Below are 72,089 nucleotides of genomic sequence, written 5' to 3' on the forward strand. Positions count from 1 at the left end.
GTCTATGTAGCCAATACATCTACTATACTCGTCCAATCTACTACTCTGCCTATTAACCAAGTTAATTGTGGCGCCCCACCAAATGCTAACACAAAGCCCTATGTCAAATCTTGAGGCACTAGGTGGCGCCTCGAAATTTCGGCCTGATCTTTTTTATTTATGTTAGCATTCCAAGGTTTTCAACCTGCACCTGATAAACGACATATATTATTCTGCATATATACATATAAAATATAATACAAACGAAAGTATATATACATCTAATAACGTACGATAAATCAGAGTGCGGAAGGATAAATAAAATTCAAGATTATACAAACATTCTTTACTCTAACAAAAGTCTTAATGTTTAATATAAAACCCATAATATTTCCTAACGAACTAACACTATTAGGGGGGTATAGCCCCAGTACTCACCAGGTGACGGATTCTAATTGTTTATCTAACCTACCAGATGATCCTCATTCGTACTCTATACCTATCTCACCAAGTTCTGAATCTGAAACTAAAAAACATGGAGAATGAAAGGGTGAGTAACAATGGTTACCTATTAGGGAAGCAAACAATTTCTGTCAATAACCTCTCTTAACATGAATGAATAAACTATGATTAACTAGTACATATAGCCAAGGATAAGCAACTAAACATTTTAAAACTCACATTACATCATCAATAGTACTTACTATAACATTTTATTTTTATACAAATCTAATTGACTAAATGAAAACATTAAACATGCATTTCATTTTATATATCAAAATAAGACAATAGATACATAATACATAATGGTGGAGTAGTGGAATTAGAGAATTGGATACACGACTGAATCGGTCCTAGTCGAAACATGATATTTCATAATAAAGTATTAGTTCCTGATTTTGTGGTTGATCGTTGTTTACTACACTTGCGGGACCATTTATCTGACTCAGTCTGGCCGTTTGACGTGAATGTAAGCAATGGGTCTCTTTTCGATGTGTTAGAACGTTCGACTACTATAGATTGTTAGTGATCACTGACTAATCATCTTCGTCTATGCCTATCAAACGTGTATGTGATTCTCAAATATACAAACCATTCGTATACGACCACCTTTACATTACAAGTTCACTGATAAAGAGTTGTAACTCCACTCTCATATGCGTCCCATATCACGTATGAGCTTGGTGATCCCTACTTTACATCCCAGGATAATACACCACTCCGAATGATATGACACACTATCCCTTCAGGCATTCACAAACTCTTTAACAGCTAACAAAATAATTATATATATATATATATATATATATATATTATTTTCATTTGAAAACAAAAGAGAAATTAACAATACAAGGTTGATAATGGATGTCCAGTTTTCTACCATGCAACTTTGGCCATCCGGCTTAAAATAAATAACGGAACATAAAAGTAAACAGCACATCGCGCTAATAGAAAATAAATAAATATGCAATCAGTAACATTATCCCTGGATATCTATTCACCAACCTACACACAACACAATAATATAAAATGCAGACATCACCCATCGGGTGTGATTCTGATATTTTATCGTTTCATACCATTTTTCCCTTTTTTCGATTTTTACAATTTTAAATCTCTTAAACAAAATATCCACTTTCTATATTCATCAACTCAATATGAGTTCATTGAATATTAAATCATTTTTCCAACTATTAAATTCATTTTTCATCAATAACATCAAAACAATTTAAAATTTAAATCAAAACGGGGTTCGAGCAGTGCACATGACCCAAATGACGGAAATAACCCGATGAAATATCCTACCCACGTATAATTTGTTATAAAATACAATTAAACATATCAAATATGCAAGTTCTGGCATGAATTTGAAATAACCAATTGAATTCTATATTTTTGAAAACACATCACAAATTTTTAATAAAATCCTAAATACAATTTTCACAATCTATGATTACTAATAGAACTTGAGAATTCCTTACAATCTCTATGCGAAAGGCTTGAATTGTGTGTGCGAAAATCGAGATGAACGACGTAAAAATTGAGATGGATCAGATTTTGAAGCAACTGATTTTTAAATCTGACCCGGTAGTTTCGAATATCTTGATGCTGTCGTCCTTTCTTCCTTCTGCGACGGAGGACGATTTGACCCCGAAACAGACGTAATCCGAGGTTGAAGTTACGAAACTCCCGTATATATATATGACTGATTTTTAACGATACGAGGTGAAAGAGGCAAGAAAATGAAAGGAACTTGGGTGGGTTTTGTAGAGAAAGAGACTATAGACGTTTCACCCTTCATCGATAATTGAAGACGGACCGTTCGCGACGAATCTGAGGTTGAAGTTTTGAAGAAAAACAAAATTTTTGTTGAATTTCATTGGCTAGTTTTTGGATGACTTTGGAAGATGAATAGTGAAATTTTTTTAAAAAAAATTTTATATAAATTTTTGGAACGAAATCGATATTTTATCTATTATTTCATTTGACGATAATTTGATCGTCTGGACTCCAAAAGTGACTAATGAATACTCTATTTTATTTAATTTTTCATTTTGATTCTAATAGTGTGGTCAATTTCTATAAATTATGTCTCTGACAAAAATTTACATTTTTGGCCTGATGGGACCCTAAAATTGACGTCGTTTTCATTTTTGACGATAATTGGATTTCTGTGCTCCAAAAATGATAAGTAGTCCATGTTAAATATTTTTTTGTTACGAACCCAATGGTATGATCAAATCTTAACTAACAAAAAGTTAATATTTTAGCCAAATCTGACTCGATAATCAATGATTTAGTAACTTTTCTGTTTAGATTCGCATTTGAGCATGTTTACAGGCTAAAATATGTGTTCCGATCATTTTGAATCCAATGATGAGGTCAGATTTCATAAAAAATGATTAGAAACATCCTAAAATTTTACCCCTAAGTCCCACTTTCAGGATTTTCTCAAAATTCCATTATTTATTTTTCCTTGAGATATGAATCGAAAACTCGGGTTTTACATAAACCCTAGTCAACTTCGATTGCGAAGGAAATTCATTAATCTTGGGATGTCTTTGAGCATTATCTTTCAGAAACTATAAAGTAAATGACTTATTGCACTTCTCCAATATTGACTTTTACCAAACCCACTCCCCACTTCTCACAATCCCAACTTATTTTGTGAGTTTCACCAAAATCTCGATTATCTTATTGATCATTGTGTCACCATTCGTCACACAGTTGAATACCTCATCGACGCCAAAAAGGTTATCATCCTTATCCCTAAGCAGCCAAATGTTACCACTAACCCTCTACCTTCAGGAATCATTACTACATGGGATGGGCTGGTTAATGCCTTTCTGACTAAGTACTTTCCACCAGCGAAATCTGCGAAGATGAGGAACGATATAATCAATTTTCTGCAACAAGATCAAGAATCTCTATATGAAGCTTGGGAGAGGTTTAAAGATCTCTTAAGGAAGTGCCCGCACCATGGACTACCGTTATGGATGCAAATGCAAACGTTTTATAACGGTCTGCTCTCAAACACTCAAACCATGGTGCAGCAAGTGGAGGAGCATTCTTCAACAAGATACCGAAGGAAGGATATAAACTTATTGAAGTCATGGCTAGTAACAACTTCCTGAAATCTGATATGAATGCATAGAAAAGGACAGCCGGAGTTCATGACATTGATGCTTTTACTAATTTGGCTGCTCAAGTTGCTATTTTAAATAATAATTTTAAGAAAATGAATGTTGCTGCAGTTTCTAATGTAGTTTCTGATAATTGTGTAGGAAATCATCCTACTTTGGATTGTCAAGGCCCATATGAAGTGAATTCTTCCGAACAAGTGAATTATGTGGTCAACAATCAAAGATAATACAATCCTAACTCCAATTACTACAATCAAGGGTGGAGGAATCATCCTAACTTCTCATGGAGCAACAAAGCGAATATGCAAAAATCGCCTCCTTCTTTTCAATCTCAAGAGAAGAAACCAACCATGGAAGAGGTCTTCACCCAATTCATGCAAAAGACCAATGCATTTATTGATGATACCGAAACCAATTTCAGAAATCAAGGTGCAAGTATTCGCAACCTTGAACATCAAGTTGGGGAGATTTCCAAGTTATTGACGGAAAGAGCTTAAGGAACACTCCCAAGTAATACTGAGAAGAATCCCAATGAGCATGTGAAAGCTATAACTCTTAGAAGTGGGAAGGAGTTAGAACAATCAAAGAAGGTAAGCAAGCAAGCAAATAAGGATGAAACTGCTCTTCCTAAAGATCAAGATGCTACCGTTCATATTCAACAACCTATTCCACAACCATCTTCTAATTCCATTCATTTTCCTCAAAGATTGCGAAAGCAAAATTTAGATAAGTAATTTTCTAAATTTATTGATATTTTTAAAAACTTACATATTAATCTTCCTTTTGTAGATATGCTAGAACAAATGCCGAAATATGCTAAGTTCTTGAAGGAAGTTCTATCAAACAAGAGGAAATTGGTGGATAATGAGAATGTTATGCTCACGGAAGAATGTAGTGCTATTCTTCAAAAAAAGCTTCCCCAAAAGCTAAAAGATGTAGGGAGTTTTACTATTCCTTGCACTATTAATGATTTTAATTTTGATAGAGTTTTATGTGATCTTGGTGCAAGTATTAATTTGATGCCTCTCTATATTTTCAGGAAACTCGGTTTAGGGGAAGTGAAGCCTACTACGGTATCCTTGCAGCTTGCAGATAGATTTATCAAGCATCCTAGAGGCATTATTGAGGATGTTTTGGTAAAAGTGGACAAATTCATATTTCCTGCTGATTTTATCGTTTTGGATATGGAAGAAGACAAGGATGTTCCACTCATATTGGGAAGACCTTTTCTCGCCACAGGTAGAACTCTCATAGATGTTCATCAAGGTAAGTTGATTTTAAGGGTTCAAGATGAACAAATAACTTTTAATGTTTTTGAGGCTATGAAATTTCCTTCTGATGTTGATGCATGTTTTGCAATAAGTGTTTTGGATAGGGTAGTAGCTGAAAATTTTAATGAATATTTTCCTCCCTTACCTTTGGAAAATTGCATATTAAATGGTAAAACTTTAGGAACTCTCAGTGATGATGAAGATATAATTGAATGTGTAAATAATCTTGATGCTTTTCCACTTTGTGAGTTTTCAAAAAGGCTTAAATTTAAAGAGTTAGGAGCTGTGCATGTTAATGAACCATCATCTAAAAAGGAAACTCCTAAACTTGAACTTAAACCATTGCCATCACATCTTAGGTATGCTTTCTTAGAAGAGTCTTGTTATTATCCTGTTATTATTAACTCTTCTTTGAATAATTTGGAGGATGAAAAGTTATTGACGGTTTTAAAGGAGCATAGGAAAGCTATTGGATGGACTATTGATGATATTAAGGGAATTAACCCATCTATTTGTATGCACAAGATTTTGATGGAAGAGAGCTACAAGCCATTGATGCAACCTCAAAGAAGATTAAATCCTTCCATGCAAGAAGTGGTGAAAAAGGAGGCTGTGAAGCTTATGGATGCAGGTATAATTTATCCAATCTCGGATAGTTCATGGGTAAGTCCTGTCCAAGTGGTTCCTAGAAAGGTGGTATGACCATGGTAAAGAATGACACAATGAGCTTATACCAAAGTAACGTAATGAAATTTCAAAATGAGATAAAAACTTCTACCACACAACAAAACGATCATTTATTGCCGAAACTCAATGATGCCACAAGAAATGATCAATTTCCTTTGCCCTTCATTAACCAAATGGTGAAGAGACTTTCCGGGCATGATTATTATTATTTCTTAGATGGATATTCGAGCTATAATCAAATTCCAATAGTATTGGAGGATCAAGAGAAGACCACTTTTACATGTCCATATGGAACCTTTGCATATAGAAGAATGACATTCGGATTGTGCAACGCCCCTGCTACTTTTCAATGTTGCATGATGTCAATTTTTTCTAATATGGTTGAAAATACATTGAAGTGTTCATGGATGATTTTTCTGTTTTTGGTTCTTCTTTTGATAATTGTCTTTCTAATCTCTCTTTGGTTTTGTAGCGATGTGTTGACACAAACTTGGTCTTGAATTGGGAAAAATGTCATTTTATGGTAAAAGAAGGAATTGTGTTGGGACATCGAATTTCTGTTAAAGAAATTGAGGTAGACCGAGCAAAAATTGATGTAATTGAGAAGCTTCCACCTCCTACCAATGTTAAGGGAGTTAGAAGTTTTCTTGGACATGCAGGATTTTACAGGAGATCTATTAAAGATTTTTCTAAAATTACTAAACCTCTTTGTGAATTGTTGGTAAAAGATGCAGTTTTTTATTTTTCCAAAGAATGTTTAGATGCTTTTGAAACTCTTAAAGTGAAATTGATATCTTCTCCTGTTATTGCTACACCCGATTGGGAATTGCTTTTTACTTTTATGTGTGATGCTAGTGAATATGCTATAGGTGCTGTTTTAGGGCAGCAAAAAGATAAGGTCTTTCATGTGATTTACTATGCTAGCAAAATTTTAAATGAGGCTCAATTGAATTATGCAACTATCGAAAAAGAGCTTTTAGCAGTTGTTTATGCTTTTGACAAATTCCGATCTTATTTAATAGGTTGTAAAGTGATTGTCTACACCGATCATTCGGCTTTGAGGTATTTATTTGCTAAAAAAGATGTAAAGCCAATGTTGCTAAGATGGATTTTACTTTTACAGGAATTTGACTTGGAAATCAAGGACAAGAAAGGAATCGAAAATGTAGTTGCAGATCATCTTTCTAGGATGGACCATGTGCAGCCAAATGAAGAAGTTGATGGAGATATTAATGAGAAATTTTCGGATGAGCAACTGTTTGCAGTTGGAGAAGTCCCATGGTATGCTGATATTGTCAACTATTTAGCTAGGGGGATTGTCCTACCGAACTCACCCACCAAAGGAGGAAGAAGTTCTTTTCAGATATTAAGTATTTTATATGGGATGATCCATTCCTTTACAAGATGTGTGGTGATCGTATAACTAGAAGATGTGTGCCGAAAGAGGAGATGGAGAGTATTATTCAACATTGTCATTCTCTCGAAGTTAGAGGACACTTTGGAGCAACCAAGACAGCAGCAAAAATTTTACAATTAGGATTTTATTGGCCTACTCTTTTTAAAGAAGCATATAATTTTGTTGCCAATTGTGATAAATGTCAAAGGGTTGGGAATATATCTAGGAAAAATGATATGCCTCTAACAAATATTTTGGAAATTGAATTGTTTGATGTTTGGGGTATTGATTTTATGGGTCCTTTTCCATCTTCTTTATCTAATCGTTTTATTTTGGTTGCTGTAGATTATGTGTCCAAATGGGTTGAAGCTGTAGCATTGCCAACCAATGATGCTCGGGTGGTGGTGAGATTTCTAAAGAAGTATATTTTTGCAAGATTTGGAACACCAAGAGCTATTATAAGTGATGGAGGATCACACTTCTGTAACAAACAATTTGATTCACTTCTGAGCAAATATGGAGTGACACATAGGGTGGCTACACTTTATCATCCGCAGACAAGTGGTCAAGTTGAGGTATCCAACCGTGAGCTAAAGAGGATTCTAGAGAAGACAATCAATTCTTCAAAGGAAGGATTGGTCAAGCAAATTGGATGATTCTCTATGGGCCTACCGGACAACGTTCAAGATACCTATTGGAATGTCTCCATATCAATTGGTTTATGGCAAATCTTGTCATCTCCCAGTTGAGTTGGAACATAGATCATATTGGGCTGTTAAGTTCTTGAATTTCAATTTACAGGCTGCAGGGGAGAAGAGACTGTTACAGTTAAATGAGATGGAAGAGTTCCGGAACGATGCTTATGAGAATGCTAGGATCTATAAGGAAAAGACGAAGAGATGGCATGATAGTGAAAACGCCCTCGATCCGCGGGATGCGCGGATCCGCTTTTGACCCTTGAGGTTTGGGAGTCGCCACCTAGTTATTGTGGTCTAGGAACCAAACTGACTCTAACATGGATAAAAGGAACTAATCTACCATAAAAAATCTGAATTCGGGGATCAAGTTACGGGGTTGGAAGGTGTTAGGCACCAACCCCGCCCGACCAAAGTCGGTCTCTACTAAATTCCCAAGTAAATTACATTGCTAAAACCTAGATAAAAAATAAATAAAAATAAAAATTTACCTTTCCGATGGCAAGGACTTGGTTCCCTCAGATCTGACAAAAAGAGCTCCTTGTACCGTGCTCCCTTGCTTCGTTCTGTTTCCGGATTTGACTTCGGATCTCCGAGGCAAGGTATCTCCTTGTTTTTGAATCTGAACTCTTCAAGTTCGTTGCGGATTTGGGGGTATTTTTAGAAGGCTTTTGGGTGTTTTCTAGACTAAAATTAAAGGGGGGATGTTAGGTAAGGAGTTGGGGCTCCAAAACTAGGGTTTATGGGGAGCTATGGGAGCTTCTAGGCCTACTTCTCTTAAGGTTTATTATTTGATACGAAAATAGGGTGTGAGCACCTCTATTTATAGATGTTTTTAGGGGTTGATTTGGATAGAGTTAGTATTTAATTAGAGATCTTTTAATTAGAGTTGTGTTTTAGTTTGACTTGTTTTAGGTAGAATTATGTTTTAATTAGAATTGTTTTAGGTAGAATTATTTTTAATTCAAATTGTTTTAGGTAGAATTGTTTTTAAGTTAGAACTCTATTAGATAGAGTTATTATTTAATTAGATCTCTATTATGACTTTTAGTCTTATTTGATTGACTTTTAATGTTTTGACTTTGGTCTTAATTGATTGACTTTCAATATCTTGACTTCAGTCTTGCTTAATTGACTTTAATTTTGACTGTAGTCTCACTCGATTGACTTTAATACCTTGACTTCAGTCTTTCTTGATTTACTTTAAATTTTTGGAGAAGGCCCCTCCATTATTTCTTTAATTCTTTGGACCCCCAAATGGAGGGGTCCTTAAAGAAATATCCCACGAACCCTCAACAATTTTGCCTGAGAGTCCGATTAATCGATTTTTTAGATTCAAAATTTTAAATTAATTTCATTAATGTTTCACTTTAATTATTTAATGTCTTATTTATTAATTTCGAATTTTTTAATTATGAAAATTGTGAAATTACCATTTTGCTCCCGGAGATGACTTTTCACGTTTCAAGTCGGTTTTTAATGTTCTAGGATGTTTTAGAATCGGTTTTTCGTAAGGAATTCAATGAGAATGTTGGTTTGTGTCATTTATGAAAAATTTTATGTGAAATGATTGTGAACTTTATGAGGGGCATTTTCGTAATTTTGTCAATTCTGTTAAAATTGGTGAAATGATTTATTTGGTTCCGATTTGTTATTTTATGGGTTCGAAAGAGTTTTCCTAAGCGTAATGTAGGTTCTATGGTTGTTTTGATGTTAGGGGTATTTTGGTAATTTGGTAATTTTTAGTGATTTTTATCGTGAAGCTTCTTTTTGGTCTGCAAGATGATGATTTCTATGTTTCTGGGGTCGTACTTTCCTAGCGTAGCGTGGTTTCTAAGGTTTTGTCAATTCGAGATACCTCATCTAGATTTCTAAAACAAATCTGGTAACAAAGTAAAGCAATGGAATACACATCCATCATTGGGAATCCTTGCGATCGGGTTGACGAGTTGATTAATCAGGCGGATGCAAAAATGGGGTGTCTACAGATAGGCACATTCACAAACAGGAATTCAAAGAAGGACAACAAGTTCTCCTCTTCAATTCAAGACTTAAACTTTTTCCTGTAAAATTAAGATCACGGTGGTCCGATCCTTTCACTGTCAACAAGGTCTTACCATCGGGGGCAATAGAAGTCAAGCATCCGTCGAAAGGGATTTTTACAGTAAACGGGCAGCGATTGAAGCACTACTTCGGAGGGAACTTTAGTACCGAGTGGGTGTCCATTTTGCTCTCAATTCCGAAGTGAAGATTCAACAAAGTCAAGCTAAAGACTTAAATTTTAGCACTTCTCGGGAGGCAACCCAATTTATTTCCAAAACTAAAATTTCAAGGATTTAGGATTTCATTAGTTTATTTTATTTTAGTTTTAGTTGTTATTTTATTTTATTAGGTAGTTTAGGATTTGTTTTATGTTATTTATTTTTATTTTAATTATGTTTGTTTTATTTTTCAGGTGAATAAAGGATTTTAGTGCTGCCCAATTAATTCCGCCGCAGCGGTGGGTACATGTTCACATGATCCTATGAAGATATGTTGGATGTAAGCTTGGGTATTGTTTAACACTGAATATATATTCACCCCAATGAAATGAAAACATCGATGTGTGAGGTTAAAATTTACAAAATTGAAGAAGATGAAACAAAATATATCAATGTTGGACTTTTCAAAATGGTAGAGCGCCCATAGTAGATTATTATTCTCAGACCAATAAAGTAATTGAGGTCGTTAACGAGAATCTATAAACCATCATCATGAAAATGTGTTAGACACATTGAGATGGGTTTGAGGAATTATCTTACGCACCCTTAGCATGTCAAATTTCGACTCGATCCTCTACGAGAGTACTTAGTACTCTCTGTTATGTGGCACGAAAATAAAATTTTTGAAATGAAAACTTTGTTTCTTAAAGTGTTAATGGAAAGCCAATCGCCAGAAGTGAATTTGATTTGTTGTCGTTACAAAACGCTTGATTCAATTAAAGAAAAATGCCTTAAAACTCTTCACCATGTACAAGTTTACCAAAAAAAGAGCCATTCATGCTTTTAATAAGAAAATGAAGGTGTGAGATATGTATGTTAAGGATTTAGCCCTCAAAGAAAATTGAGCACTCCTCCTCGACCATAGGAGGAAGTCTAAACTCAATTGGAAATATTCAAAGAAATACTGCCTGGGAAACCATCAGACTTCAAGATCATGATGGCTTTGAATTACAACAACCAACAAACCTTGACCAGGTCAAACTATACTACATTTAAGGAGGTCATCTATGACCAAATCAATTTCCCTGTTACCCAGCACTTTGCAGTCTTTTTTTAAAAAATACTAATAAAATAACATAAAAAAGAACTACATCTTTCTTTCTCAGCTAGATAACCCAACCTAGGGGAGGGATTGTATTCGAACTACGTTTTGGTCTAATATATATATATAATCCAAATAAAAAAATATATTATCAAAATGGGGAAAAAAATTCAAAGAAAAAGAAAAGGAATTAAAAGAAATGCCACACAAAGGGCATTCAGGTTTTGAGTCTCAAACTTCCTTTCTTTCTATGCCTAGTCCTAAACTTACTTATGGAAGTCCTCTTAAGTACCATGCAAAAAGTCAAGGAAATAGCAAAGCATGATCATGCAGTAACTCCAGAAATTTAAAAGGGATGAACAAGAAAAAAAGCATATTAGGTTGAAAACCTAAAAAGATGACTTAAGCAAAATTAAGGCAAGCTCGCAAGGTTGAAAATATGAAAGGACGATCTTAGCAACAATCATATCAAAGAAAAAAAAAATTAAAAGAAAAAATTATAAGTTCGCTAGATCAAAAACCTGAAAGTACGATCCAGGCAAAAGCAAGAGCGTGCTCGCTAGATTGAAAACCTAAAAAAGGCAATCCAGGCAAAAGTTAGAGTGACCAAATGAAAATCTTCGTCAAGTTGAAAATCTGAAAAGGTAGTCCAAATAGAAATATCAGAAATTCGAATAACCAAATTTTATCAACTTTGGAGGAAACTCTTAATCAGCAAGCTTCAATACCTTGTTTAAACAAAGCAAAGACTCAAAAGTCACAAGTATCTTGTGTATGATTGATCTGAAAAATTTTGTTTCCCTAAATGAACCGAAGAGGAAGAAGGATAAATTCTATAATGAATCTCAAAAGAAAATATTTTGTTCTCTTAAGCCTGACTCAAAATCTTCAGTGTAAAAAGTCAAAAGTTAAATCTGTTATTGCACTTGTGGTAATCAGAGATATTAAACCTTCAAAACAATTAGCACTTTCATTTTCTAAAGAGTGTAGTTTTCCCCCTTACACTAAGGGCATTCATTTTCAAACTATCCCCATTGCAATGTTCTTTGTTAAACTAAGGGCATTTTGCTCTGAAGCTTGATCAATTCAACCCTAAAGAATAAAGTTAGCACTGAATTAAAAGGTTACCCTATTGATAGCAATTTTTGAAGACCTCTAAGGTTCAAAGAAAGTTAAAATGTTGAACTAACCTTCATAAAATCAAACTCTTCGTAATAAAAAAAAACATCCTGAAATGGTGTTAATTTCTCATTTATTTTCACAAATAAAAAGTTCATTACTCTTTCACCCAACGGTAGCGTAGGATTCCCAGAAAATAAGTTCATTACTTTTTCACCTAGGACAGGTAGAGTAGGACTCCTAGAAAAAAAAAGTTCATTACTCTTTTTACCTAGAGCAGGTAGAGGAGGACTCTTAGAAAAAAAAAGTTCATTACTTTTTCACCCGGAACAGGTAGAGTAAGACTCCTAGAAAATAAGTTCATTACTCTTTCACCCAGGGCAAGTAGAGTAGGATTTCCAGAAAAAAAGAGTTCATTACTCTTTCACCTAGAACAAGTAGAGTAGAGCTCATAGAAAATAAGTTCATTACTCATTCATCCAGGTCAGCTAGAGTAGGGCTTCTAGAAAAAATTTCATTACTCTTTCACCAAGAGTAAGTAGAGTAGGACTCCCAGAAAATAAGTTTATTACTCTTTCACCCAGGGCAGGTAAAGTAGGACTCCCAAAAAATAAGTTAATTACTTTTTCACCCAAGAAAGGTAAAGTAGGACTCCTAGAAAAAAAAAGTTTATTACTCTTTCACTCAGGGTAGGTAGAGTATGACTCTTAAAAAAAAAGTTCATTACTCTTTCACCCCGAGCAGGTAGAGAATGACTCCCAGAAAATAAGTTTATTACTCTTTCACCTAGAGTAGGTAGAGTAAGACATTCAACTTTTACTCAGATTTTTTCTTAGACCTTTTTTAGATTTTACCCAGACCTCATTCAGATTTTTCTTGAGTTTTGCATCATTTAAATTTTCTTAGGTTTTACCTAGATTCTATTTATTTTTTACCCAGTCATCTTACTCAGTTTTTTTTTTCATGGATACACAAAAGGGAAGCACATCTTTTCAAAATTATCATTACACTATTGCACACACGTGCACATTTATTTACATTAGTCAGGGAGAATTTTTCAAAATTCAAAGATCTGACACTGTCAATTAGAGTTGACGCTCGAGAACTTGACAATTTTTTGTTTGGAGAAAGTTTTACCTTCAATGATCTGAATGTTCCGATGAATTGCTGAATCAGGCTGTAAAATGAACTGTCATTAACTTTATCATTCAGATATTGTACTATCTATTAAAGTAGATTTGCTATCTAATTTACTTCAACCTTCTGTCAAAAAGGGGCATCTGTAGACACCCCATATTTGCATTCACTTGATTAATCAACTCGTCAACCCGATTACGATGATTCCCAATGATGGATGAATATTCTAAAGTTTTTATTTGTTACTAGATATATTTTCAAAGTTCGGATGAGATATATTAAGCAAACAAACTTTAGAAATCACATTACGCTTGGAGAATATGACCCAAAATATAGAAATCATCATTTTGAGACAAAAAGAATCATTACGAGAAAAATCACTAAAAAATGATCAAATAACCAAAATACCCTTGACACCACATCCTTAGAACCTTTCGAACATATAAACAACGAACTAAAATCAAATAAACTATTTCGTCAAATTTGACAAAATTTGACAAAATTACGAAAACGCCCTTCATAGGATCCACAATCATCTTACGCCAAAAGCCCATAATTGACACAAACTGATACTATTATTGAATTCCTTACGAAAAACTGATTCCAAAATATTTCAAAAAGTAAAAAATCATCATCTCAATGCAAAAGCCTTCTTTGAAGGTAAAATGGTAATTTTTCAAACCCTAAAAATAAAAAATTGAAAACAAATAATTAAAACATTAATTAACGTAAAGTAAAATTTTAATAAATCAAATTAAAATTTTTGAACAAATAAAATCAATTAATTAAATCCACGGGCAAAATTTTAAATGGTGGCTCATTTACTTAAGTGGGGCCCACATGATATTTAATAAAGAACCCTCCATCGGGGGTCCTAAATAATTAAAAATATAATTTAATAAAGAATCCTTTATTAGGAGGCTCTCCAAAAATTAAAAAAAAATTCATTTTACGTAAGTCAAAAAATTAAAATTTCAAAATTCAAATAAAACTTATTTAAAATATTATCTTAATCAAAATAACTTAACAGATTAGTTAGAGATATGCCTTATATATAAGAGACCTAATCCAAATCTTAATCTTATCATAAAACTCTTTAAAAGGAGTTTATACCACCTAATTTCGTAGGTTAAGAAAAATCTTATAAAAGAGAGATAAAAAACTCTTTCAATACTTTCTAAAACCCTAAACCTGAAGCCTAAAGTCTATACATAATCCCAAGCCTTAATTTTCAACTTAAAAAATACTTAGAAACTCTTAAAAAGACCCCGAAAAACTATTAAAATAATTAGATCTAGGAAAAAAAAATATCATCTTAGAGATCGGAAGTAGATGTGGAAATAGAGATAAAAATGAGAAGATTCACACGAGGAACGCTCTCCACAAGTTTTTGTGATAATCGACGGTCGCAATCACTCAAGTAAAGGAAGGTAACTTTTATATTATTTTTTTGCAATGTAAAATTTTTGAAAAAAGTAGAGACTAACGTTCGTTTGGCGGGATTGGTGCTTAATACCTTCTAGTCCCGTAACTTGATCTCCGTAGTAAGAATCTTATGGTTGAAGATTATCGATTTTTGAAGATGAAAATTAAAGGTTGAAGATTACTTGTTTTCAATAATATATATATATATATATATATATATAGAACAGCGTTCCTAAGACTCATATTGGGACTCACATTGCGACACACCGTTTTGTCTTATATGGGCAAAAATATTTGGAATGGGCTGATTTTTTGTGAGGATGATCTCTATGGTGAGGAGATCATCCTTGCCAAAAATCAGCTCATTATGAAACTTCTAGACCGTCCAATTTTTGTTGAAAAATTATAGATCGTCCAATTTTTGTAAATCAATTTTGATGGGGTTAGAAGTTTTGGAATGGGATGATTTTTTGCCAGGATGATCCCCTCATCACAGAGATCATCCTCACAAAAAATCAGCTCATTCCAAATATTTTTCCCATATAAGACAAAACGGTGTGTCGCAATGTGAGTCTCAATATGAGTCTTAGGAACGTGACCCATATATATATATATATGGAATTTTGGTCATAGGTTAAATAATTAAGTTATTTATATTAAGGAAATACTGAAGTAAGATTAAAATTGACATCGATTCTCACATTACTGACGTGGATGTATGTACGGAGTAATAGATGCTTTTCATCGAAATACGAGTGAAAAGCATCTATGCGTGCACCTACACATCAGCAATGTGAGAATCAATGTCAATTTTAATGTTACTCCAATATGACTTATATAAATCTATCGTAAAAGATCGAGTGCAAGGGGCAGGGGTGGAGCTGGTGCATAAAACTTTGAGACACCCCTATATTTTCAACTAATTACATGCCTCATTTGTCCTCACTCCCTCACCTCTCTCCCCATTTGCCCTTACACCTTCAACTCCCTCCAATTTTTGCCCTGCTCTTCAAATTTTTGTTGATCACATTGCCCCTTCACCTGGCCTTCTTATATACTAATTGGAAATGACTTTAATATTCTTTTCTTAAACTTCTAATCAAAAACCTCAGAATTTCTCCCTACAACCACTCATCTTCAAGTTATTCAACCATACAACTAACCATAGTTTGCTCCCATTATAAGAAAATCCTGGCTCCACCCCTATAAGGGGACTTACCATTCCTTTAAAAACATGAGGGGATATTGCAAATATCCTTCAGAAGGAGGGGTGGTTATGCCTCAAATACCCCAAGAAAAAATAAATTATATGGTGCAAACTCAATCCCAATTCCCAAGTACTATTTACATAATTCCGTAAATTTGAAACTACTCTTCCAAACCTTGCTTTTCAATGTCACATAACTATTTATTTTTAAATGAAAAGATAACCATTGATTACAAGGGTTGAGCATAAATTATAAAAAGATAATTACATTGTCAACAATAGTGGACAAAATACACAACACCATTAAAACATTATTGATTTTTCAAAAGATGAAAAATACTCTTCGTCTACAATAGGATAAGATACAAATTTTTTTTTAGATAAAATATAAAAGATAATTATAGTGTCCTATGGTATTGTACACAAAAGGTCTACCACCATCAAGATTGTATCATATGTATATTACAAATATGAAATCATAGCAAGTTTCCTAAAAAAAAATTTGTTTTTTTTTTTTTTTTTAACAATCATTTCCTCAATTAATACATATAAATAAGAACACAAAAAATATTAAATAACTTTTTCCATTATTATCTAATATATATATATATATATATATATATTGCAAAGGATGATTATAGTATCCAATGGTATTGCACCCAAAAAAGGTCTATCACCATCAAGATTATATCATTTGTAGGTTAAACATCTAAAATTATGGTAATTCTATTAAATTGTTTCTCCTTTTTACAATCATGTCGTCAAATAATATAAATAAATAAAAACATAAAAAGTCATAATTTTTCTATTATTAAGTAAAATATTTATAAAAAGGAATATATTGTCAAATAATTAAAATTAAGTAGATCATAATCTTGCTGCTCTTTGAGTTGTTCAGAAATACGATAATGAAAACAAATAAAGGTAAAAGGGTAAAAAAGGGAGCCAACATGATATTTATGTTTATAACATATAAATAATGTAACTTGAATGACTTAACTAAAAATAAAGGATATTTTATCTTCTAAAATATATAATAATTTAATGGTGTTATGGCCACATAATTATTCTTTTGTAATTTATTTATAAGTAATGGGTGGCATGTGTCAAATGCACATTTATTAAAAGGGTTTATTTGTAATTTATAATATTAATTAAAGGGATTTTGAAGATTATATATGTAACACCCCGGATTTTCAACTCATATCTCGAGGAAATTAAATGGTGAGATTTGGAAGAAAATATCGAAGGAGAGACTTAGAGTAAAATACTCGGATCTTGTTATGATTAATTTCGAGGAAAATCAACTTCGCCATTAGATTCAAAAGGATCGAAATATATACATTAGCCTGTAAGCAAGTCCGAATTCGAATTCGGATAGAGAAGTTATAGAATCCTCGAATTTCGTGTTAAGTGGGACCCAAAATAGTGAAATTTCGTTAGAGCGAGAATCGAAAAGATTTGATGACACCATTAGATCCGAATCGAAAAATTATTCGAAATGGTATATTCGTTTGTCGTTTTTCGAGTCCGAATAGTTAAGTTACGATCGAAACTAGAAATAAGGGGGAAATTACAAGTATGCCCCTCAACTTTATTATAAAAAGGAATCTGATTTCTTTTATTTCATTCTTTCCTCTTCTTCTCTAAGAAAACCCCAAACGACAGCCACTTCTCCACCCTAGGGTTTCGACCCATTTCAGTCCAGTTTGTGCGCGAACGAGTCCGAGTTGAACCTCGACGAAGAAGGCAAAGTTGTCGGCCACGACGAGGGCTACAACTTCACCACCTTTGGTTGTTCATTCTTGTTCGTTTTCTCCATCCTCCATCAAAACCAGCCGGGTAGCTCGAGTAAACCTCAACACATTCCATCCGAGGGCTTCATCGAGTTAGGAGCTAGGTCTATACTTCATTGTAGAAGCGAAGGAGAACGTCATTGTCGGATACCTTGCAAACCCTTGCTTATTTGGCATCCAAGTCAGCCCAACCTCGACTCTCGAGCCATACAACCCTGATTTGTAGTGCTAGCTTGTATCCTTGGCATCCACAACCAAGTAAGGGACTTTCAATTCTTATTGGTAGCTTTAGATTTCTGAAATGTGCATTTAGGGTTTTGAAACAAAACTTATTGTTTGCATTTAAATCGTAGAAATTGGTGTTTGATTTCAAATTCCATGGTAGAAGTAGGTGTTTTGTTTATGCTTTATCGAATTTTTGATAACAAAATCGTGGGTGGGTCGAATGGTTCGAAGAATGGAAGAAGAAATCGAAAAAGGGATCGAAAAACCCAAAAATCGCGAGTGAGGTTCAGGCTGTAGGTGGGAAGGGTCGGTGCCACTGGCACCTACCGAAGGCATTCTGTCGGTCCCACCGATAGAATGTTGCTTCTGCCACCGACGAAATCAAGAAGCCGCCGAAAACTTTGTTCTGTCGGCAGGACCGTCGGTCCCACCGACACCTGCCGATGTGTATTCTGTCGGTTCCACCGACAGCATATTGATTCTGCCACCGACAGACACAGTTTTGACCAGAACAGTGTTCTGACTCTTGGCTTGACCTCCTCACACCTTATACACTATTTCTCACCCTTTATTTCATTAAAAACATTTAAGTAAATGTCCTCTTTAATTTTTACTTTCCATTTACTTTAATTTCTTTAATGAAATTAAGGTTTTACCCCCCATTTCGGAATAATGTGAATGGTTTTAAGATCCAAATCTCAAAGGATCGAAATCCGAATTTTGGTTTTAAGAACAAAACGTAAATTTCGACGTTTTCGACAAGTTTTCGAAATATAATAATTTTCACATTACTTTGAATTAGATTACAAAAACTATATGGTGTCGAATCTCGTAAGCGAGACTTTCATTTCGAAAAACACATTTTCAATTTCGAGAACTTTGAAAAATTGAGTTTCCGACACTTAGCCAAATTTTCACTAGCTTTCATTATTTTTAACAGCTTTTGCTCCGTGCGTCATCGAACCTTGTTTGTGAATAAACTTTGAAGGTTTTCAATGGAAAGACCGAAATAATGACCTTGAAAGATTGGAAATGGATGGTTGATTTGAAAAGACGAAAAATGAGAATGTTGAAAGAATGAGAAATGGATGAAACGGTAAATTGTCAGAATCACACCCGAGGGGTGATGTCTGCCTTTTACATTGTATGTTGTGTGTAGGTTGGTGAAAGGATATCCAGGTTATTAATGAAAGGGTTGCATGTTTATTTCTGATTATGTTAGCGCATGCGCTGAGTACTGTTATTTATTTTAGGCCGGGTGGCTACAGTTGCATGGTAGGAACTGGATATCCGTTCTCAACCCTGTTCTGTTAATTTCTCTTTTGTTTTAAATGAAAAATCATATATATAATATATATATATATACGTAGCTATTTTGTGAGCTGTTAAAGGGTTTGTGAATGCCTGAAGGGATAGTGTGTCATATGATCCGGAGGGGTGCACTATCCTGGGATGTACGGTTAGGACCACCAAATTCATACGTGGTATGGGACGCGTATGAGAGTGGAGTCACAACTGGAATCCGGGTTGATTCCTCTCTTATCTTTATCAGTGAACGTGTATTGTAAAAGTGGTCGTATACGAGTGGAGTGTCATTTGGGAATCACATGCACGCCTGATAGGCATAGACGAAGATGATTAGTCAGTGATCACTAACAATCTAGTAGTAGTCGAACGTTCTGACACATCGAAAAGAGACCCATTGCTTACGGTCACGTCAAACGGCCAGCCTGAGCTGGATAAATGGTCCCGCAAGCGTGGTAGACACGACCAGCCACAAAATCAGTGTAGACGCGTGATTTCGTCATTATGATGACTACATCTACAATGATTTGGAGTCGCCACCATTCAAGTTGGAAGTGGGTGTGAATGGTCACCCGGGGTACATTTTCCAAAAGATGAGATTTTTGACATTTTAGTGACTCACAATGGATAAGGGGTAGTCAAACCTCGAGATTTGGGTAAGCGGCTCGGTTGGAGAAAAGGGAAGGTGTTAGGCACCCTTTCCTCCCCGCCACGTGGCGGTAACCTCAAATAACTCGATCATTTTTTATTTTTAAAAGAAGGTGAAAAAATGTGCCACGTGGGTGCATATGTTCCCTAAGTAGGGATTCATTTTCGGCTTGATCATAGGGTCATTTCATTAATGGAAATGACCCTTATGAACCTTAGCCTTGGGGCCCAATCATCAAAAGGGGTAAAATAAAATAGAAGAAGGGGGTGTTAGAAGAGGGAAAGAGTAAAAGGTTAGAGAAAGAGAGGGGGGTGTGCTTCAAACCCACCTTGTATCTTGTTTCTTCTTTTCTTCTTCTTGCTTGAGTCTTCTTGAGTCCTTAGTATAATATGAGAGTATGAGAATGGGAAGAGATGATTAGAGAGAGTAGGGATTTCTTTTGTTTTAGTGAGACTTGTAGAGGATTTGTGTGAAAGAGTTGGTAAACTTGGTGAGAATTGATGATGGTTGTTAGTAGAGAGAGTGTTGGGGAGAGTTTTGTAATGAGAAGTTGGGGGCCATTTTTGGGAGAGGAGGGGTGAGGGTATTTATAGATGTTTAGGAGTTATTTTAGGGATATAATGGGGTGAAGTGAAGAAAATGGGTAGAATGGTTATGAGTTTGAGAGAGAAGTGGGTGTAATTTAGAGGAGATTGGAGGGTATTTAGGTAAGGGGGGTTAAATGGGTGAGTTTTGACCCAATTGGTTTGGATCCTACCCAACCCATTTGGGTGGAGTGTTTGGTGAGGTGAATTTAAGATGGTGGTTGTGATTTGATTTAAGAGCATGGAGGATTTAAATGGGTGGTTGATGATATTTTGGGAGGGTGAGGGAGATGATGCCATGTGTTAAGGTGGGTGGAAATGAAGGGTTGGGATAGGTTGATGGGAGAGGTTGAGTGTTTGACTTGAGAGGATGGTGTAGGTTTAGGTTGTAGATGTAGGTTTTGTAGGGAATGATGAGAGTAGATTAGGGGAGGTATAGGTTAGGGGTGTGGGTAGATGTGTTTGATTTGAGAGAAAAGGTGATGGGTTGATGTGTGGGTAGATGGGATTTAAAGCAAATTAATGGGGTAGGTAGTTGGGTGAGGGAGGTGAGATGGGGTGATGACATGTGTCATCTTTTGATGATAAAAGAGTGATTGGTTGATATGGGTTGTGGTTTATGGGTTAGGGTTGTGGGTTGGATAATGAATTGGATATGGTTAATGATTTGTGGGCTTGGTAGTGTTGGGCTTGGGTTTTAGAAATGGTTTTTACGAATACGGAGGCGAAGCGGTGATAGTAGAGAGGGGTAGGCATCTCAAGTCTCACCTTTTTATTTTTAATTAATTTTTTTAGATTTTTTACAATCATTAATTTGATCAAAAATGCCACGTGTTGGCGAATCGGGCTTTTTAGGCCCGTTGGTGAAATTTATCGAAAATTTGACGTTTTTTATTTTGGAAGCGGAGCGGTGAATGTTGGGAAAGCGTAAGGTTGGCCGAGTCCTTTTGGTGGCCTCCTAAACCATTGAGAGGTCTTAGGGGCCTCGGGTTGGTAAAAATGTCCATTTTCAATGAGTTGGGCCCTTAAGGCCTTGGCCCATTTATTTGGAAAATTGATATTTTTGGGCCCTTTCGAGAAGTGGCCCGTTCAAATTGAGGTGTCTACAATCAGGAACTACGATGTTATTGAGGAATATCATGTCCTGACTGGGAGCGATCCAGTCGTGAATCCCAACTCTTTAATTCCAATACTCCACCATTTGTAGTAGGTATCTGTTGTTATATTTTGAATTATAAACTGAGAAGCATGTAATTTATTTCAATGTTGTCAATACTATTTGCATAAAATAGAAAATGTATAACGAGTATGGACGATTGATGCTATGTGTAATTTTTAAACTGTTTAGTTGCTCATCCCTGGCTATACGTACCAGTTGATCGTATTTTATCTTGTAAAATCTTGCATGTATTAAAATGTTCAGTATGCTTTATTCGATCATGCTTAGGAAGGGTTATTAGTAGGAATTGGTTGTGGACTTACTAGGTAACCATTGCTACTCATCCTTTCCTTCCTATTTTTTTTTAGTTTCAGCATTTGTAGCTACCAAGGCAGGTGTAGAGTCAGTAATTGAGGAGTATTTGATCGATCAGATCGACGATCAGAGTTTATTGCCTGGTGAGCACTAGGGCTACATCCGTTAGTGTTGTCAGTTTCATCCAGGATGTATGTAGTTTTTGGATTGAGAGTTTAGGCCCATGTTAGAGTGAGAGTATTTTGTAAGCCTGTATATGGTTAAATCTTCTGCACTCTGATCTACTTACATGTTAGATGTAATTAGTCTTCCGTTGTTATTTTCCTGTATCTACATTTTTATATACAGGTTTTGTTATAAATTGGTTTATCAGGTTTGAGTTCCGTGAAACGCTAACATAAACAGAGGAGACCATGCCGAAATTTTGAGGTGCCACCTAGTACCTTGGGATTTGGCCTTGGGATTTGTGTTAGCGTTTGGCGGGGCGCCACAATATAGTAAAAAAGATATTTTCTAATTTTAAAAACTAATTAACGTGATTATAAAGTTATGAGTTGCAATTTTCTTGATTTTTGATCAAAATGACCTTGATTATATTAAGTTTAAATGTGAAGGTAGGGACAATTGTGAGATCCAAATTTGGTGTCCAGTCACTCGTACTCGGCCTTCTCTCATTATAATGATAAAGATTTGTGCCCAACAATTCAAAAGATGAACAACATGCCAACAATTCAAAAGATGAGCAACATGTATGAGAAAACTAGAAAGTGACATGTTCAAACACACATATACCAAAAATGCTTATATGTAATTTAAAATATTGGTTACAAAGATGCTTATTTGTAATTTAAAATTTTGGTTAAAGGATTTTTGAAGATTACATAATAACAAAGATACTTTTGTAATTTTGAAAACGGTTCTTGGTAGCAATTTTTATAATCAAAATGATCTTAATTATATTAAATTTAAATATAAAAGTGAAGGCATTTACGACCACTCATATTTTGGTGTCGAATGACTTAGGCAGTGTTTGTTTGCGCTATTTTTCAGTGTTTATTGTTGAAAAAAATTAAATTCAGCACTTTTTGTCAAAATAACACGTTTGTTTACTTTATATTTTTAGTGCTTATTGTTGAAAATAAGTGAAACAAATTTAGTACTATTTTGATGCTGAAAAAAAGTGCTGAAGCGGTAAACACTTCGTTTTTTTTGACACGGACAAGTATGCCATTTATTTTTTTGAGCATGGACAAGTATGCCCTTATTCTTAAAATGATACTACCTCTTATATCCCATGGATAAGTATATAAGCACCCCACAAATTAATAAACCCACACCATGACAAAATTATTTTGTCTTATATGGGTTAAAAGTTTTGGAATGAATTGATTTTTGGTGAGGATGATCTCCTCATTAGTATATAAGCACCCCACAAATTAATAAACCTACACCATGGCTAAATTATTTTGTCTTATATGGGTAAAAAGTTTTGGAATGAGTTGATTTTTGATGAGGATAATCTTTACAATGAGGAGATCATCCTTACCAAAAATCAGCCCATCCTGAAACTTCTAACCCTATCAAAACAAGTTCAAGAATCGTAAATCGTCCATTTTTTTTTTTTGAAAATTATTTTTGACAGGTTAAAAGTTTCAAAATGGACTGATTTTTGATGAGGATGATCTCTAGATCATATAGACCATCGTCACTAAAAATTTGCTAATTCCACAACTTTAACCCATATAAAACAAAAAAAATTGACTATGGTGTAGATTGCCCTTATTAATTCATAGGGTGCTTTTATAATTACACATCCTTTATTTTCATCAAAAAATATTCATCTAAAATTAAGTTCTTTTAATGTTGATTTCAAATTTTGGTGACTTGTATGACATTATTATTTTTAATTAAAAATTTGTGAACTTTTATAAATAAAAATTATTATTTATAAATTAAAGATTTGAGTATTATTTATTATTTAAAAATGAATTGTATTTTAATTTTATAAAGAATAATATATTTTTATTATGTTGGAATAGAAATAGACATTTGAAATATGCAAATAATATATATAATATGATTGTAAGGGTAAAGAAGATAATTTATCACTTCCAATACCGTGTAACAAACATAATTCAGCGTCTAAACAACTTTTTCAACACTTAAATTCAGCATTTAATGCTATTTAACACTTATTTATTTATTTTTATTTTTATTTTTTTATTTTTTCAATTTAACAACACCTTCGAATCCAAGTCTGAATCTCTCTCTGAAAAACTTCAACCAATAAAAAAAAATATTGGAAAAAAAAAACAATAATATGGTATCTCTCTCTGGTTTTAAGGTTAGGGTTTGTAATTGAAAAGAAGCCCTAGAGTTCCGCAATTGGATTTGTTGTTTTCGTTCATTTTCGGTCAAAATTGGAATTCAGGGGTTACGATTTCGGTTTTTATCGGTGAAATCGTTGATAAGTTTGTGAGATTTCAAGGAAGGTTGATATATTTTTAATGTTTTTTGGGTGTGTTAGGTAAGGTTTTTGGGAATTAGCGTTTTGGTTTTGGAGTAATCGATGGGGAATTCAGGAGAAGGAGAAGAAGAAGAACAGTACGAGAGTGAACCAGATGATGCGAGGTTGACCTTAACGATGCGAAGGAGAGAAGCGAGTGACGACGAAGAAGGCGATGAGCCATCGAGGTTCGATGCGGGTGTTGGGATTTGTTCTGATGGTGAATCTGATGGCCAAGGTGGGGCAGCGGTGTACGAAGATGATGAAGAATCGGAGATTGCAATCGAGGATGAAGAAGATGAAGTAGAAGAAGAGGAATTTGATGAGGCAGTTAGTGAAGGAGGAGACAATGATGCTGTTGAAATTGACGTTCCAGCAATTGTGCCCGAATCTGATCGTGATGAGCGAAGATTGGGCGGAGAGTCGATAGGGTTTCAAGATCAGAATCAGATAGGGTTTCATGATGAGAATCAGACAGAAGGAGAGAAGAAGGAGAATGAACCCTTTGCTGTGCCGAAGGCTGGTGCTTTTTACATGCATGACGATCGGTTTAGAGACAGTGGTGGCGGACGACACAGGTAAGTAATTTTCTGTTCCAAGTGTTCTTATTGTTTGTCAAAATTTCTCCTTTTTTTGGTTCTAAGTATTTTTGTTATAACTTAAGACTTTTATGGAGAATGTTTGTATTTTCTGTTTTAAAATGGATACTTATGAAACTTCAAAATCAAACCTTGTTGGATATGCAATGTTATACTGAATTTCAAAAGATACATAAGCTTTCAATGTATGAAAAATTAACTGCAATTTTAGGCAACAACAACAAAGACTTATCACAAGGATTTGGTTCGGTTAAAGAATTGCAATTTGAGGTGCTTTCATGACTTCCCAGTCTGCTAGTTGTTGTCCAGTACTTCCTTATTCCTTAGTTTTATATAATGTAACATGGGATCTACTTAAGCCAAACCAAAATAGAATTTCTAAAGAACCTGAAATTTTCAATATTTAAAACAAAAGAAGAATGGAATAAAGCTTGAACATATTAACTACAATAAAATGTAACCTATGATTTTTTTTTTTTACTACAATTAGATCTTTCCTTAGACAATGGAAAAGCATTTACTTATGTTAAGCAGACAATAATGACTTGAAGAAACTAAATGGTAAGTGAACATTATTCCAATAAAACACTTAAGCTATCATGGAACCTTTTATCTGTGTTGGATACTTCATATTTAAATTTCATTGCAATGTTAATGTTCCGTTGGATCATTGGTCCTGGTGTTTCTGGGTAAAATAGCAATTGCCTGCTTTTTGACCTGAAGGAAAAAAATGGGATATTAGGATAGACTTCCTTTTGCAAGTTTTAAAGTCATGATGGTGAGAAACTCGTGAAGACGTGAATAATCTTATCCCAAGAATTGATTTTCAGTTCCCTTTATCATTTTCATAACCTTATTCCAACTATTGGGTTTACATGAATAACCATTTATTAATTTCCTTATTGTCCTTCCCCTCATCATTTCATGCTTAGTAGAGTTCTTCTTCTCATTGATGCTTCTAGTGGATCTGGTTGAGCCTTAAACAAGTCAAGTTTTAATCAAGCCTAGAAATCTAGCCCAAGCCTGATCCCTTTTGATGATTGGGTTGCATTGGGCCTTGGAAGAAGTATTGTGTCCAAGACTGACACACTTGCATCAAGGCCAATTTTTGGACTGGGCCAAGTTTGATTCTCTCTCTAAACCCACCACCTACGTGCCACCCTTCTCACCCCCATCGCATAATCTCTCTCTCTCAACTCATCACTAGTGAGCTAGTTTTTGGGTTGCTCCAATCCATCAACACCCATTGTTTCAATGTTCATATTAAGGTGCAACTATTAATATAAGAGGGTCACGGGTCGAATTGGGGTATGATTCGTGAGCACGTGGCACCCAGGAACAGAGGCGGATAACACAACACTCAACACTCCCCACCCATAAGGGTGAAAAATTCCCTTGGGGAGACTCGAACCGGTGACTTGTACAAACCTAGTGCTCTGATACCATGTTGACAACCATTTATCCCAAGATATGATGGGGAAGGCGCAACTATTAATTCAAGAGGGTCTCGGGTCAAATTGGGGCACGATACATGAACACGTGACACTCGAGAGCGGAGGTGGATAACACAACACTCAACACTCCCCCTCACCCATAAGGTTGAAAAGCGTTCTAATACCATGTTGACAACCAATTACCCCAAAAGACCGATTTTTTGGGGAAGGCGCAACTATGAATATAAGAGGGTCATAGGTCGAATTGGGGCATGATACGTGAGCACGTGACACTCGAAAGCGGATGTGGATAACACAACACTCAACAATCATTAGTAAGAAAGTAATTGACTTAGACTTTGACGGAACTACATCTATAAGTAAAGGTGATCATTGATACTAAAGAACCTTAATGAATTAAGGAACTCATTTCATGATTACTATTTAGAGGAGTGGAATACGTATGGGATGACGCTTGTCAAAAGCATATGATGGAATCAAGTCTTCTATCCTAAACCCAACAATACTCCCACTTGCTGTCCAGGGATCATGGAGGAAAAAAAAGAGAAAATCGTATACTACCGGAGAAATCCCTCTTGGAATATGAAAACCAGTTTATTGCTACGGAGAAAACATGCCTGGAACTTCTATGGGCCACTCAAAAGCTAAGAAATTATTTTCTATCCCATCCTGTGAAAATCTTAGCTCGAATGGAAGTAGGGAAGGTAGGTTATTTACCAACACCACTAACACATAACAAACTTGGTCAAATGAGTGACATTTGTTATCAATGTTGACTTTATCTTTCGTGCTCTCTCAAACACGGAAGACATCCATCCAACAAGCCACTTACTTGATGTCTAGCTTCCCAACTGGTAGACGGTTCCTTTTCCCCCAGATCAATGAAGAAGGGAGAAGTCAGTTGATTCTTCCGAAGAACCGGAAGCGAAGCGCTATGCCGGGGCGGGGGGACGGGAAAAGAAACTGTCGCCAGATTCTCAAAATTTTGGGCTTGTTGGAAAGGTAACTAAATAACCTTTCAAATGATATGAAAATCAACCTAATATGATAAGTTTTGACCCACCCTTGAAAATAATGCCCATAGAAAAGTGACGTGAATAGTACTCAATTCAAATCGGACTCCTAAAATGACAAAGAAAAATTTAAAAATAGAATGTAATAAATCTATTTAATTTAAAAATAAGCCCAACAAAAATAAAAGTGATAAAAAAATTCATCTAGTTTCAAAAATGTGGAAATCCAAATAATTATAAAATTGCCATTCCTTGTGACTGGTGGCTTGATTTGCTTCTCGTATTATCAACATTCTTGGTTTTCCCCTTTAAAGCTTTAGATTTGAAAAAGGCCATTTGGGAAATTCATCATTGAGAGGCTTGAAAGAAGGCTCTATGAAAATTACAACTTATCCAAAGAAGGCAAGGTGGTATTGATCAAGGGCATCATCTCTAGCTTTCTTATAGACTACCTACCCTTTTTTCTTATATTGTTACATTATGAGAAGGTTGTAAAGGTTGATAATAGAATATCCTTGTAATCTTGTTGAGTGGAGTACAATGTACGCTTCTGAGAGATGGAGAAGATTTGATATTAAGAACATCAAAATGAATAATGTGCCATTAATGGGGAATTATCTTGGGAGTACGTGGAAGTTGCTTATAGTCTATGGAGAATAGTTATTAACTCCAGGTATAAGAAGGATAGTGATGTGTTCATATTTTCATAGGATTATAATGTTTGAAAAAGCACTTTTTAGATGTCCTTGAATACATTAAAGGACTAAAAGGAGTGGAATTAAACATGGATAAAGTTGATAGGATCTGGTTTTTGGAGGGTATGTAGTATGAATATGGCTCCCTAAAAATAATCTCTCTCTCTCTCTCATTCGTTTTTAATAATATTTTCATCTTTACCTATAAAAAAAATCTCTACTCTCATTTCACACTTGGAGAGCAAAAATCATCATGACCAAAGTTTTATGAATTGGAATGAGGAGAATATTTCGTAGAATCCAGGTCTTAAAGAAGAATTTGAAGTGTTGTGTGATCGACCATTTTGCCAATTTGCTAACTCACATTAGTGAACCCTTGTCTTCCCCATAGATGTTGATAAGCAGATGTAGTCGTGGAATCACAATGTTTTCTTTTTTTTTTTTCCTTTGTTGGTTCTTGTTATTATATTATTGATTCTTTCTCTATAATTGATTTTCTTGGGCTCTTGAAATTCCCTCCAAAATGATTTCTTTTTTCTTTTTCTTTTTTGATACTTTGTTGGATAAAATCTTGACAATGGATCATTTCAGATTTTGTGGTCCGTTCCCTAAATCTATTTTTTCAGTGTTTCAATGTTGGCTTTCCTCTTGCTTTGAGGGTAGGAAGAGGATTCTATGGAGCTTAATGCTCTTTGCTATAGGCTGGTGCTTGTGAAAGGGGGGAAAACAACACTCTATCTGTGATGTTATTGTAGTTGTTTTAAGAATTCTCTTTTTTTGGTGCAAGCTATTTGGTGAGTTTAAGCGCCCCCCACGCCCCGAAAATTTCTTATTTAGTAGGAGAATATGTGTTCTAATTGGGGGAGAACCTCTTCTTGGTGCATGAGGGTTGCACCTATAGTATTTTGTGTTGTTTTTCTTTCTTTATAGGTTGGTCTTCTTGACCGCGTTTGTTTTTTCTCTTCCTTTCAATGAAACTTACTTTAATTTCATTGTCTATTGGCGACGAAAGGTTGGGGGTATTTTTGGTGTCGTAGGGTGTGTCCCGCGCTCAGTTAGAAGCTTTTTCGATTTGTGGCTAGCCTTGGGTGCTTCCTTTGCGGGGGCAAAGCGGATCTTGTGCTCCCTCACTCCGTTTGCGATTTGTGGGGGTATTTGGAAGGAAAGGAATTGCTGTGTGTTTGAAGGAAAGGAGGCTTCTTTGCAAGGTATTGTAGTGTCAATAAAGGGGTTTCTTTTTTTTCTTGGTGTAAAGTCTTCGTAGAGTTCAATTGATTCTTTTTTGACAACTTCATGGGGAGATGGGATTAGGCTTGTAATTTGTAATCCTCATCAGGGATAACACTTTCTAAGGCTGAAAGGGATGGCATGGGTTAAGCATCTGACTCTGGACGTTAGAGCTCTGTTATTCAAGAGGGGTCTTCCCCTACTAATTGGGAATCCTTTTGACTAGTCTCCTCCTCAGGGCGCCCTTCTACCCTTACTGTTCGTTCAGAATGGAATGGAAGAGGAGCAGTCGTCGATTGATTGAAAGTGGATTGGATTGACGGCATTCATCAGTGGATTGAAAATTGACTACTATTCTATGATCGAGCGAGGTCCCTTTTGGGCTAAAGTGTTTTTCTCTTTTTGTAATATCTTATGGTCAGCTTGACCAAGTTTAATATAATTGCATTTACCTATTAAAAAACTTATTTAACTTCCAAAAAGAAGGTAAATTGCTATAGAATCATTATAATAATTTTCTTTTGCTCTATGTGTGAAGTTAACTTTGAAACCATTAATCATCTCTGGCTTCATTGTGATCTCGCTAGGGTCATTTTGGGATATTCTTTTATCTTTGAGACATATTGGATTTGTCATGGTGAGTGTTGGATTTGCTTTATAGATGGCACCTATACTACCTTCTTGAATGAAGGTGCCACTTAACTAAGTGGTAAAGGCTTGAGGAGAGTTGATCCCTTGACCTTTTTTTAACTCCTGTTGAGCCCATCTTCACCTCCATTGACCACTATTCCCTTTCTTGCTTAGCAAAATAAAAAAAATAAAAAAAATTGCTAACTTCTTGAATATTAACACATTTTTGTATAAATAGGTTGAACTTTCTAGTGAGTGTCTAGGCCCATTCTTTGAATACTTCATATTTAGATGAGTTCTTATCTTAATGGAGTCGATAATCTCTTCACATTGTTTTCATTTTTTTTTTGAAAATGATTGTTGTACTTTGTTTAGCTCCTTGGAAGGTGTCCTCTACCTTGCAGAGTCGTTGCTTCTACCCTTTTTTTGTTGAGAAATTTGTAATTTAGAAAAACTATGTGGTAAGGTTGGGTTGCCTTGAATTAGTCCCTCCTGTCAATGGTTATGTTCAAAACTTCAAATTCTTATTAGGTTTCTCATCTCACTCATATATATATATATATGGGAAGCGTATGGAGGCCCTAAAGAGAGCTAAACATTGTGCCAAACATTTTTGAAAATAGGGGTTAGAAGTTTCATAATGGGCTGATTTTTTGTGAGGATGATCTCTACGGTGAAGAGATCATCCTCACCAAAAATCAGCTCATTTTGAAACTTCTAACCTTAGTTTACAAGTCGAAGTATTGTGGACACTCCGATTTTTATAAACCACTTTTGATGAGGTTAGAAGTTTCGGAATGAGCTGATTTTTGGTGAGGATGATCTCCTCATCATAGAGATCCTCCTCACAAAAAATCAGTCCATTCTGAAACCTCTAACCCATACATTGATACAATGTTTGGTTCTCTTTAGGGCCTTCGAACGCCACCCTATATATATATTAGAGTTCGCCTGAGCCTGCGGCATGCATCCTCCATGGGTTAAAGGGGTAAAAGCGGAAAAAAAACTTGGAGGGATATTATTAAAAAAAATTGAGGTAAAGAGGTAAAAAAAATAATAGAATGGGTTAAAGAGTAGATATAATAAAGTTATAAGGAGTGGAGAGGAAAGACAAAAAATTGTGGTGCAGGTTGATGGGACATTTATCCAACCACGATACTGTAGCTGAGGGGACATTTATCTCCAATTCAAGAAATACAAAACTGTAGCAACTAAGTTATGTTTTATAATATATATATATATATATATATTATTGATTGCTACCATACATTGTCTTTATTTTCACATTTCTAATTTCATAGTTAGCTAATGTTAGTACCATTACCTTCCTTTCTCAGTCTTGGGATACCGTTGTTGGGTTTGTATGATATATATTGCTATAACCAGTTTTTGCATTTCATGTAGGCGTACTCCTGGTGGACGGAAATTATGGGAATCCAAAGATGATCGTAAGTGGGGGCATGATAAGTTTGAAGAAATGAATTCACGAGAAACACACTACGAGAAGGTGAAAGCTTCCATTGATGTTCTTTTTGCATGTCATTTTTTTTTTCAGTTAATTAATTCTTTATATATATATGTTTTTTTTTTTGATGGGTAAGCTGGACTTGAACCCACGACCTCAAAGTTGTTTTGCAATTTGTCAAACCAACTGAGCTAATGTTTATTGCACCATATAGATCAAACGTCTATCTTTTGGATGTAATAAGCAACAAATATAAAAAGACAACCCTTTTGACATTTGTTCTATTTTGTTTGCAGGAAAGGAAGAATTCTAGAGGTCATTACAGGGGTCGGGGTAAGATTCGGGGTTTGGGCCGTGGAAATGTAAGGGGAAACAGGTCTAGGGCCTATGAAGACAGGAACAATCAGAACAATACTTTTAAGAGTGTGAGAGGGAGAGGTCCAAGAAGGTATGAACCTCCTGCAATGAACAGAAGTGAGACTCCGCCAAGTCAAAACAAACAGTGAGTAGAGATCCCTATCTTAAGCCTTTATTAGAAATATTTTTTCTGGGTGATTTTGGATGTACCATTTGAGTCATGACTTTTTTTCCTAAAATATATTTTACTGATTCTTGTTCAGATCTGGGAAGTCCCTTGAAGCAACTTCAATTACCAGTTCAGGGAGGGTATCTACTTATGTACAAACCTCAAATGCACAATATGATTCTATTCCACCCAGGAAACATGTATTTGCATCAAGCTTGAGTGTTTCTTCTCCTCCATTTTATCCTTCCGGCTCTTCAAATCAAGACATCTCAGTGACACAAAAAAGGGATTTACAAGCGGGTGGTACCAGTAAGAATCTTCTGCCTTCTCTACGGATTGAGGATAAATTTCATACACCACATTCTAATGCGTCACTCCGAGGAAAAACTGTCGCTGATTCTACTGGCCAGGACAGGCTTTATATTGATGACTCCGTTCATCCAATTGTTGGAAAGTTAACTAATCTGCAATTGCAATCTTCTGGACAGTCCAGGCCCAAGGGAAAAGGTTCAGCTATCTCTGGACAGCTTAGTTATCTATCAACTCCATCTAATAACCAAGTTAGCAGAGTTTCTCACCAAACACAGTTCCCTACTGTTAATCAACGGCTTGTTCAGAGTCCAGTTCAACCTTCTTTAAAAGTGTCCACCCAACAGTTGGGTCAGCATCTGGTTAGTAGATCTCAAGCTTCTTCTCCACCAAAAGCTTCACCAACAAATTCATCCGAACTGGGAGAAATGGAATTTCCTCCAGAATCAAGTAATTCCAATGGTGCATTGGTTGGAAAAGGAAAAGGCAGCATTCAGGGAAGTGGAAGGGGATCATTTCTGTACAGTGGGGGTATGGGAGTTCCTCATGGTGATCAAAACTTTCCGGGAACTCCAGCACTTTTACCAGGTAAAACTTCTTGGATCATGTTATATGTACTCCTGCTACCTATTAGCCGGATCTTATATCATCCCATTGGGAAGTATTCTTAAATTTGTTAGTCAAATTTGAGCGTTAGTTGCATTAGTTGTCACTGATGAATGATTGAATGTTACATTTCCTGCTTTGTGTTATTTGGGTCACCAGCAGTTTACTTGTTAAACCTGTGTGGCGGTTTGTATGGCCGTTAAAGATTCTGCGGTCTCCAAGTTATAAATATCTTGAGAGGACATTTCTTCAAAAAAATTTGTTTATTATAGAATGATTTACTATATTTGTGTAATTGATTTTTATGAATTTGAATGGAACTGTTAATCTAGTTCCCTATGTTTGCACGTGGACCTTCAGTTATGCAATTTGGGGGACAGCACCGAGGTGGTCTCGGAGTTCCTGCTGTTGGAATGGCACTTCCTGGATATGTTACCCAATCACAACTTGGTTTGGGGAATTCCGAAATGACATGGTATGTTAATTTTCTCATTATTTCATGCAGTTTGCTTTTATGATTCTTTTTCTTGGGTTCCATAGATCCTTCAATGCACCTTGAAAAGGATTACTTTGTTTCATTATGTTCTATAATGCAAATTTCAGTACAAATATTGGGAAATATGATATGTTATCTTTTCTTACTTTCCTAGCTTTCTATTATTCTATATGTAAGGGCATTTATGTCCATTCACCTTCTTTATTATAAATACATCAACAAACTCTCTTTGAGAGACTTGATTGTTCTTCTACAATTCTTCATGCTATCAGGGCCTTTCTCTCCTCCACGTCACCCAGTTCATATCTCCACGTGCTTTAGCCCAGTCCAGCCCACACATGCAGGGGTGTGTTGAGTTTAGATCTTTGAGATCAAAACCCGAGGAGAACCAGTCTTCGTTGGAGGATCTCCATTTCGGGGGTTCGTTTTTTATTTTTTATTCTGTCCCAATCGCATGTTGCGATAAGGATAGGACCACGCTGTTAGATCCCTGCGATAGGGCTGATGTTGGGGTTTCTTTCCCTGAGTGCTTAGGTCCATCTGATAGGCTGGATCAGGTTGATTTTCCATTCGGCTGGGCTGTATTGCTGCTTTCTGGTTTGCTGGCTGCGATAAGGGAAAGTGCTGGACTGCTTTGCTTGCTGCGATAAGACTACCTGTACTGCTGGATGGTGAGGCCATCGTAGGTTGCTGGCTGGGCTGCGATAGGGCTGTGTTGCTGGCTGTTTTGTTGAGTGCTGCTGGCTCTATGCGATATCAATGTTCACTAGTTTGTACGATAGGGCTGCTGGTTGCCCCTACTCTATGTGACAAAACTCCTGACTGAGCTATGTGATAGGGCTGCCCCTGTTTTTTGTGAGATTAGAGTGCTGTTTGGACTGTCCCTACTGTTTTTCGAGTCTTGTATGGGTTGTTTGTGCTGTTTTCTGGGTTGTTGAGTTGTTCTTTGCCCTTTTGCTGCTCACACATTGGATTTAGGTTGGCAAGAAACCTCCCTTCAAGTCAAATCTTTAGCTATATGATTTGCTTTTTGACTTTGAGGAAGACTTCTACTTTTTTTTTTTTGATTTGAGGCTGCTAGGAGTTTAAGTTTTTTTTTTTTTTTTCCTCAATTTCTTCTTTCTCTCTAGGTTTCTAATAATCTCTTGGTTCTCGCACCCTAAGTGTATGTCGATTTGATCCTACACGATTTTTTTCTCAAATTGTAGTCTTCCTACATTGATTATTGGTTTCTTGTTTTTTATCCATTTGTTTTTGAGAGTTATGCATTAGACCAGTCTTGATCTCGGTTTGCGAGACTCTTTTGAAGAAGTAGATGCAAATTTTTATGGCTTTTGGGCATTCTTAATACTCGCGTGGCCGAAGGGGCCGTAGTTGTGGCAGAGGGAGTCGTCTTATTTGTAGTCATTGTGAGAAGACAGGTCATGAGAAGGTCAAACGCCTTTTGTTCTATCCTCATTTGTTGAGTTCTACTGCCACTCCTTCGTTGGGGCATTCTGCTCCCGGTGCTACCATTAAAGATTCCTTACTTGTTCCCATCACTGTCTCTCTTGGCATTGTTGATTTACAACAGCTTCAGACCTAGATTGCCACTATTGTTTGTGATCAGATCCGTGCTTATAATCGCTCATCTTCGATTGTGGTCTTAGTTACTACGCCTCTAGGTATATCTTCGGCATTTCATGTCACTCACTCTGGACCAATTCTCTTGACATGGGTTATTGATTTTGGTGCCTCTGATCGCATGATCGGTGAGTCTAGCTATTTTTCTTTATCTATTTTTCTTACTACTCATAGGGATGTTCGCCTTGCACCTATACACAGTAAGGGTACCATCCTTTTATCATCTTCTGGTATTTCTTTTGACTCTGTTCTGCATATTCCTCACCCATCTCTTAACCTTTTGTCTATGAATAGTATTACCAAATCCCTATATTGTTCAGTGACTTTTTTCCCTACTCATTGTACTTTTCAAGATCTGATTTTTAAGAGGATTTTTGACAAGGGGTATGAGGGATGAAATGTACCTGTTTAGATCTTCGCATACTACTGCTTCGGCCTTTGTGCTACCCTCCTTTGGGAGTTATACTTTCTCTTCACAATCTTTAAATTTGTTGTATGCTCGCTTAGGACATGTTAATTTTTAGCACTTATGTTCTTTATTTCCTATTTAAGAAAATTCTTGTAGTGGTCATAAGTTTCAGTGTTCTGTGTGTGAGCTTTCTAAACATACACGTACTTCTTATATCCCTCGCATGCATCAGTTTAATACTATGTTTGATTTAGTTTATTCTGATGTATGGGGGCCTTCCCTTGTTACTGCTTTTACTAGTCATAGATATTATGTTACATTTATAGATGATTGTTCTTATTGTACTAGGGTCTATTTGATGCACTCTTGGTTTGAAGTGCTTCCTATTTTTGTTAACTTAAAATGATTCAAACCTAGTACAACATCATTATTAAAGCTCTTTGATCTGATAATGGTGGTGAATATATTTCTGATGGGATTTGATTTCATTTTCATGAGCATGGTATGTTCCACCAGTTGACCTGTCCTTACACTCTTGAGCATAACAGGTTGACGGAATGCAATAATCGTCACCTTATGAACATTGTCCGCTGTCTTCTTTGAGGAATGCATGCTCCTAAGTTATATTGGAACGTGGCGGTCCTCATTGCGGTTTTTCTTCTTGACAAGTGCCTTTTCATGTTCTTGATAACACTCTCTTTCCGATTACAACTAGAGTTTATGGGCGCATTTGTTTTGTTCAGGACCACACTCATCGCACGAAATTGGATAAAAAAGTTATTCAGTGTGTTTTCTTGGGCTACTCATCGATGTCAAAAGGGTATCAATGTTATGATTATGTTTTTCACCGTGTCATATGTTCTATGGATGTCACTTTTTTTGAAAATGTTTTCTACTTTTGTGCCACATTTTCTTTGCAGGACTCTTCTTTTGTTTCTTCTCCTATAGTGCTGCCTTCTTCGGCCTTCTCTCCATTTTCTCCAACACTTTAAGTTTACTCTCGTTCCCCTTTCCCCTCTACAACCTTGCCAACTTCTTCTTTAGACTTAGGTATATTCTTTCCTACCCCTACTCCTATCTGTTTTGTTTCTGACTCTACTTACTAATTGCACTTCGTAAAGGTAAGCAGGTGTGTGTTACTGATCATCCTATTGCTCCGTTTGTTTTTTATCAGGGTCTCTCTCCTTATCAGGCCTACCTTGCTGTCATTGCTTCTATTCGAGTTCCCTAGTCTTTTTCAAAGGTTTTACGAGATCCTCAGTGGACTGCAGCCATGACTATTGGGATGGATGTTTTGCAGGAGAATCATACTTGGGAGTTTGTTCCCCTTTCCTTTGGGGAGTGGACTGTTGGTTGTATATGGTTTTTCGCTATCAAGCATCTCGCAGATGGCACTGTTGATCGATACAAGACCAGCTTAGTTGCTAAGGGATTTACGCAGACTCCGAGAAAGGATTTTGGTGCTACATTTATTCTTGTCGCTAAACTTTCTACTGTTTGCCTCATCTCTTTAGTTGCATGTCACTCATGACCTTTTCATCAACTCGATGTGAAAAATGCTTTTTTGAATGGTGATCTGGCTGAAGTTATCCATACGGACCACTTCCTGGGTTTCATCTTTAGGGGGGAGCATTTTGGGAAGGTATGTCACCTTTTAAAATCTTTATATGGTCTGAAGTAGTCTCCACAAGCCTGGTTTTAACGCTTTTCTGAAGTCATTTTATCTATGGAGTTTTCTAGATGCCATTTACATCATACATGTTTTGTTTGTCAAGGATTGGATGGTAGTACGCTATTGTTCTGGTTTATGTGGATGATATTATCTTGACTAGAGATGATGCCCAGTTGATTGAAAGGGTAAAGATGATATTGGATCGTGCTTTTGAGGTTAAGGACTTGGGTTCTTTTAAGTACTTCTTGGGGATAAAAGTGGTCCGCTTTCATTCTGGTATTTTGCTATCTCAGCTCAAATATACATTGGATCTTCTCCAGGACACTGATATGTTTGGTTGTTGTCCTGATTCCTCTCCTATGGATATGAATTATCTCCTTTATGTCGAATCTGGCGATCTATTGTCTGATCCGTCTTCTTATTAGAAACTCGTATGCCGTTTGATTTTTTGACTTACACTAGACCATATTTGACTTTTGCGGTTAATGTGGTCAGTCAGTTCATGCATGCTTCGCGCACTTCTCATCTTGATGTCGTTTATCGTATTCTTCACTAGTTGAAGTCGCGTCCTAGTATTGGGCTTTTCTATTCGTCCACCGATCATCCTCATTTGTCTTACTTCACTGACACTGATTATACTGGTTCTATTACAGATAAGAGATCTACCTCTGGTTTCTGTATTTTTCAAGGTGATAACTTGATCTCGTGGAAAAGTAAGAAATAAAGTGTGGTTTCCCGTTTTTCTACTGAAACTGAGTATCGTGGTATGACCTTTGGCACATGCGAGCTTATTTGGTTTCGATTCTTGTTGACGGAGCTGGTATTTTCTGTTTCTGATTCCTTCACACTGTTTTGCGACAACAAGTCTGCTATCATGCTTGCTTTTGACTCTGTTTTTCACGAGAGAACCAAGCATATAGAGGTTGATGTTCACTTTCTCAGGGGGAAAGTTCGATCTGATGCTTTTCAAACCGTCTTTTTATCTTCTTTAGACCAGTTTGCTGACATGCTTATGAAGGCGGTTGCTCCTTCTATCACCAATTTTCATCTTTTCAAGCTAGGCTTAGTTGATATATTTGCATAAGCTTGAGGGAGAGTTTTGAAAAATATGATATGGTATCTTTTCTCATTTTCCTAGCTTTCTATTATTCTCTATGTAAGGGCATTTATGTCCATTCACCTTGTTAATTATGAATACATCAACAAGCACTCTTTGAGAGACTTGATTGTTATTCTTCTACAATTCTTCTCAAATATCTTAATATAGGAGGGGTTTTAATTAACTAGTGAAGCAAAACTTGTAAGCATCTATTTCATCTCTCTGTTATACTAATTAACTAGGATATCACAAGAGGACCATAGGCCAAGAAGCCCAGCAGATATCATTGGAGTTTTATGCATATTCTATATAATTTGGGTATCCTCGACTGTATGCCCTTTGAAACAGCAATGAAAGTGGATCTGTAGACATATTCTGGCAGTTTATTTCATGCTTTATTTTTTGATTGATCTATTTCGGTTCTTCTAGGTTTGTCTCTTCTCTTAATCTTCATCCTAACATCTATTATCATTTTCCCATTCTCCAGGTTACCATTCTTGGCAGGTGCTGCAGGAGCATTAGGGGCTACATATTGCCCCCCTTATTTAGCTGTTGAGGGTGGTGGTTATTATACTCGTCCATCGGGACAAATATCTTCCTCAGGTGTCTCTAGGTTAGTAATAGTCTACAATTATTTTGATTAATTTCTAAGGTTCTTATCTATATGTTTCTTCACCAGTTTGATTAACATTGAAGCATCCGAGTGAGGTTCCATGTTTTTTCCTTCCAACCCAGTACAACATCACTATTTTTGTTAACTCTCTTAAAATGATTCAAACCAAGTACAACATCACTACTAAAGCCCTTCGATAGTTTTTGTTAATTTTCATTGACTAGACAACCAAATCTTTACTAATCCCAAAGAAATGTGTGGCATTTATGTAACTTTAAGCTTCCATGCCTGACTCTTTAATGTAGTTTTGTTTGGTGAAGAGTTTTTTTCCCCATTACACCTCTTCATCCTGATGCCTCATGATCGTTGGTCACTAATCATTTATTTATTTTGGGTGAGAGGCTAGTCATTTTAATCGTATTTAACAAATGCTGGCTCATATCCTCGTTCTTTTTCTGTTTCTTGTTAATTTCTTTAGTCTTCATTGTAGGTTGGTCTCTTTGACCCCCTTTCTTTCATAAAAAATGAATAAAAATGCTGGCTTATTAAATTGTATCGTCTTGAGTTTGTTCTGCAATTGAGGTCATTGTTCTTTCATTTTTTATTTTTTTTCCCTTTGTACTGGATTTCTTGATTCAATGTGATTGCTCTAGTTTTAACTTTTGAAAAGATAATCTCGTTGTTGAATTTCCTTTCAGCAAAGAAACAGGTACTAACAAACCTAATAACACATGGAGGCCTCCAGAGAGACCTGGTAACCGGTTTTATATTTTTCTTTTATATACTGCAAATTTGTTCAACCGAACTTCTCCCTTTTACCAGTTTATTAGCTACTGTGTCATATTCCTGATTTCTGATTATATCTAAATCATCTTCTCCAGAGCTTGTGAATGAAGAATTCGAGCATCGACAAAACAAACCTCGCAGGCAAGTCAAAAGTCTTTACCTTCTCTAAAATAGAACCGATATCAACACGTTTATACTTTCAGTTTTTCCCCCTTTTTAATACTGAAAATTATTGGAGAGACTGTAAGTGACATGGGCTGCTTTCTGCAGATACTCGGAGATGAACTTTGGTCAGTGACATTCATGTATAAGATTGAGTGTAGTTGAATAAGCACCCGAAGGTCAGTTTCGTACTTTCTTCCCTATTTAGAATTCTTGCTTGTTTGGCTATCACAAATTTATAAGTTATGTTAATCATTGATACCGCAGGCGTTCCTTCTGACCCTTTGTGATCTCCAGCTTTTATTCTGGAGTAGTTTGGGTTGTTTAATGTCCCAAAATATGCTAGGTAAAAGATCTTGTTTCAGCTTCTCTGGTTGCTCCTTGACTGTTTATTGGTCTTTACTCTCCACTGAAATATGATTTTCTTTGTAGTGGATTTTGCTTACCTTGATGTAGTTTCCTTGTTAGAATACCATGTTGATCAATATATGGATAGGAACATGAAGGTGCCAACTTGGTATGTTTTAACTTTGTGAGTATTAATACTACATACCTTGGTTCATACTAGCCTTCACCCGACACCCACTTGCCTATCTAAAAGAAAACTAAATAAATGGATGGTAACATAGGTTTATGGGAAATTTACCAGAAAATCACGCGTATTTTGGTCTATTACCAAAATGCGTTACTCGTATTTTCGGTTTCCAAATTCATGATTAAAGAACATTAAAGCCCTTTATATCGTTGACATTTTCAATTTTGCCATTCAAAAGTTACTGATGAGCCGCACGTTTACCCAAACGAATGATGGTTGATGTGACTATGGTTTATGTTTCTGTTGAGTTTAGTCCCACATCGGACACATATTGCCTTGTCTCTCTCCTTATAAGATCTTGGGCCTCTCCACTCATTGCCAATTGGTTTTGAGTTGGACCCCCAAATTTATCATGGTATCAGAGCGGGCTTTTCCACATCACCCAGTTCATATCTCCACGTGCTTTGGCCCAATCCAGCCCACACGTTCGGGGGCGTGTTGAGTTTAGTCCCACATCGGACACATATTGCCTTGTCTCTCTCCTTATAAGATCTTGGGCCTCTCCACTCATTGCCAATTGGTTTTGAGTTGGACCCCCAAATTTATCAGTTTCTAACAGTCTGATATCATCGAGAATTGAGATCCGTGTTGCAATTTGAATTTCAAAAATCTAAAAACAAAATGTAGACGCCGTCGATTTCAAGATAACCGATTGAATCCAATGGTTTAAATTTATCTTGTCAACACAATCTCAAAAAATCCTATCATGTAAACATTTTAGACGGCTTTTAACTGAAAATCACATCTTCATTATTCTCATCTTCTTCTTCAGTACTTCCATCCTCAAACTCTCTATCTTCTTCATTTCCCTCATCCCTACCTTCTCATTCTTCTTCATTCTTCAAAAATCAGGAGTTAAAAGTCCTAATCTAGCAAAAGAATGTTTAGAAAAGAAAGGCATTAAAAATGTATGTAGGTGGACGTGCTCGAAAGGAAATTCTTTCTCTATTAGCTCTTTTGCCACAACATTGGTGGCCTCCACAGGTATAATTGCTAATTTCTCCTTCGCATCCATCTGTGGCTCGAATATTCCTTGTAAAGTGCACCTTTTTATATGGATAGCTACTATGGACCTACTGATTTCTAGGGGTTTTGTGACTCCAAATTGTGTTTTCTTTGCAAATATGATGCAGAGTCGGTGAATCTCGTTTTGCAAGGTTAATCACATTTTGCTTCGTTGCGAGTTTTCTGCCTTTCTTTGGTCGCACTTCCTTTCTCTCTTTAAGGTTTCTTGGATATTTCCTTGTTCTGTGTTGGCTTTATTTCAACTCTGGGATCATTATTCCTTGGTAGGAAGAAAATTCTGTGGAGATTCTTGCCTTTTGCTACTTGCTGAGGGTTGTGGCTAAAAAGGAGTAGAAGAGTTTTTAAAGATGTCTCAACTTCAACACATGATATTTTAATGGATGTTCTTGGGGTTGCTTTTCTTTTGGTGCAAGCTTTACCTGAAATTCAAAGGCATTTTCTTTGAGGATTTTGTTGTTTGATGGGACTCCATGTTTGAGGGCAGTGTTTGTTTTGTTTTGTTCTCTCCTTTGGGTCATCTTGATCGATTTTGTACATTTTTTTTCTTCTCAATGAAATTTTAAAAAAAATGTATGTACTCTTTTAACATTTTTGAGAATTTTTTTATTTTTGTTGTTGGAAATCATCGTATTTTGAGATTGAAGGGATTTAACATGTGTAGAGTAGAAAATATGTTGATAATGTGAGTACATGTTTCAAAATCCAAATAATTACAAGTTTTTTTTGTTTATTTTGAAAGTGTTACAAGTGTTGACAATTTTGAACGATTTGTCAACAGTATATGGACAAATTTGAACGATTTGTCAATAATATGTGAAAAAAATTGAACGATTTGTCAATAATATGTGGTAGTTCTATCAATACATGTAATTGATTTGGTATTTTGAAAACTTCGGTAATTATTTAAGAAATGCTCCAAATTAAATGTTGACAAACATTAACTAGGATGTTGACGACTTTACAGATTACTATTGATAATATGTTTTCTAATAGTTGACATTCATGTAATTTGATCTATTAATTTTGTTTTCTTCACCTCCTTCAAACATTATTACCACTAATGATGCAGGACGATGAGGGAAGATAAGAAAATGGAATTTGATTTAGGCAAAATAGAGGATTTAGGGAAATCTGATTGGGAATTGGTTAAGGATTTGAGATTGGGTTTATGATTTGGGTTAGAATAGGGTAAACTCAAAAGGTAAGAATGAAAATTTTATTTTAATTATTGTAAGATAGAGGAAATGGTTAAAGGTTTGTAGGGTAAAGAAATGATTAAAGGTCTTAGTTTATAGGTTTCAAGAATAAAAAATCAAGGATCAAGAATCAAGAATTCCAGTATCAAGAATCAAGAAAGGGGTTTCAAGAATCAAGAAAGTTAAGAGAAAATAAGAAAAAAAAACAAATAAAGATTAGAAAAAAGGGGATAGAAAGATAGAACTTTGGAATCACACCAAGGGTTTCTTGGAATCACACCAAGAATGGTGGAGAACTCACTTAACTCCATTAAAGAAACTCATTCTTTATTCATCAAATCTTCATTATTCATTAATTAAAAAAAAATCCTAATACAACCTATATAAAGAAAATAAATCAAGAATCCTAATCAAACTAAAATACCAAATAAATAAACCTAATTTTCATAATTTTCTCTTCTAATAAACTTAAATAAAAGACAGTAAAGTTACTAAATTGTCCCTAAATATTACACTAAGACCATGGACTAATAAAACATGAAATAAGTCCCCAAAACATAAAAATTAAAGTCTTAAAGCAAAAATCTAAATAAAACTAAAATCTAATCTTCCAAATTTGATGTCCTCATCAAGTCTTCTCGACTGGGAAGATTTCGCCACTGGCGAAATAAAATTGCAGTAATTCTCATTAGCGGTTGCATTCTGCATTATTCTCCCCTGGTTGGAGAGAACTTGTTTTTGAGTTTTAAAGTGCTTGAGAATGATCATGACAATTTGTGGTTTATCCCTTTTGATGAAGATTCGTCCTCGTGTCTTGATGTTGTGTGACTTCAAATTACAAATTTCTATCTTGGCAAAGTCTCCACTATACCTGTTTAAGATGATTAGGTTGGTTTGAGGTAGTGATGGAATAGCTGCATCACAAACAAAAATTGTAGATGTTTCTAAAAGATCTTCCATAGCATCTTTTAATGTATTTTTCACTTCATGATCTTGTTCCCGCGTTGATTCTAGAGTTGTAGGCACACCATCTTTTGAAGTTAATGTTTGATCTGTCTTTTCTTCAATCTGCTCTTGGACTGATGGTATCACAGGAGTTGATTTCCATGGACATACCTTGAGTAGATATTATCTGTTCGAAATCACACGTAAAATATTTTGCCCCACATCAAACGTAGTTTGTACATGTGAGATCCAGCCTCGACATAATATAATATGACAATCTTTTAGAGGAACCACCTTGCACTCAACACCATGGATAAAACTTCCTTGATGGAATTGAACGACATAGCCGTAATCACGATAACAAAAAAAAAGTCTTTTTTTCAACATTCTGCAAAATCTTCTCATAAAAACTTATGGAAATCAAGTTTTTCTCGTATTCATCACTGCACAATATCTTGAATGACTTCCCAGAAGGTAAAACAAATCTTGTTTTGACTTCTAATACCATCTCTATCTATTCCAGATTTAGCTTTGATACCAAAGTTTATGCAGGACCGTGAATGTTACCCTAGGATGATTAATCTGAGATCAGACTTAATTAACATAAACAATGCAAATATAAATCATTATTTCATACATTCATGGATATGCAAGAGAATCCAAGCGATAATCAAAATAGTCTTAAGGTTCATCACAATCCCATAGTAATAGCTATTCAAGTCCTAACAATAGATTCCAATGGAAGACAAGTCTTCCTCTAGCTTAGGGTTTCAGTTATATGTTCAAAACAAATTTCTAAGTTCAATTTTAATGCAAAAATAGCCAAATAAATGGGGTTGATTTATGGAGGCAGCAAGTTAACAACGTTTGGAGAAATTAGACTAAAAAAAATGGAAGGTGATTAGGGTTTTGCGTGGTAAAGAATGATGTGGTTCGAGGTTGGGTTTTTATGGGTATTAGGGTTAGGTTTCAACTGAGAAGAGAATGTCGATGGGGTTTTAGTTTATAGAGTGGATTGGCTAGGGTTTATGGATATTTTGGAGGTTCAAAACATAAATTTAATAGAAAAAGTGAGAAAGATGTTAAGATAAAAATGTAAATACCTACCTTGATTGAGAAATCGATAGATAAAACGAACGTTACCTTGGACTCACTCTAAAATGGCCTCACACCACACCATTAATGGGAATATCAAAGCTTCAATCTCAAATTTTATTCATCATTAGCCCTATAGAGTTTGGCTTGGCCCACTAATTTCATCTTGGTAAATCTCACTCTACGACCTTTAGACATTTCATGTCACTCAAAAAAGTGATCCATGTCTGATTACCTGTCAAGAAAGGCCTTTGGATCAAGTCGTCCATCAAAGTTTGGGGCCTCGATCTTGACGCTACACATGACTATCATCGGGATCATAAGGATCCCGAACCTCAACATGCCGTGGTGGAGTTTGGTAATCTACCTCGTCCTCCACCTTGACTTAAATTTGGACCTCTACTTTGACCTCTAGTATGGTCCTCAGTGTCATCTAAGGCATTGGGTTTGTTTTATAAAGTAGACTCGAAAGCGGTCAAACAAGCATTGGTATCAGTGGTATTTTGAGCCACGGTTTGAAAGGGTTGCTACTACTAGGGTAAGCTCAGTGAGATCCCTCTTGAGGTGGTCACCCTTAACATTATGAGTGGGCATATGCAACCTAAGTTATGATTTCCTAGAAGCTAATGCTATGCACAAGTTAATCTTTATGAATCCTAATCTAAATGCGTGATGACAGGAACCCTAAGCTAAACCTAAGCTCTGATACCAAATCTGATGCAGGACTATGAGGGGAGATAAGAAAATGGAATTTGATTTAGGCAAAATAGGGGATTTAGGGAAAATTTGATTGGGGATTGGTTCAGGATTTGAGATTGGGTTTTACGATTTGGATTAGGATAGGATAAACCTAGAAGATAATATGAAAATTTTATTTCAATTGTTGTAGAATAGAGAAAATAGTTAAAGGTTTGTAGTGTAAGGAAATGATTAAAGGTTAATGTTTATATGTTTTAAAAATCAAGAATCAAGAAAGTTAAGAGAAAATAATAATAAGAAATAAATAAAGATTAGAAAAAAAATGGATAGAAAGATAGAACCTTGGAATCACACCAAGAATGGTAGAGAACTCGCTTCATTCCATTAAAGAAATTCATTCTTCATTCATCAAATCTTCATTGTTCATTAATTAACTTTTTTTATCAAATATTTTATTGGTAATGTTTAAGAATTGACAAACCTTTTTTGTTTTGGACTATAAGATATGTGTAATGCTTAGGGAAATTTACCAAAAAATTATAATTATTTTACCATCACTGGTTTATGTTGTAATATTTTGTCAAAGAGACGAAATTACCCTCAAAAGTGAAGTAAAAAATCTCTTGATAGAGACATATTGCAGGTGGTAGGTTAGGAAAGAGAAGAGAGGACAAAAGCTTGCTTTACAAGCTTCCCTCATCTTTTCTTCCATTTTCTTTTTCTTCATCCATGTTCTTCGCCCTTGTTGGTTTAGACCAGAGCATCTTCAATGTCATCTTCCTCTTCCTCTATCTCTTATTCTATGTTTGGTGGCCGAGGTTCAAAGCATCTTCTTTCTTTTCTACTCTATCTTTATTGTTTTACAAGTACGCTTTAACAATTTGTTACATAGGGGATTAAGGTGAAGAGATTTTGAAGTTTTTTTCAACCACCGAAGGATGTGAATGTGATTTTTGTGTTGCTCTTCTCTATTGAAGACCTCAAGATACTCATAAATTTTCAAGTTTTCTTCTCATCCACACTGGAATAATATTCAAATATTGGAACAATATTAGAAATAAGTGGTCAAAATGTCTGAATGAGGCAAAAATATATATATATATATATTAAATTCCATGAATGTCAACTATTAGAAAACATATTGTCAACAATAATCTGTATGACACAGTCAACATCCTTATTAATGTTTGTCAACATTTAACTAGGAAAATTTCTCAAATAATTATTGAACTTTTCAAAATACCGAAACTGTTACATATGTTGATAGAACTAAAACATACTGTTGACAAATCGTTCAATTTTTTCCACATACTATTGATAAATCGCTCAAATTTGTCCACATACTGTTGACAAAATGTTCAAATTTGTCCACATATTGTTGACAAATCGTTTTCAAATCTTTCAAATTTGTCAACACTTGTAACACTTTCGGAATAAATAAATATGCTTGTAATTAGTTGGATTTTGAAATGTATACTCACATTGTCAACATATTTTTTCTACTCTAAAACATGTTAAATCCCTTTTTTATCTCAAAATACTATAATTTCTAACAAATAAAAAACAAAGAAAATTCTCAAAAATGTTGAAAGAGTACATAGCTTTTTGACGCATTTCCTTTTTTCACCATTCTTTTGCTTTATTAAGGCTTTAACTCCTCTTGATTTGGAAGAGTGAAGAAGGAGAAGGTAGGGATGAGGGTGGAAGTAATGAAGAAGATGAGAGTAATAAAAAAGAAGTATTGAAGAATAAGTGATTTTCAGTTACAAACTGTAGAAAATGTTGGCATGATAGGGTTTTTTGAGATTGTGTTGACAAGATAAATTTACCCCATTGGATTCAATCGGTTATCTCTAAATCGACGTTATATACGTTTTTTGTTTAGTTTTTGAAATTCAAATTGCAACACGCATCTTGATAATATCGGACAGTTAAACACACAAACCTGTTCACATCAACTATCATTTGTTTGGGTAAACGTGTGGCTCATCAGTTATTTTACAATTACTTTTGGATGGTAAAATCGAAAATGTTAGTGATATAAAGGGCGTTTATGTCTTTTAGTCATGAATTTGGAAACCGAAAACACAAGTGACGTATTTTGGTGATAAACCAAAATATGTGTAATTTTTTGGTAAATTTCCCTACTGGTTGGGCAGGAAAAAATCAGCAAGGAAAATGGTTTTCCTTGGAAAATGATATTTGCAGGTGTATGATTGCACATTTTTACGGGAAATTCATTTTCCTAGAGAACAAATATTATTGTCCAACGAAAAATAATTTTTCTTGGGCAGACAAATGTTATTCATGGGAAAATATTCTTCAATCCAACCCCTGGGAAGTAGGAATTGCTTTTCTTGCTGGGAAATCCAAATGTTATTCTATAATGATTGCCTTGCTCCTAAAACTAAAAACCGACACTCTTTTGACATTTTCTTAGGTTCAGTTGTACACTGGCAATTATTTTTTGTGGAAATCCATTTTCTCTACACCATTTTTCGTAGGAAATTTGTTTTCAAGAGAAAATGTTTTCTGTGCAATGACACCCCCCCCCCCCCCCTGATGTTTAAACGCACATTTGTTCTTGCAGCTATATAACGAATGCCTCCTCATGCTGCGGTCGATGTGAGGAGCATTGTGGCTTGACGGGTGGCAGTTCCATGTTTAAATTATACTGTAAGATTTATTGTCAAAAAAGTTGGCTTTCCATCTAAGCTTCTCTTTATTAGGATGAAATCGTGAGCAGGCCTTATACTCCCCCTGGTTTTACCCCCTTTTCAGGTTTATTTGGCATGTTGGTTTTTAGTGAAGCTTGCGAGAAATGGACGTGGGCTTCATCTATAATGAAAGAGGTACAAAAGTTAAAAGAAGGGGCAGCTATTGCCTAGTCAAGTTAAGTTGCTTTGCCCAGATGCTTTCTACTTTCTTCTTTGATTATTTATTGGGTTGCCTTTCCCTTTGTGGTTTCTGGTTATAAACCTTGTTATGTTGATTTTTGACGATATCTTTATACTTCTACAATGGTTGGTTGGTTAAACGGTTGTGCTCTTTCATATATAATTGTGATTTATGTTTCTAATGAACTGTGTTCCTTACCTGTAGTGTATAGGCAGTCTCATGCATTGTGGGTATACGTTGTAGCTTCACTGGAGTTTATCAAGTAGTTTGGCTCTGCCCCCCATGATCTTAGCACTTACCAAATAAATTGTCTTGTAGATTGAAGCATGGTTTTAAAACTCGTTTTGACATCTCGTCTCGTCCATGAATGAGACCGGGTCATCTGAGTTATTTGAGTTGTCTTGTTAAAAAATGACACAATTGACTGATTTTTGAGAAATACATCAGGCTTGAGACGACTTGTCAATCTGTCTTGTTGGTGGACAATACCAAGGCGAATCGGACAAGTCGTCTTGGTCTCGGACGAGATTTAAAACCATGGATTGAAGTCTCATTGAAATTATTATTTCTGGGGATAAAGTGTGCCAAGGCATTAAAAGTTGGTGAAAATTATTTAGATTTGAATGCTAGCTACTAGGGGTGCCAGTTGGTACACCCATAAAACCGGAATTGAACCCAGAATCGGTATGTTGATTTTGTGTCCTAGTTTATTGAAACCCTTGGGAGTCAGGTCTCTTGGACTTGAATCGATTGAGAATCAAAACCCACAGGAAACATAAAAAACTGAGAATTGAGAACAGAAACCCTTCAAAGAATTTTTATTTTTATTTTTTATTGATCCGGTTTCATTGATTTAAGAGCCAGAACCAAAACTGGTAGGAACTGGTTCTGAACCTACCCATTAACACCCCTACTAGCTACTGCAAGAACCCAAGCGTATTTTAAATACAAATTACATGATATAGAAAAGGAAAATGTTGGAAGTAACATTAAACTTGGATGTATGTACAAAAGCATGTATGATTTTCATCGAGATAAGAGTGAAAAGTGTCTATGATTATGTGTGCAACCCCACATCAGCAATGTGAGAATCGATGTATATTTCAATGTTACTCCAGCACGATTCTAGAGAAAATTGACATAATTTTTTTTTTCTTCTAAAAAATAGTCATAATTGACCTATGGTTAATAGGCTAACAATAATAAATAAATCTTAATTGGTAATATTCTTTTTTTTTCCTAACCAAGCAAATTTAGTTTGAATAAAAAAATAATAATTTGTAATTTTCTTGGTAAATGGGCATACTGCATGTATATATAAAGAAAATAATCAAAATTAAATTCCATAGTAATACAATTATTATTTTTGGCTAAATAATTGCATGGTAATACATAAATAAAAACCCTTCTAAATCCCAAGCATGGCTTCAAATCTTGTCTTGCTAGTCCTCTTGTCTCGGACGAGAGAAAACAATTATTTATTTATAAGGGTTGGATTCTGATGACTCGTACACAGAACCATGTCAACTTGAAATCAGATGGTCAGGATGCATATGTATCTCAACAACACATCTCATTGATACTTATCCCGGAATAAATTTTCACAAGTCATTGAACTTGACTTTTTATTAATATACTAAAAGGTGGCATGTGCAAGTGCAAATATATGAAAAGGGTTTATTTGTAATTTAAAATATTAATTAATTTTTTTAATTTCTTTTTAAAGATTAGATAGTAAAAATGAGTGCTAGTTTTTGGTTTTTTTATATACTAAAATACCCTCCTTATATTAAATTTAAATATAAAAGTAGGGTATTTATTATCATGACCACTCAAATTCAGGTGTCGAATCACTTCTACTACGTTTTCTTTCATTATAATAGTAAATAGTAAAGATATTTATATGCAAATTGGAGGTTCTATTTTTCTTACGTGTGTCTTTATATATATATATATTATTCTTTAAAAAATTGAAAACTTCAATTAATTTATTAATTTTGATGTGTCAATTACCTAGAACACACGTCTCTAGGTTAGAAATGAGTCCCACCAGCGTTACTAACTTCCTAAGCTTTCAACTCTTGCTAAGGTTTGTCACCTTGTGGCATCCAAAAACATGATCCGATGGAACAAGTTTGTAGAGGACAAAGTTCTATGAACTATGAATCTTTTTATATAAAAATTAATGTTATTTTTCACCATTGAATTTTAATTTTAAATTTGGGAGTTCCGTAGCCATCCATTTTCAAAACCTTGGATCAAGCTCAAAAAGAAAATTTTTGATTTTTTTTCTTTCCTCTTTGGATATGAGTTTTTCCATGAAATTTATAGGACTGAAGCTTTGGATTACTAATGTGATAATCCATTTGAGCTCAATGACCCGTAGTAAGAATTAAAATCTTCCTAAGGAAAGTGTTTTTCCTGGGAAGTCAGCCAGTTGTTAAAAATTTGAAAAGGATAGCCTCACTAACTTAGTAAGATTTTGAATCTTACTTAGTGTCATTGGGTCCACATCCATTATTACATTAGAGATTCAACACGATAACCTTCTATATTTCAAGGAAAAATTTGGATAAAAAAAACTCAAAAAAACTTATTTTTTGAGGTTGATCCCTTGTTAGTAATTCGGAATACAACAAAAATTTGATACGTGAAAAATTCTAGTTCTATTTAATTTTGGATTGCAAAAATCAGCTCAAAAATTCGATAAACGAAAAATATGTAGCATATGCTTCATAAGTGTACCATCCATCTCATTTAAAAAATTTGAAAACAAAAAAGATTGGTAATATGATAGTGATGGTGATAATGAAATTGGTGCCATTAATGGTGAAGGTGATCATATAGTGGTGATGATAACGAGGGTATTGAGGTTATTGTTCCATTGCTTTATAAAAAAAAGACCAAAGTCAAGGGACAAATCATCAATTTGAAAAATTAAGGTGGAATCTCAAACAAATGTAGAGGGGTATGTCATTATTTTTTTAAGATGTAAGAGACATTTGTCACCTAAAAAGGTGGATTCCTCCAAAATTTTGAAGCATGACGGCTTCAAAGTCGAACTTATGTTACAATTCACAACTTACAAGTTGTACACTTTGCAACATACAACAAGTTACAATAGTATTTTATTTAGTTTGAATTTTAAAAAATGGATTTGATTCCTTTTAAATTAAAATGCGTGAATTATTCAAAATAATTCAATAATCTGAAGAATAATACTTTTATTGAGAAACGCCAAGAATTAAACAGGAGATTGGTAACATGGGGTTGATCCAAGGTGTTTAAAATTGATGACTACCTAACTCCCGAATTTAAAACTAAAGTTAACGGTGAAAATTAAGAAAAATTCAAAGTTCTTATAATTTTTTCCTCTACAACCTTATGGCATTAGATCATGTTATTGGATGGTGCAAGATGATGCGGTCAAGAAACTTTCCCTATTGAAGTTAGTAAGGAAAGTGTTTTTTCTCCAAAATTTGAAAGAGAACTTTACCTTACAAGCATCACTATAATATTTTTATTACAAAAATACCCTTAGATTATTGAATCTAAGGGAAACTTACTTCATCGAGTTTGTTACTCAACAATACCTATTATATCCCCTATCTTCTCATCAATGATTATTTCTCTTAAAATCATGGATCACGCCCAAAAATATATATTTTTAATCTGAATTTTATCATAGAATTTGGAGTGTTGGGATGTTGGATTGCTAACATGACCCACATGGCCAACGGTGTCTTTTGGAAAGAGAGTGGATGTTGAGAGGAGAGAGGATATCATAGTTATTTGATATAAAGAAATACAGGTTATAAAAAAGATTACTTTCAAGGTTGATGTGCAGCTAGTTACTAGTCGTGTGCAACTAGTCGGTCCCTTAAATAAATATTGGCCATGAAGGGATTTTGTAGGACATAAATACACAATCGTATATTTTAAATCCCCATGATGTGCAACATCAAGAATTCAAAATTACATTAGCACACAGAGATTGGGTTTAGATTCGAGGCCCATGCTCATCAAATAACTCAACCTAGCCTGCATTTAGGCATATCCATTTAAGACCCATTCAAACTCCAATTAGGCCCATTGTTTTTTTTATCCGATAATAGAGGTATCTGGTAACTAATCCTCAGGGCATGTGCAATGCCCTTTTGCTATGCACTAGGTAATTTCTAGGATAAATTCCTAAAGGTAGCCCCTAAGTGGGATTTGAACTCAAGACCTCCGCTTCCAAAAGGGTGTTTTTACTTTAGATTCACAACAAGGGTATAAAAGTAAAATTACAAAAGTGATCATTCAAAAAGTTCCCTTCTTGAAAAAACTAAATAAATAATTATATAATAAAATACAACGGTGAGTGTTCGTTGCATAAAGATGTTTCTGAAAAGAACAAGAACAAAGATAAAATTAAAAACCTACTTTAGATGAATAAGTAGGATTGTTCCACCAAGGATTGGGGGATTGATATTCCAAATTTTAGAAAATCAAAAGAAAAAAAAATGTATGATTTTGGAGAAAAACTTGCAATTTAAGAAAATCTGAGAAAAATAAATCTATAAAAAAAACTTAACATTCAAATTCTTGACATATAACTCAAATCAAGAATCCAACTAAGGATCTTGACTCAGACTATTTTTCATTAAAAACCCTTATGAAATAGATCTAATTAATAAGTCAAAAATTCTTTCCTTAAAATATTTTATTGCCCAATAATCCTTTATCATGACAAACATTCGATATAATGGATTTTTTTCCAATAATAATAGATCATGTTGAGCATGACGAATAAGAAGAAAAAAAATTAAAGAATACTTATGATCTAAGGTTGTTAAAAATAAATTTATTTAAGGGTCTAGGACCCCTTGACTCCTAAGAATGACTCATGAAAAAAACACATGATTCTAACCCTTTAAATGCAAATTCCAATGGTTGAAATTTATCCTCGGGATAAGTATCATCGAGATTTGTGTTATCAAGATACTCATAAATCTGAACCATTGGATTTTGTGCTTAAAGGGTTGGGGTCATGTGTTTTTTTCATGAGTCATTCTTAGGAGTCAAAGGATCCCAACCCTTATTAAAAAATCTTTAAAAACATATGTAAGAAAAAAATTATTAGAATTAAATCTAATTAGTTTAATATGGCTTCATCAATCTCCATAGAATGAGAGATTAATCAAGCATGATCATGGAGAGACAATAACAAAAATAAATAAAATAATTATTTTTATTATTAATGAATTCTTTAAACAAAATCTTCATTATTTTCTAAAATTACAACAAAAATAAAAATAAAACTTAAAACTAAAAGATGAAGAAAGAGATTATGAGAGGAGATGAAAGATGGATAGAAAAGAGGGCAAAAAAAACGAGGAACTTAATGTTTTTCTAGAAGGAAAAATTAGGATTTCTTCGACAACATGTTTTCATCCTAAAACATCTAAATTGACTTTCTTTCATGAAATAAAAATATCTTCCCCTCTCAATTAGACTTCTAACCCTACTTGACCTTGCCTCGTAATCAAATCAGAAGTTATGTTCAATAAGGTGAAACGTGATAGATTTGGAGTTTCTAACTTGTCACATATTTTGACCAATAAAAAATCTAAATTAGGATTTCTTAAGTGAAATACTAATTTGTTCTTTTTTAAATCAATTTTCTAATCCCAATGACCTCGCATTAATTCGACAATTGAATTAAAATTTATGGATAAAATGATATAACGTGACAAATTTATAATGATAGAAAACTTGATTCTGTCAATTGGGACCATCAAATTTCTTGGACTATGTTTTGACTATGACTTTAGTAGATTTTCTAATATTTACTACTTGACTTCGTTTGATTTATCTACAAAAATATAACGCGTAATCAGAACCCATAAATTTTATGCAATTAATTAATAAAATATGAAATATAATAATTTAAGTGACATGCATAATTTTATGATCAATATCGATGATATGAGTTAGAAAATCTATTAAGTGCCTTCGGAAATGATAAGAAAATATGAACTTTTAAGCACTTAACAAGGAGTCTTTGTCTCTTTATCTCAAGATTTATATCATAAATAATGTATCTTAAGGACACATTTTACTTTTTTTTACATGTTCTTTTCTCTCTTTTTTCAAAAAAATAACTAAAATTTATTAAGACTGACTAGCCTTACTAAGTTAGTGAGGATTTCACCCTCACTAAGGGTCCTTAGGGCTCACGTTATGGTATCAAAAAGCATGAGCCGATGTTTCAGGGTTGTAGAGGACAAAATTCTACGAATTTTGATTTTTTTTTAATCTTTTTTTCAAAAAAAGTTATTTTTCAACGATGAATTTCAATTTTAAGTTTGAGAGTTATGTGAAAGTTTGATAGCCGTCTATTTTCAAAACCTTGTATAAAGCTTTAAAGAATTTTTTTGGATTTGAGTTTTTCAAAGAAACCTAGAAGGTCGTGGTGTTGGATTGCTGATGTGGTGATCCATTTGAGCTAAACGACCCTTAGTAAGGCTTAAAATATTATTAAATTAGTAAGGAAAATGTTTTTCGACCATCTTCTTTTTCTCCTTCTATTCTTTTGTAATATTACCCTTCAAACTTTATTATTTTTTCTCTTTTATCCCTTTTAACCCCAAAGAAGATACTTACGGCATAGGCAAAAGGCTAGACTCTAGTACATGTATATATGTAGAAAAAGTGGTGAAACAAAGATTATTAAATAAAAAAAGGAATATTTATGAGCCATTGATTTTATGTTAGGGATTCCAACCATCGTCAATGCAATATTCCAACTTGGACAAATAATGGACTATTGCCATCAAAGAGAAAGGGGGTATTGTACCCACACATTTACATTTTACACTTTAATTATCATTAATCAACATGATGAACACGTCATCATGATGATGAATGCAAAATTAAACATGGATTCTTTTTTGGGTTTGTCCTACTTTTATGAACAAATAGAAAGTGTCAAACACCGCTCATCGAAAAACTACAATACACAAAAGCATTAATGATTTTTAAATGAAAATTTGAAAAGTAGTCGTGATAATTTGACTATCTTTTTTCATATACTCTTTGTACGCTCCCATCACAAAATTGTATATCCTTTGCTTGGGGATACTCAAGAAAAATATTTCTGATTTTGTAATTACCAGGTCAAGGAGCATTTGAAAAAAGAGTAAAAAAATCACGATTCTATGGAAAGAGGCTGTATTATAAAATGATTTTATACAAGGGAGACTGATTGCCTCAGATATGGTATAGAGCTAAGTTTCCCTCATCCTCATCATGTGAAGGTACAAGGTAATATTAGGCTAGCTCAACAATTCATGAGGTAATTAAACCTTGGTGATTATCAACTATGTGACCTTCCAACCTGATGAATAGAAATGAAAATGTTATTTATAGGACATGTATTTGATGGACCATAAAAGGCAGCTTTCATATGGCAAGGATCATGGTGCCAAGCCTAGAAATAAATAAAGATGTATGAAATGAAAGTTAAAAATGGCTCGAAATTGGTACGAATAATGTATGTAATGTTTCCATGTAAGACATACAATCAACTAATTACCTTTCTTTCCATATAATCAACTCATCGAAAAAAAAAAAAAAAAACTAGAAAGGACGAATCAAAGATACCTGATTGGAGTTCGTTTTTGTTTATGTTAGGGCTTCTTGTCAAAATCCCTATTTTTTAACGCCACAACCAGTAAAAATAACAAAAAATAACAAACAAAAAATAAAAATTATACCATATACAAAACTGGAAAAAAAATACAATAGCGAGCGGATAAATCCGCCACTATTGGTCAATTTTCTGTTTTTTTCACCTTTTTTTTTTTTTTATACTATAAATTGATGTAGGAATAAAAATAAATAGATATATTATTATCTTCATTATTCTTTGATTACTTCGTGAGAATGGTTAGAGTCTGGTGGTATTGAAGATTAATGTCGATTAATTTGTCTCGATTCTCCTAAATAAATAAAAAAGATATATTTCTTTTCATTTACTTGATCTATTTCCAGATTTGATTCACTGTAATATTAGTTCTTGATTATAAATTTAGGTTAGACTAGATAAAGAAAATAAAAAAATGTGATTTTTTTTGTTTGCTTTATTTGAAATTAGGATTTTTGGTCTCTTTCTTTCTTTCTTTGATCGATTATTGCATTGATTTTCTTAGGAAAAAAATGCGGTGAAATTTTTGGTACTATTTCTTTTTTGTTTCTCTCTATTATTCTTTTTTATCTCAATTTTTTCTATTCCTCAAGTATACAATGAGGAAGCAATTCTAAAATTGTTATGTGATTTTATGAATTAATAAAAATCAGAGCACATGAGAGACTAATGAGAGATTTGAAATTTTAATATTTTTCGTCTGAATGGTGATTTACTTATTAGAGAAAGCAAATCAATTTCCTATCTCCAAATAAAAATAGAAGATAAATCCATGAAGAGAGATAGAAGAAATAGAGGAATGCATGTTTTATGAATCTTCTTCAGGTGTTTGTTATTAAAAAAAAAAAAGTAAATAATTTTTTTTTGATTGTTTGATCTGATCCATCTTTTTTTATGATTTGTCACAATTATTAAGGCCGGCTCATTTAATAAGAACATTTATTGTTACTTTTTTTTGTTTCAATTTAAATATATTTTTTCTTTCCGTTGTTAAGAATATCTATTTTTGTTTTATTTATTGAAATTTCAGTGTGATTTCGATTGCATTACAACTCTGATTGTAAATTTGAAGTTTGTCACTCGAAAGTGGATATCAAATTGATCATGAAATGTAGTTTTAATATTATTTTGATTCTTGAAATTATGTTCTTAATTTCGATCGTCAAAGTATGAAAATTTTGAATATTTCGTTCTTCGTTAATTTTCAGATTTTGATTTATTTACTCTTTCTCATATAATATGAACTAAATCAAAGGCACTATGAGCAAAATTTCTTTTTTTCATTGTAAAAGCTCAAGATTCAAAGAAGTGTCTCATTCCAAGCATACTATTTTCATTTTATGAGCAGTTGATGTTGGGTTGTAATTTAATGTTATAGATACACATCATACATTTTTTTTCTGGTAGCCCTAGGAGTATCCCCACCTTAGGTGAGACTAGTCTACCTGGGGCCGCACGCACCATTCCACATTACACCAAATCCGGATTGGAAAGTAAATGGTGCAAGAGGGACCTTTGATGGTTTTGATGACGTTACCTTTGATTTATAGCTAATAAGATTTTTATTATACTTCTAATTTGGCCCTGCAAATGAATTTTTCTAGGCCTACCCCAGGTTTCGTGGGTTAGGGTTTTCCTTGCGAGAAGAGTTTGAATGGGAGAGATGGAGAGAGGATTTGGTAGAATCTCGATTCTAATTTGGGGGGGGGGGGGGGATCTCAAACTTATGTAAGCGATCTCCAGTGTAAGATCTGTGATCTAATGGTTGTAGAGTGTTGGCTAATATGTTGGTGTTGGGATTGGCCCCTGATCCCGACCCATTACATATATTGAAATGCATTTGTTGATTTCAATTATGGGGACAACATAGGTGACCAACTTCTTTAATTAGAGATCTTTCATAATTAAAAAAAAAAAAAAAAAAAAACACAAAACCACAAGGAAGTATGCATATTTGTAAGAATCTCCTCAACATTTCTTAATACAAATAAAAATTTATGCAATAAACAATATATTAGTATATACGATCGATCTATTTGCTTAGTCCTCATGGATCTACACATTGAAAATCGAGTAATTGATGATTCTAACCATTGTATTTGATCAATTGTTTTCATAGACCATATAGAATCATGTGAGAAAGGACAAGTGCATTTTGAAAATATTTCTCAAAATGGTAAATTTAAAGGCATTGTCTAGCCGTCAAAGAATATAAAAAATATGAAATTAGTATTATCCCCAACCGTAAATATTAAGATTAGCGTTATCCCTATTTCAAATTGAAAATCCTAACCTTTGCTATTAGTTAATGCTAAAAGTTTTGAGTTGGAAATATGTTTAGGAACTCATCCCAAAGCTCTAACCATTCCACATTGCACGAAATGAAAGATTATAAAATTAGATTTTAAATTGATTTTCATACAATACAAGACGAGGTTATTAATGGCAAAATACGAAGAAGACGAGGAATAATGAAGAATGAGATAGTTGTTAGGAAGCTTGGTTTTGTGTTCAAAACTTTTAGTCATCTTAGTCTATATGAAAATTGAAGATATTAGATGAAGCATGTTATTTGAGAATGAGGCATACCCATTAAGTGCGCTAGAGGCTCTTCACAATAAGGTGACTATAGTTTATGATGGATGGTAGATGAGAGAAAATGAAATACATTGATTAAGTAAAATTCGGATACTATAGGATCCAATTGAATGGAATTCAGAATTTTTGTCTTTTTTAGAGACTTTGAATTTGACTTGATTTATAAATTGGTGCATCCACTTTAGGGTTAAAGGCGTAAGAGGGGAAAAATGGTAAAGTAAGAGAGGTATCATTAAAAAGGAGAAAGGGAAGGTAATTGTAGGTGAGTGGATGTTTATACTCCACAAAACTGTAGCAAAGTGTATTCACCGTTGTGATGCATTATATTGATCACTCATATCTCCTAGGATTTAACAATAGAGAGATCACGAAAAATATTTCTTCTTAAGTCTTTGGAAAGCTTAGCAACTATCTTAAACTTAAAAATCTTTCTTTCAAATCACGAGATTTTGATAAATCAAATCAAATCAATCAATCAATCAATCAATCACAAGTCGAAAATATTATTTTGATCGTGCTCATTTTGCTCCTGATTCGATAGATATTGGATTGAATTGTTTATTTCTACATTTGCAATTCATGGATTTGGATTGTAGAGATTCAAAATGATGTAGAATCGAGGCATTAATAAATCGTGGAATCCAATGTAGTCAATCAATTTTTGAGCTTGATAATTGTAATCTCAACTTTAATTGTAGTGGATTGATTTACTTGAACTAGGTCTCATGTTTTATTTACGAGTGCTGATAATGTGACACTATTTTTGGTGCACGCCCTTGACGCCACCTGATATATTTACTTACAACCCAACAAATATTTGACATATGACGCAAATGACATCAACAATAGATAGAGTTTTTCTCTCTTACTTGTTGCCCACAAATTTATTTTTTAAAATTTTAAATCTAAAAAAAATCGTTGGACTCACATTGATTATCACATTGACAATCCAACAACACAACTTTTTAGATTTCATGAAAATATTCATATTCAATAAAAGAAAAAAAAGAAATCATTTTTTGAGTTTCATACAAGATTTAAAAAATGGACAACCACCCAACACCCAAATTTAAAAATAAAACCCAAACTATTTATTTATTTCTTTTTATTTCTGTGTTTTTTCAATTAAAATCTTGTTTGTCGTGATTGCATACTGCATTAAATCATTAATTAACAAAAATCTTCCAATTAGTGCGAAACGTTCTACGACGAAATTACGACTTAGTAATGAGACGTCTGAAAAGAACACAAATATAAATTAAAACCTTAGAGAAATTGAGATCATTTGGTCAAAGATCCTAAAAAGCGATCGAAAATGGTCAAAACTCCTCTCTTCTTCTTCGTTTCTTTTCTCTTTCTCTCGATCCACTCTTCTGCAAATCCCTTACTAATCTCGAACTCTAATCTTGAAAACCCTAACTCCATATTATCTGCACATGATGAGCTCAAGAATTTCGGATTTCCAATCGGATTACTTCCTACAAACGTAGTAGATTACTCTCTCAATCGAACCTCGGGAGATTTCTCTGTAAATTTCGGAGATTCTTGTAAGATCACACTCCCCCCAGACAACTATATAGCTAAATATTCGAAGATAGTTACGGGGAAGCTCGTCGAAGGTCACATCGCAGAAATTAATGGGATCAGAGTTAGGGCTTTTTTTCAGTGGTGGTCGATTACTGGAATTCGATCGAGTGGTGAAAATTTGGTTTTTGAAGTTGGGATGGTTACAGCGAAGTACCCTTCGAATAATTTCAATGAGAGCCTGGCCTGTGAGGGTCGGCGTTCGTCTTCCTAAGGTGTAGAAACATTTCGAAGGTTTGATTCTTTTCTCCTCTCTTTCAATTATTTTGATTTTTAGGTTGATTTTGATTGTTTATTTCATTTTAATTACATATTAAAGTTTAATTTGGGTTTTATGCTTTTGATTGGGTGGTTTGATTGGTGAACACATTCATTGACCAAAGCATATAATTCTTATGTGGAATTGATTAAAAGTAAAGAAATGGGTCAGAAAGTTAGGCTTGTTTGGATGATGGGGCAAATGCACCAAATGTCAGATAAGATTTGGTGGGATGCCCTTTATAACTGTGTGAGTCTTAAGCATTGGATTTATAGCTGTTATTTAATTTAAGCTTCCACTAAGATGGAAATTTATTTTATTTTATTGTGGTGATTTATCATAAATTTTTTGCTGATTATTGTCTTGTTTTGTTTGATTTTTTTTTTCTGAGGTTACTATGAAGTTCTTTACCTTTTTAAGGTTTTATTTATTCTGTTTGCGGTGACATAAGATTCTTAAGCTCTTACTCTATTGTAAAGGTTTTCTCTTTGTTTTGGTAAGTGACACTTTTTCTAGATCTTTTTATTTTTTATTTTTTATATCTACGTAGTTCATGTCGTTTAATCTGATGGCATTATGCATACGTTTTTCATGTCGAAAAGAGAACTAAAAGCTCTTGATGTAGATTGGTGAGCTGATTTTAAAACAGAAGAAGGTTTGATGGAGTCTCTCCACCTTGAAGAATCCAGTTCACATCCTAGATATCTCAACTAAAATATATATTTAAAAGCAAAAAAAACTTATACAAGATAAAAAAAAAAAAAAGAAAAAAAAGAGTATGGGAGCTCTCTCCTTACATTTTTTATAGAATTTTAGGAAAGAAATAGGCCCCAATTCCAATTAAATTACTTACTAATTTGTCCATATCCATTTTTAAAAGCCTTGTTGAATTAAAATAGACCTTAAATTGACTTTGTGGGGGTTAAACTTGCTGTACATGGGATCTAGGCTTTCTGTTGGTTGGTCTTCAACTATTTTTTGAGCCTATGTTTTTGAGCTTTTGGGTGTAGCCTTGTTCTATCGTCTTTCTTAGATTTTCAAGACTTCAAGGTAATGTATCTCCTTTGTATTTGATTGAGTTTTCATCATATGCTACATACTGATCATGCAGTGTGGATTACCTAATAAGATGTGCATGACATTCATGAGGACAGATAATGGTTTGGTTGCCTTTTCATTTTCCTATTGGGGGAGTTGATTTCCTTTATCTATTGACAGTTTCTTTTTTCAACTCGTTGAGAAAGAGCATAATTTTTTTCTGGTTGTATAAGCTGGTCTTCTGGAGGTTTTTTGGTTACTCATTGTAGTATCAATAAGGTTTATCGGCCCACATTTGCGAGGATATTTTTACTCTTTCTTTGTATTTTCACTAAACCAACAGCCCAGGGTTACCCAATTTCTTGGGAAGGCACCGAACCTCAAACCGGTTCAAACAGAACCAGTTCACGGTACGTGAAATGCAGTGAGCCAAAGAACTGCATTTAACTTTTTTTTTTTCCATTACCTTCCACGTGTTTGATAATATTTGAGATATTCCCCTAAAATTTCAAATTAATATAATGCCCCTTTGACCCTGGTTTTTTCAATAGATTGATGAAAAATAATAAATAATCCTCATGTTCAACTTATGAGTAAAAAAAAGCTCAACTTTTTCTCTCCAAAATCTGCCATCTTCAATCTCTCCTTCTCTCTTTTATTAAGTAACTTCAATCTCTTTTTTGCCCTACTCGTCACTTCAACCTTCAAATGCCCTCATCTCTGTCTACACCTATGAACCGGGTTCAATCTCGAGTGGCGAACCACGAACCCAGATTTGAACTGAGCGAACTCACAAATCAGGTAACATAGGTTGGGTCTATTACTATTAGTAAGCCCTGTTCTGCTTAACTATGCCTTCGAATGGTCTTTGGCTAGGTGATTTATGTCTTTTTTAGTTGTGTTTGAGTTTCACTTTGAAAGACATATTAGGGTAGCCAACGAGGGTCAGGGTTGGAAAGAAACCCCAACCAACAGTACACTTCGCGGAGCATAACAATAGAAATAGTTCAGGATTACTGCAAAAAGTTCGGTGACCATTAAAACCTTCAAAGTTATACATATTAGGGTGGCCAACGAGTGCCAGGGTTGGAAAGAAACCCCAACCAACAGTACACTTCGCGGAACATAACAATAGAAATAGTTCAAGATAATTGCAAAAAGTTCGGTGACCATTAAAACCTTCAAAGTTATATCTGTTACTTCGGAATTTAATGAAATAATAGCTCACAACCACATAAGTGGTTGGACGAAACAACATGGAGAATTCCAATGGATGTGGGATACCCTAAGTTATCAAATAAGAAAATAATAATAATTCCAACAGTGGTTACTGGTCACTGCTTTTCCCAAGTATGGTGATTTTGAAGATGCATTTCCCTTAGTGATCACATAGATGGATGATGAATCACACCATTCATTGGTGATGGCTTCCATAGATGTTTGTAGTGGTAGTAATGGCTCATGATTGCATGGGAGAGATGATTCGTGTCATCAGTGGCTGCATCTAACAGCAGTGATCTTTGATCGATAACAATGACATGGCAGTCAGATCCAAGTGATTACAATGACAAAAAACTTTTCTTTTTAATGCTTAAGTTGATTGAAATGAAGGAATCCGGAGTCCTAAGTGATTCAGCACTGGTGATTGGCTAGGTCATAGATACAGATGCAGAAGGAAGTCCAATGATGGTGTAAGCAACGGGACCATAATCAATGGTGACTGTTTCTAACTGTGCTGATTTGGCCAATCAGATAAATGAGAATTGAATTAGATGCAACGTAGTGTTGAGACTGTGTCGTGTTTAGCTGATACGACAGAGGGAAATACGCAGAGCAGATGAACATGACTCTTTTTTTGGATCTGTAAGCCTGTTTTTAATGAGATAAAGAACTCGGTGATTGTGGGAATTGAACCCAGCTCTATGGTATCATCACCCATAGATGAATGTTACTTTTCCACCTGAGTTAAGTTTCAGATATGGAATTTATTTTTCTTGACAGAAAAAAGTGGTAACAGTAGTCACAATTCAAGGAATTGAACGAGGAAAAAAAATCAAAATTCAAAGGATGAAGCCCCTTATGGTTTGATTACCGGCTTATTTCTTATGACATTGCTTTAAAAGCTAATCATTTTGCTGATATCAGGTGCAGCTACCTTTGGTTGAATCTTTTATGTCCCTGTGCAGCATACTTCTTCAGATTTTGATCTCTTGGTTGATCATTGCTATAGACTTGATCTGGTTTTAAAATATGTTGCCGCATGGCTTTTTTGGGAGCTTGAGGGGTCTTAGGCGGGGGATTCTACTTATCATAGTTGTGGAGGCGTTGGAAACTTGATAAGGAAAGCGGTGGATTGTGGGTAGAATGGTCCAGTACTGTCGCACTTACAGTTCGCAGATGACACGTTGATCTTCTTGGATGTGTCAAATAAGCAACATTGACTAAGTCAACTTAGTCAAAATTGAGTCAACTCAGCCCGATCAACTGAGTCAACTCGATCCAATCTTTGATCAGTCCACATGACCTTGTCCAACTTCTCTTAGGACTCCTTTTATTGAGTTTTTCTTTTAAGTTGCTTATGTAGTCCTTGTTAGTTTCTATTTCAATTTTGCTGATTTTTCGACGCATCTTAACTCGGTAAGCCTATCTACATTGATCCCACTCCTCTTTGAGTTGTCGTAAAAAAAGGAGTTCCAATATCCAGGTTCTTAGAGAGTAGCAATGGGTTGGTGAGTTGGAACTACGGCTTTGGAAGAGCTTTTAATGATTGGGAAGAGGACGAGTTGGTTTCCTTGAAGAGCATGATATCCGAGCTTCCAATCCTGGTGGATGCGGTTGATAGGAGGATGTGGAAGGAAAGAGGGAGTCTTCTCAGTACGATCTTTTTAAAGATCCTTATGTGAGGAGGAAGGTGTTACTTTTCCGGCAAAAACAATTGGGGTCAGAAGGTGCCATCTAAGGTGGCGTTTTTTATTTGGACAGCGGGCTTGGGATAACATCCTCACATTGGATTGGCTTATTTGAAGGGGTTTTTGTTTTCCCAGTTTCTATTTTATGTGTAGGAGTGATGGACTATCCGCAAATCATCTTCTATTACATTGCCCAGTGGCTGCAGAACTTTGGGGGTAATTCTGGGGCATTTTTGGTGTGGTGGGTTTTGTTCTGCCCTTGGTTAGAGATTTGTTTGAGGCTTGGAAGAACTTAGGAGCTTCTTTTACAGGGGTGAAGTGGATTTTATAGTCCCTGACACTGTTCATGGTATGTTGGGGCATTTGGAAGGAAAGGAATTGTCATGCGTTTGATGGGAAGGAGGCCTCTTTTTGCAGGATATTTTATTGTCCATAAAAGGTCTTCTTTTTTCTTGGTGTAAAGTTTTTGTGGAGTTCTAATGAGTTTTTTTTTGATGATTTAATTGTTTGATTGAATTGGGTTTGTAACTTGTAGATCGCCCCAAGTTTGTTGGTACACTTTACTTTTTCTGTACTCTTTATTCTTTGGTCACCTCGACCAAGTTTAATACAATTGCATTTACCTATCCCAAAAAAAAAAAAAAGCTTATGTAAGTGGTGCAATGACAAAGCTTAGCTAGTTTCTACGTATATAACAAAATGGACTCTTTTTGATGTTCCCCAAAATCTATCAACTTGTGAGTGTTATTATCTTGGGCAGTTTTGTAATTTTACCGAGTGCAAATTTGTAATTTCCTTTTTTTTTTTTTTTGGTTAAAGAGACAATGCAAAATATTCCTAAAGTTGACTAAATTTACAAAACTATGGAGCTACTTCCTTGCAACCATGTCTAAACACCTATTGCTCTCTTAAATTTTTTCAGAATTTTCAAAATGCCACCTTTCAATCTATATGTTAGTTTTCTCTAAAAATAAAACCGTCTTGAGAACGTACAACGATAACCATTTTTAACTACTTTCATTTATATATTGAACTGTTGTTTACATTAATATGAAGACTTCCTATAATACCCATCAAAACTTTTTTCTTTTCTAGTACCAATAAAGATGTATATGAAAATTGATAAAAAAAGAAAAGAAAAGAAAAGATGTATATGAAAATAATATAGTTATTTTGCCTACCTATTTGTCTTTTTAATAATTTTTTTCTCTTTGATTTTATCTAGAAAAAAAAAAGAAGAAGAAAGAAGCAATGCAAATTACTAAGCAGCAATTGCATCTCACATGGACCCCCTCTCTTATATTGAGATATATTGGGGGCACTATACAATAATAACATGCTCTAGAATGATTTGCCTCCACTATGTCTGGGTTTATTGAATTAATTTTCTATTCAACATCATAGATACATATGGAAAGTGCCCATCATATGGTGTTATTTTTCCTATGTTTTATTTGATGATTGACATTTTATGCACATTGAATTTGGTTGAATTAACTACAGCTTTCTTTCTCTCTTGCAGGGCATCCACTGTCCATGTCATTGGATTAGATTAATATGTAATAATGCAACAAGTAGAACTCTTAAGGTACCTAGTGAATCAATATATTATTAGTAGCAGATTACACTTATTCACTTATCTCGTATATTTGTGTTTATTTCCATCACATATATCCCATGCTTGTTAAGACTGTAATGTAGTATTATTAATAATAGTATACTATCTAAACAGGTACAATCATATACACTCTAATTTCATGTATTTGTGATAATTTGCATCCATAAGACTTACTGCATTGGGTGTCAGGACCCTTCATGGATTTTACACACCAAACCCATCCTGGAGTGTTAGATCATTAGTGCTGACACTGATTGGGATAGCCAACCCAAAAAGTTAGGATCACTCAGATAAAATAAGGAGAATTGGTTAACTAATTTTAGTTTAGTAAAATATCTTAGCCATGTATATGTCACTTTATTTGTCCTGTGATGCATAAGAAGCCTCTTGACATCTATTTAATGTAGAAAACAACTTTGTTTGGTAGTACGGTTAGATATCATCATGGCATTTAATTACGCTGTATACCTCCTTGTGGATTATAAGAAGCAAACATGTTGTGCCAAAGTGGATATGCATAGTGATATTCATGAAAGAAAGAAGAGAGGTGATACAATACCCTCTTTGTTACAAACTTTAACACCAATCACAAATTCTGCTTTCAACATCACTCTCTTTGAATCGTTAGGGTAGTGACTTGGAACATGATCTGCTTTGATGGTGTGATCGGCATTGTCTGCAAGGCCCAGGAACAAATTCATCTGTTGTGTCAGATCAAATATATATTTGAAATATCATTTCCATCTTTCTTTGATCACTACATCTGGACCCCATTTCAAGTATAACTCATTCAAGGTAATCATGAGTTCACATTGATCACTACGATGTTTAAGTTTGTAATGATTGTTATATAATTTTGAAAATCAAAGATTTCAAAAAAAAAAAAGATTTAAAATGAACTGATCAACCAAATTCCTAGTAGACCCATTCTCCCATCAGTCAATTAAACTTGCTTGAACTAGCCCTCCTAACTGTTGAAAGGTTGGACTCGCTTGCGCAACAGCAGAGTTAAAAGACTGAAAACTCACTTCACCAAGAGGGATTTTCCAAAAGTTCTCTTTGTATGATCAAATATCTGATCAGGAAAACTCTATTGTGGATCATGGTTTTAAAACTCGGTTTCACGTCTCATCTCATCCAGGTCCGATATCGAGTTGTCTTGGATGAGTTTTCCGAAATGTTAGAGACGTCTCGTTCAAAAATAAAAAAAATTGAACGCGAGGTATTAAATCTGGTTCAAAAAACTGACATGTGTGTTTGTATCATTCAGCCCTGATACCAAGTTAACTCGGATGATATGTCTTGGTCTCGGACGAGTTTTGAAACCATGGTGTGGATTGACTTGGATGAACCCAATCTGGTTTGAAGTGAGTAATTTATGAATAGGAAGATGTCAATCAAATGGAAGTTTTTCTTAGTCCCTCCCAAACCTAGAGATTCTCTCGTGTATACTTATGTGATTTATCATCTCAAGCAGAATCCTCTATATTCTCTTCGGTAATATTATGAAATATCCATATTTCCCGTTACTCTTGAATCAGAGAAATAAACACATAACTGCAGAGTTTTCTTTATGATTAGATTTATTGCTTGAGGTGATAAGGGCGTCGTAGCTGAACTTTGTCTAGATTAACATGTAGATTATTTATCATACTTACGTGTCTGAGTCATCCTAAGTGCTGGACTTCGTGGATTGAAAAAGACCCTCATCACTTATGTCTAGCCAAAAAATTACCTGGATTTTTCTACACTAAAATTCATCTTCTTCTACATTCAATTTGAAGATTGATGGAGATGTTACCTATCCATTTGTGATATGTTCATTTTGTTCGAGAAATTCAAATTATTTCTCCAAGTTTCTTGAGGTGCTCATGAGAGTTTTATTGGCAAGAGGCCAATAAAGTAGAAAGATTTCTTGACAAAAGTGGGTGCAAGAACCACCCCAGTTTTTCCGTTGCATTCGATAAGAATGATTTCCCTTCTAAGCTTTTGAATATTTTGATGGATGTGTCAGTGAATTATATTTGGTGTGTAATTTTGTTGGTTTTAATTAATGGAATGGGCCCTTCAAACCCAGTTTAAATTAAAAAAAAAGTGTAAATTACATAGTAAAGTTAACCCCAAGGGGTTGGCCTAATGGCAAGCCGAGCATTGATAAACTCTTCAAGAAGGGTACATAGGTCTAGTCTTCGAAAACCCATGAAGTAATGAGTTCCTTGAGCCTACCCTCCAAGTCACGATTGACGCTCGACTCAACCAATTGCACGTAAGACTTTCTAAGGGGGAGGTGCGTGTGACCGTGGGATTAGCCTCAGCTGAAGGGTGACCACGATAAGCTTAAAAAAAGAATACATAGTAAACTTGAAACTTCTTAGATGTCACAATTGATACATGAGATAATACATACCAAATGTATTATTTTAGATCATGATCAATGTATAATATCACATTCACATCCAAGTTTAAAGTCAATTATAGTGGCAATGCCATCATGTCTGATAGAAACTATAGATATGTTAGTCCTATCAATGAGATGTCTAATCTAATCCTCAGTCAGATCAATTCAAATTGACAAGGAATTAGACAATCATGTCTTAACTACAAGTTCTTGTACTTAATGTCCTACAATATTAATTGTGGAGCATATTCCATGTCATAAAGTAACAAGAATAACATATTCACGCATACCAAACACCTTCAGCATGAATTACAAGTAAGAAGAAATTTGCAATAATAAAAGAGCTGCTATTGACACTCCAATTAATTATAATGAAAATAAGTAAATGAGTACAAGTTGGGGTGCCAATAGAAGCTCTCTCTCTTTGTTTGTTTTTTTGGATTTAAGATTTTACATGAGCCTAATCATAATTGTATACAACTATCGAAATTGTTTCAACGAGTGTTATAGTGTTTTGTAATGCTGAGAATATAATTTGAGCCAAACCTTTGTAATGTTTAAATGATGTGTTTTAATTTATAATTAGGAGTGTGATACATAATTTAAGAAATTGGCGTGTAATGAGTAAAAGTTTGCGGGTGCCAATAACAACTTTCTAATAAAATGATAAATAATTTTGTGGAAGCACATATTTCCAATAATGAGTACGACATTAGACCTTGGCCAGTCCACTCATTTCCAATGGATATATTTTATGCATCTCCTTATCATAGCCTCACATAAAAACATATTTTATTTTGTAACAGAGAGATCAGAAGAATTGTAGAAAGTAAATTGTCAAGTATCTAATTAGAGCTTGACAGATATTTATAATAATAAAAGAGTGAATAGACATAAATGCCCTTACATAGAAATAATATAATTAGACTACCAAATAGACTATTATTTTCCAATACTTCCCCTTAAGCAAGAGCAAATATATCAACTAAGTCCAACCTGATAAGATGAGAGTTAGAGATAGAAGGACCAATAGACTTCGTAATCATGTCGGCAAGTTGATCTGAAAAAAAAATAAAGATTGTCTGAAGAGCACCAGATCGAACTTTTTCCTTAAGAAAGTGAACATCAACTTCTATATATTTAGTTCGTTTATGAAGAATTGAGTTAGAAGAAAACATGATAGCAGACTTGTTATTCTAGAACAAGGAAGAACCAGAAGTAGGAAATCCTAACTCTATCAACAAAGATCGAAGTCAAAGAAGCTCACATGTGCTAAGAGCCATACCACGATACTCAGTTTCAGTAGAAAAATGAGAAATCACACTTTGTTTCTTATTTTTCCACGAGATAAGATTACCAATATGGAAAGTACAGAAACAAAGGTAGATATCTTGTTTGTAAGAGAGTCCGCATAGTTAGCATTAGTGAAACACGATAGATGTGGTTGAGCAGTGGATAAATAGAAAAGCCCAAGGCTAGGACGTGACTTCAAGTAGTGAATAATACGATGAACAATATCAAGATGAGACATATGTGGAGTATGCATAAATTGATTGATTACACTAACCGTAAAGGTCAAATTTGATTTAATATTAATCAAATAAATTAGACGACCTACAAGCCTTTGATAAGAAAAATGATTAGATAATATATCACTAGATTCGACATGAAGTTGATGATTCTGATCCATAAGAGAAGAGGCAGGATGACAACCAACTATATTAGTGTCTTGAAGAAGATCCAATGTGTATTTGCGTTGAGATAGTGAAATAACACGTCCAGAGAGAGCTACTTCTATTCCCAAGAAGTATTTGAGAGGATCCAAGTCCTTAATTTCAAAGGCACGATCCAATATCATCTTCACCTTGTTAATCTACTGTGTATTATCTCCTGTTAAGATAATATCATTTACATATACTAAAATAATGGCATAGTGACTACCCAATTCTCGATAAATAAAATAAATATGATCTGAGTGACTTCTGGTGAATTCCATAGACAAAATAACCTTTGAAAATCGTTGAAACCAAGTCACAATGACTGTTTCAGGCTATACAGAGATTTGAGAAGACGACATACCTTCCTAGAATACTCCTCTTGAAAGCGAAACCTAGGAAGGGATCCATATATATGACCTCAGTCAAATTATCGTTTATAAAAGTATTCTTCACATCGAGTTGATGAAAGGGTCATGAGTGACAAGTAACTAAAAAGATAAGAAGGCGAATAGTGGGATGTTTGACGACAAGAAAAAATGTGGCACCAAAATCTTTCCATGGAGTTTGCGTAATCCTTCAACAATTAGATGTATTTTATACCAATCAACAGTGTTATCCATGAGATATTTCATAATAAAGACCCATTTACACCCAATGGTACACTGCCTAGCTGGAAGGATAACAAACTCTCAAGTGATTTTTTTTGTAAATCATCCTCTAGTCTATTGAGAATCTCGTAAAACCTCTAATATAGACTGAGAAACTTGAATATAATCAATAAGAGCAAGGTAGGCTTGATAAGAGGAAGAAAGACCATGATAGGAAATAAATTGAATAATAGGATGATCAATAACATACTCCTGCTTATATTTGCAAATAGTAATAGGCAAGTGAGAGTCAGAAATAGAAGGAATAAGTGCAGGCATAGGTGCAAGGGTAGGAGATGATATACTTGAGTCTAAAGAGGAGGTTGGCAATGGTGGAGAGGGGTGATGACGACGGGTGTAAATCTGAAACGGTGGCAAAGAAACATTGGAGAAGGTAGCATTATACGAAATAAGTCCTACAAATAAAAAAGGTCCTGCGAAGTAATAGTATGAAAGTATGAAACATTTTCAAAAAATTTAACATTAATAGAATGTATGACACGATGAGAAATCAGATCATAACATAGATACATAGAGGAGTAATCTAAGAAGACGCATTGAATAACTTTATCATCTAATTTAGTGCAATTGAGAGTTTTGTCCTAAATAAAGCACGTGCACCCAAAGACTCTAAGAGTAATAGGGAAGAGGGTGCTGTTAGGTTGAAGAACATGAAGAGGCATATATCCTCCTAAGGTGTGATTCGGAATGCGGTTAAGAAGAAAAGCTATAGTGAGGATTGCCATATTCCAATATGCTTTAGGAACATACATTCCTTAAAGAAGACATCGAACTATGTTCATGAGGTGGCGATTTTTACATTCCGCTACCCCATTCTACTCAAGAGTGTAAGGACACGTCAACTGATGAAACATACTATTTTCATGAAGATGGGAACATATCCCATCAGTAATATATTTTCCCTTATTACCTGACCTAAGAGATTTAATAGTGATGTTGTACTGAGTTTGAATCATTTTAAGAAAAGTAATAAAAATATGAAGCACCTTAGAACGAGAATGCATCAAATAAACCCAAGTGCAACGAGAATAATCATTTATAAATGTAACATTATATCTATGACCATTAAACGTAGTAATAAGGAAAAGCCCCCACCCATCATAATGAACTAAATCAAATATTGTATTAAATCGATACATACGAGGAATATAAAAGGTACGACTGTGTTTAGAGAGTTCAAATACAGAGCACTAAAATTTGTGTCCATTACAAGAAAATTTTAAAGCAGGAAACAAAGAGCATAAGTGTTGAAAATTGGCATATCCTAAATGAGTATGTCATAAATCTAAAAACTGAGATAAAAAAGTGTGGCTCCTAGAGGATGGAAACACAAAATTTAAAATTGCAATAGGTTGAGATCCAAGTAAGT

The 72,089-nt window shown here is 34.6% G+C and overlaps 3 protein-coding genes and 1 non-coding gene across 21 annotated transcripts; 3 read left to right on the forward strand and 1 right to left on the reverse strand.

Annotated features, from left to right (window-relative positions):
* Positions 1–3,359: 3,359 nt before the first annotated feature.
* On the reverse strand, positions 3,360–3,466 carry LOC147388830 (small nucleolar RNA R71). The gene has a single exon (XR_015171069.1). It is a non-coding gene; the product is annotated as a small nucleolar RNA R71 (small nucleolar RNA).
* Positions 3,467–3,925: 459 nt separating this feature from the next.
* LOC147388831 (uncharacterized) lies at positions 3,926–9,920 on the forward strand. Its single transcript, XM_086419650.1, has 6 exons — positions 3,926–4,058; positions 4,413–5,557; positions 6,054–6,933; positions 7,323–7,552; positions 7,779–7,887; positions 9,661–9,920. Exons 1-6 carry the CDS (start codon positions 3,926–3,928, stop codon positions 9,918–9,920), a joined length of 2,757 nt encoding a protein of 918 aa, XP_086275776.1.
* Positions 9,921–24,127: 14,207 nt separating this feature from the next.
* Positions 24,128–48,421, forward strand: LOC147388832 (protein MLN51 homolog). 18 transcript variants are annotated; one of them, XM_086419437.1, is made up of 13 exons: positions 24,131–24,980; positions 31,425–31,527; positions 31,782–31,987; positions 32,106–32,908; positions 33,287–33,401; positions 38,713–38,838; positions 39,537–39,592; positions 39,720–39,765; positions 39,895–39,965; positions 40,054–40,132; positions 40,219–40,318; positions 47,933–48,018; positions 48,124–48,421. In XM_086419437.1, exons 1-9 carry the CDS (start codon positions 24,466–24,468, stop codon positions 39,920–39,922), a joined length of 1,998 nt encoding a protein of 665 aa, XP_086275563.1. In that variant the 5' UTR covers positions 24,131–24,465; the 3' UTR covers positions 39,923–39,965; positions 40,054–40,132; positions 40,219–40,318; positions 47,933–48,018; positions 48,124–48,421. The 18 variants fall into 18 exon arrangements, with proteins under 18 accessions (XP_086275576.1, XP_086275575.1, XP_086275568.1 ...); XM_086419433.1 differs by having other exon boundaries at positions 40,219–40,303; XM_086419435.1 differs by having other exon boundaries at positions 40,243–40,318.
* An 11,318-nt stretch (positions 48,422–59,739) lies between these two features.
* LOC147388833 (DUF538 family protein (Protein of unknown function, DUF538)) lies at positions 59,740–66,059 on the forward strand. The gene is made up of 2 exons (XM_086418266.1): positions 59,740–60,346; positions 65,841–66,059. The coding sequence occupies exon 1, from the start codon at positions 59,844–59,846 to the stop codon at positions 60,324–60,326; it is 483 nt and encodes a 160-aa protein (XP_086274392.1). The 5' UTR covers positions 59,740–59,843; the 3' UTR covers positions 60,327–60,346; positions 65,841–66,059.
* The last annotated feature ends 6,030 nt before the right edge of the window (positions 66,060–72,089 follow it).

Source organism: Akebia trifoliata, chromosome 12, assembly GCF_017979445.1.
Source record: "Akebia trifoliata isolate Shusen 1 chromosome 12, ASM1797944v1, whole genome shotgun sequence".
NCBI classification, from domain to species: domain Eukaryota; kingdom Viridiplantae; phylum Streptophyta; class Magnoliopsida; order Ranunculales; family Lardizabalaceae; genus Akebia; species Akebia trifoliata.

Excerpts from the sequence above, each read along its gene's own strand:
- LOC147388831 (XM_086419650.1), top strand. The coding sequence starts at position 3,926 with ATGCAAAAATCGCCTCCTTCTTTTCAATCTCAAGAGAAGAAACCAACC. Across the intron at positions 7,553-7,778 it reads AGACAAGTGGTCAAGTTGAG|GCTGCAGGGGAGAAGAGACT; the intron begins GTATCCAACCGT and ends TTCAATTTACAG. Across the intron at positions 7,888-9,660 it reads GACGAAGAGATGGCATGATA|ATAGGCACATTCACAAACAG; the intron begins GTGAAAACGCCC and ends GGGTGTCTACAG.
- LOC147388832 (XM_086419437.1), top strand. The coding sequence starts at position 24,466 with ATGGGGAATTCAGGAGAAGGAGAAGAAGAAGAACAGTACGAGAGTGAA. Across the intron at positions 31,528-31,781 it reads GAGAAACACACTACGAGAAG|GAAAGGAAGAATTCTAGAGG; the intron begins GTGAAAGCTTCC and ends TTTTGTTTGCAG. Across the intron at positions 39,766-39,894 it reads CGACAAAACAAACCTCGCAG|ATACTCGGAGATGAACTTTG; the intron begins GCAAGTCAAAAG and ends TGCTTTCTGCAG.
- LOC147388833 (XM_086418266.1), top strand. The coding sequence starts at position 59,844 with ATGGTCAAAACTCCTCTCTTCTTCTTCGTTTCTTTTCTCTTTCTCTCG.